This window comes from Prosopis cineraria, unplaced genomic scaffold, assembly GCF_029017545.1.
Source record: "Prosopis cineraria cultivar Desert tree isolate PC_DT_omini unplaced genomic scaffold, ASM2901754v1 PC14, whole genome shotgun sequence".
Classification (NCBI taxonomy): domain Eukaryota; kingdom Viridiplantae; phylum Streptophyta; class Magnoliopsida; order Fabales; family Fabaceae; genus Prosopis; species Prosopis cineraria.
Window position 1 is genome coordinate 3,695,293 of NW_026555345.1, and position 71,912 is coordinate 3,767,204.

At 33.6% G+C, this 71,912-nt stretch overlaps 7 protein-coding genes across 11 annotated transcripts in view; 5 read left to right on the top strand and 2 right to left on the bottom strand.

Moving 5' to 3' along the window:
* LOC129292858 (DNA repair protein REV1) overlaps window positions 1-1,285 on the bottom strand; it is a 13,774-nt gene extending 12,489 nt beyond the window's left edge. Inside the window, 2 exon segments of the mRNA XM_054930523.1 lie at window positions 311-455; window positions 829-1,285. Coding sequence (XP_054786498.1) covers window positions 311-455; window positions 829-1,025 — 342 coding nt within the window. The 5' untranslated portion in view covers window positions 1,026-1,285.
* A 16,024-nt stretch (window positions 1,286-17,309) lies between these two features.
* On the top strand, window positions 17,310-19,309 carry LOC129292646 (uncharacterized). Its single transcript, XM_054930237.1, has one exon. The coding sequence runs from the start codon at window positions 17,430-17,432 to the stop codon at window positions 19,023-19,025; it is 1,596 nt and encodes a 531-aa protein (XP_054786212.1). The 5' UTR covers window positions 17,310-17,429; the 3' UTR covers window positions 19,026-19,309.
* A 6,685-nt stretch (window positions 19,310-25,994) lies between these two features.
* LOC129293817 (alpha-L-fucosidase 2) lies at window positions 25,995-38,782 on the top strand. Its single transcript, XM_054931931.1, has 10 exons — window positions 25,995-26,366; window positions 27,536-27,683; window positions 28,511-29,386; window positions 29,955-30,087; window positions 30,376-30,534; window positions 36,375-36,599; window positions 36,694-36,795; window positions 36,922-37,057; window positions 37,404-37,599; window positions 38,198-38,782. The coding sequence occupies exons 1-10, from the start codon at window positions 26,150-26,152 to the stop codon at window positions 38,514-38,516; spliced, it is 2,511 nt and encodes an 836-aa protein (XP_054787906.1). The 5' UTR covers window positions 25,995-26,149; the 3' UTR covers window positions 38,517-38,782.
* Window positions 38,783-39,942: 1,160 nt separating this feature from the next.
* Window positions 39,943-42,416, top strand: LOC129293299 (uncharacterized). 4 transcript variants are annotated; one of them, XM_054931179.1, is made up of 4 exons: window positions 39,943-40,201; window positions 40,652-40,814; window positions 41,585-41,602; window positions 42,161-42,416. In XM_054931179.1, exons 1-2 carry the CDS (start codon window positions 40,050-40,052, stop codon window positions 40,800-40,802), a joined length of 303 nt encoding a protein of 100 aa, XP_054787154.1. In that variant the 5' UTR covers window positions 39,943-40,049; the 3' UTR covers window positions 40,803-40,814; window positions 41,585-41,602; window positions 42,161-42,416. The 4 variants fall into 4 exon arrangements, with proteins under 4 accessions (XP_054787154.1, XP_054787155.1, XP_054787156.1 ...); XM_054931181.1 differs by having other exon boundaries at window positions 39,947-40,201; window positions 40,652-40,770; XM_054931180.1 differs by lacking the exon at window positions 41,585-41,602.
* A 4,471-nt stretch (window positions 42,417-46,887) lies between these two features.
* On the top strand, window positions 46,888-48,255 carry LOC129293471 (zinc finger protein 7-like). Its single transcript, XM_054931465.1, has one exon. It carries the CDS (start codon window positions 47,276-47,278, stop codon window positions 47,909-47,911), a length of 636 nt encoding a protein of 211 aa, XP_054787440.1. The 5' UTR covers window positions 46,888-47,275; the 3' UTR covers window positions 47,912-48,255.
* A 274-nt stretch (window positions 48,256-48,529) lies between these two features.
* LOC129293218 (TIP41-like protein) lies at window positions 48,530-52,136 on the bottom strand. Of its 2 annotated transcripts, none has more exons than XM_054931048.1 (9): window positions 51,915-52,136; window positions 51,312-51,497; window positions 50,911-51,001; window positions 50,692-50,799; window positions 50,064-50,123; window positions 49,932-49,973; window positions 49,614-49,742; window positions 49,102-49,209; window positions 48,530-48,959 (listed from the first exon to the last, which is right to left on the bottom strand). In XM_054931048.1, the coding sequence occupies exons 1-8, from the start codon at window positions 52,058-52,060 to the stop codon at window positions 49,105-49,107; spliced, it is 867 nt and encodes a 288-aa protein (XP_054787023.1). In that variant the 5' UTR covers window positions 52,061-52,136; the 3' UTR covers window positions 48,530-48,959; window positions 49,102-49,104. The 2 variants fall into 2 exon arrangements, with proteins under 2 accessions (XP_054787023.1, XP_054787022.1); XM_054931047.1 differs by having other exon boundaries at window positions 48,530-49,029.
* Window positions 52,137-68,797: 16,661 nt separating this feature from the next.
* Window positions 68,798-71,221, top strand: LOC129293292 (probable indole-3-acetic acid-amido synthetase GH3.1). Its single transcript, XM_054931169.1, has 3 exons — window positions 68,798-69,205; window positions 69,302-69,403; window positions 69,557-71,221. Exons 1-3 carry the CDS (start codon window positions 68,886-68,888, stop codon window positions 70,926-70,928), a joined length of 1,794 nt encoding a protein of 597 aa, XP_054787144.1. The 5' UTR covers window positions 68,798-68,885; the 3' UTR covers window positions 70,929-71,221.
* Window positions 71,222-71,912: the final 691 nt, after the last annotated feature.

Below are 71,912 nucleotides of genomic sequence, written 5' to 3' on the forward strand. Positions count from 1 at the left end.
ATAAAAAGCTTAAGCTTCACACGCAGTCCCTTATTCATAGCTGCAAAATTTTAACTATACAGCGTACACTCTAGCCCAATAACCTTTTATTGGATTCACAAAGCTTTGACCGAAAAGGACAATTGATGATCACACTTGATACTTCAAGCCCAACCCCAGAAAAAATATTAACATAATTAATACTACACATTATGAAGCCAACAAGCTTCGGCCCCAGCAGCATTCTGGCTCCCCTTTTTTCGTTTAAATTCAAAATCATTTTCCCCTCCCTTCAAGTTTCAGCAGTCAAGGTGAGAGCAAGAAGATGAACCTGGCTTGAAGGAATCGTGAAACCATCCACAAAGATCGAAACTCCACTAAACATAGGCTTTGCAGAACTAGAGCCACCAAGAGAAGATGCCGAGGCGTCGTTGTCAAACTGGTGATGTAGTTTCCGATTCTTCTCTACCATATAACTGATTTCAAAAAGCAGTCGACAGGGGCATAATTAAACAATTTGAAGCATGATAATTCTAACTTACTAAAGAGGTATAACTTATATTCGCAGTACCTCTGGATCATAAATTAATTCTTTTTTGGCCAGGAATTAAATTATTTCAATTAAAGCATAAACGATAAACTCTTGCTGACAGAAAATCTCATCGAACTTCAATAAAAAATGCCAAAAGATAAAATTATCAAATAATTCAGCGAAATTGTACATGTTCCCAGACTTTGGGGTCCCTGTAGCTTCTTAAATTGAAATTAAGATGCAGTAATTTCCTGAGAACCTGTTTTATTAAATTTCATATTGACAGGAGACGGAAATCTAAAATCGAAGAGCACCACCTGCCGAAATCGGAGAAAGCCGATTTTCGAAAGGAAGAGCGAGAGGAAGAGAGAGAGTTTGAGCCCCAAGCTACGCCTAGGGTTTTCTGGTTAGCATTCTTCTTCTTCGTTTTGGTGCTATCATTAGAACGATTAGAAGACGCTGAATTACTGAAACTTCGCTTTGAATTTGCAGAGCGAGAGGCATCGAAACTCATTCTATTTTCAATTTCTCAGGGGAAGAGTACTCAGCAAGATTGTCACTTTGCGGGAAAAAACAGTGGCTGTCTATAATACAGACAAATGCATTCAAATAAGGCGGCAAACTCAGCTTCACTGCTTCACAAATAAATTGGGCGACGAGTCTCCGTTAGCTTGGCCATGAAAGGGAACTCACAGAAGTCTGGATTTAGGAAAGGGAAAATTATTTCACGGGCCCTTGTAATTTGCATCAATTAGGAATCAGGTCCCTATAATTGTATTTGTTGGGATTGAGCCCTTTTATTTTTAAGGATTAAGCCCGTTAATCCTCTGGCTTTAAATCTGTTTAAATCCACTAACACCATTTGTGAATGACTATGTCATTGCTAGTTACGTTTAATCATGACACGGTGGAGCTAGATCATATCTTAACGCATCTATGTGACAGAGCTATTCGACCTTAGTGCGATTAATTAGGGATTGCATTCACGAGGAAGAAGACGGCTTAATGCATTGGAGTGAAGAAGAGAAGACGGTTGCATGTCTATATCAAAGTGAATCGAAAGGGTGTGCGATGAACCCTCAGTTGCTTTTAGTTATCAAATTTAAAACTAAAATGTAAAAGTGAATATCTTAGATTATTTGTATAAAGAACAAAATATACAAATCATTATTTAAATGTTACAAATTAATCTGAATTTTTAAGTGACTAAACTAATTCTATAATGCAATAATAAATATTTATAAATTTATATTATAATTGGAATGAAATGAATGATGATTATAATAAGCTCAAGTCAGATTTTCTAACATTAATAATTGATTTTTAAAATTATAACATCATAAATCTTCTTGATTAACCTAAAATGAGACACTTAGAAGCCTCTAAGTGTGGTGCACCATTAGACTTAACGGATACTAATGGATTTAGGTTAAGTGAATTTAGAATTAATACCACATCCAGCCTTATTCTACACAAGTCTCAAATCAGAACTAGTGAAAGGAAAATATCTTAAGTTAAATTCATATAATCAATATAGATCTAACTCAAGTCTACACAAGAACTTAAACAAAAATCAGCAAGAACTTATGAAATAATTCTAAAACATCAAGCTAAATCGTAAATTCTAAATCTAGACATAGCATAAAAATCTAAATTCAACATTCATATTCTCTTCAAATCTAAATTAGAATTACAAATTCCTTAACTAAACATAGGATCAAAATCGAAATCCTTAAAGAATCAAAGTAAGAGCATGAAATCAAGAAAATGAATAACAATTATAAATCTGAAAATCTCATAATGTCAAGTCATCCTTTTTGAATCTCTAGGTGGTTAGTCTCTCATGTTCTTTTTCTTCAACTGAATCAAGTCTTGAACTTGAGAAACCATCTTGAATCTGGAAATATGTGGCTGAATATGAACAAAATTAATCCTGGAATTGTAGCTGAAAGGGAATGAAATTGGTGTTGGATCAAAGAGATTCAATGGACAAAAAGAAGAGATGAAGAAACCTGAATATGGAGAAGAGAAAAGAAGGAAACAAATTTGGACAAAGATGAATAATGATCTGGACGCTAGAATCAAGGTTGAAATGTTAAAGAACAGATCTGCACTTGATGGAGCAATGATGAACACGTGAAGCTTGATGAAGGAAATGAGGGAAATGGATATGGAAAAATGTAGGGAAAACATGGATGAAAATTAAGAGAAAATGAGAGAGAAATGTGGCTGAAGAGAGAGAGTGGAATGTACATAATGAGGCTTTAATCTAAAAATATGGTCGAAGTATGTGTGATCCATATGAGTCAAGGTGATAATTTCAAAGTTGAATGGTGATGAAACTAAAGCTCAAATCTGAAAGGCTAATTTTTAGTTGGAAAAATGAGGATTAAAATGGACAAATTAATTCTAGAAAATTGGAAAAATTTGGTGCCACATGTGTTGAGTAGTGAGCATAAGAAATGTGACTCAATGTATGGACAATGTGACTAATTTGAAGGCTTGATCAAGTGTCACATAGTCCTCTATTAGATTCAGATTGCATTCACGCACAACATGCTCTTGTTTTGGCTTATGATGATGTCATCTAATATTTCCCTTGGGTCAGCTCTCAACTCACACCATAAAACTGATTCTTCATTTGATGATATCATCTCATGAATTCTATGCACTTTGCTAATTAGTTATTTAATTTCATCAATTAATTTTTGGAATTAGGCTTGCCAGCTCAACAATGTGAATCTGAAATTGTAATGCCACCTAAGCTCCCTTCTTACTCTTGATTTCCCCAATAATATTGACTTTTGCTTCCTGATTCCAAATTTGTTTCCTCAAAATTTTAAAAATAAAAGATACAAAATTAAATAAATTCTAGAAAGACAATTAAAAAGGAAAAAAAAAAGAATTAAGGCCCAAGATTTCAATTATTAGGGTCTATAAAGTCAATATGTAAAAGACAACTAAAAACTAAAAAATAAACCCTAATAAGCATGATTTGATGTGAAAAACTAAGTGTATAATATATAAAATATGAGATAAATCAGTGTACTAAGAATCAAAAAAGTAAGTACCAAGAATCCTTCTTCAAAATCTTCATCATATGCAATTTGGGTCTCCGTATTAAAGATTGCAAATATTAGAGACATCTTCAAATCCTTTGTCAAGCTCTTCACCTGTCATCTTTTCAGTGAAGCTATTCCATGAAAGCATGCACTGTAACATCTTGAAAATTTATCCCTTAATTAGCTGGGTGAATTAGGTTAATTAAGTGAATTAATCTGGTGTGTAGTTGTAAAGAGCTAACAAATGCTTTAAGTTGTGATTTTGGTCCTAAGATTGAGCCCAAAGCGAATTTAAGCCACTCAGACCTTGAAATGGGAGAAAAATAAAGGGAAATAGCTCTATGCTACATGCCGTATTACACGAGCCACCATAATGCAAAAGTCCCCTTTCTGTACCACATGCCGTGGCACGGGGTGTAAGTGACGCGGTGCATAGTCATGTTTCTATAGAAATAAGAATACAAAACAAATAGAAAATAGAAGAGAAACAAAAGAGGAAATATGATAAGCTCTACCAAGGCTTAGGATTTGAAGCATTAAGAGTGTTTTGAAACTTATAAACACTAGAGGTAAGTTTCGTATGCTTAAATCTATCTTCTCTCTTCCATTTTCTTAAATATGGAAGCTAAGGTTTATTAGAAAAGATGATTTTTGATCTATAGAGGCTATGAGTCTGAACCCATTAACTTAAATAGAGTTAATAAGAGTTGTTTAAGCTATTTAAACCTAACATTTATGGCTCTGTATTTTTGTTAGTTAGGAGCCATAAATACACAAAAATCCATCATAAATGAGGTGGTTGAAGCAATGTAAAGCTATTAATGGCTAGTTAGGAGTTTAATGAAGTTAATATGAGTTAGAGAAAACTAATAAACCTCATAGGTATCTTTGTATATGAGAAGATTGAATTTTGCAAGTGTTGAAGTGTTGAACTAAATATTAAAAATTACCCTAAGGAGGTCATTAACAAATTGCTTATGTAAATCAATATAGAGTAATTACAACTTGGTGCCATTCAAGTTTGAATTAGTTTTAAAAGTATGTATTTGAGGGATAAATATTTGACCTCTTAAAAGTTTGAAATAACTGGAAAAAAATCTTTCTTGTACTTTTGTGTTTTTCATTAATTCATACATCATAAATGAAGTGTGTGAAGTCATTGAAATGCAAGTATGGCATAACCTATTTGAAAAATCAAATATTAGGAATTTATGGAGTTCAACGAGATGATTTGTGTAAATTTCAATGATATGGATTATGTGGAGTTTTATGAAACAATGTTTGTGGAGTTCAATGACATGATTTGTGTGGAGTTCGATGATGTGGTTGCTGTGAAGTCCTATGATGTGATTTAAGTGAAATCCAATGAGATGTTTTGTGAAGTTCAATAATTTGTAGTTATGTGTTTGGGTGATAATCATTTGTGATGTAAGTATAATGATAATATTGAGCATGTCTGTAAATTAAATATTTTGCATGCTAAGAAATATTTCATTTTATACATTGCATAATTATGAGAAGTGTGAGTTAGCCTAAGAGGAGGAATGAAAGTTAAAATCCACGTCATAAGGCTACCAGTGGAGCTCAATGGTTTGTCTGGATTCATTATTTTTATTGCCCCACTTGTTCAATAAGGCATTATCCCATTATGTAATAAAAAACTTGAACCTACTCTAGTTTCCACTTGCTTGATAAGGAAGCTAGTTTAGGAAAACAACACCCTATAATGTGAGATTTAGGAGAACTGTGACTCATAAGTAAGTTAAGCAACCTCAATCAAGTAGCTTCTCATGCGTGATGGGCTAGGATAGTCTTATCTTATAGACAATCCCAATGTGAAATAGCCCATAGTTTTGTACCGAAGACATAAGGAAGATATAAAATAGGTGTGATCATGTATATTATGATTAAGGGCACATAGTTGTTTGTTTCGTGGCCTTATGATAAATTATTGTGAAAATACTTGTTTAGTGTTATTTTAAATGTGAAACGTGCTAGCATGTTGTTATAACATGAAATTGTAAAAATAAAGAACGACTTATACTTGAGAAGTATTATAGTGATTAGTGTTTTCATACAAGTATGAAATTATACTGTCTCTTACATTTAAATTGATTGACATGCATTTGCATAAATTAGATAAACCTTTGTTATTGAGTGATTATACTCATCCATCTCTTTTCAATATTAAAGGAACTAACTCATTGGGACAAAACCAAGAAAAACATGTTGAGGCTTAGAATTCTATCCTAAAATAGTAGGCCTCATTTATTTTGATTATTATTATGCATATAATTCATATGATATTAACAACTAGGGAAATATGTGTTATAAGACTACATTCCATGCTTTTGTGAAATTATTTTACTTTGATTAGTGATATAAAAATATACATCAAAATGTTTTGAAAATTTGAAATCTCATTATGTAAAATTTACAAATTTGATAATCCTATTGAACTAATCCCTTAATTACCTTAGTTTTGGAGTTGAATGAAAATTAGTAAGAGGGACCTTACATGCACCTATTGTAGGAATTTGGTAAAAATTTGGCTTAGCTATAATAAGGAGCCTTAAGAACATAAACACATCAAGTAACGAAACGATCATAAGGCTTAATTCAAAAATAAAAGCACTGCAATAGCCAAGGACTAGAAGTAATGGAGAGACTCAAGGAGTTAGATGGAAACGTCAACATTAACTAAAGAAAGTTAAATCAGATCAAAAAGGCCTACTTCCTTCCAATGAGACTCATAAGTGGGCTAGAGACGTTTTACCCGTGTGGGCCAAGAAGGTGAAAAATAGGGCTAGTTGCTAATCTTTTTCAAGAAGTCTCTTTAAAAAAGATGAACTCCTAGCCAGCAATAAATGCTTAATTGAAGATAATGACCAAGGTTAGGGATTGTAGGGTTTAACGGTTCCACATCCTTTAGAGCAATAGATAAGTGGCTAGTATTAATCATGACACAATGATAAAACTATATAGAGGAGCGTTGAACCCAAAAAAATGTAGAAAATTTTAGAAATTTAAAGATAATGAGGAAAATAAAGAGATAATGGGAAGAAAATACTTACTAGAAATAGAGAGAAGCAGGAAGTTGAGGAGAGGTTGAAGGTTCCTGCTGGAGAAAAGAAACCCATTTCAAAAGAAAGAAACAATCTAAAAGCAAGAAAAGGAGAATAGAAAGGTTAATGCGTACCAAGTAGGCATCTCAAAGTGATTTGAGCGGGTTATGTGTAATGTCCGCCTCGACATTATCAAGACAATGCTTATACATACCATTGTGATAACTAGGATTAAATAAAATCTCATAAAGAAGTTATCACAACCTAAGAGTTTAAAGATAATTAGTTTAAGACATTGGAATCCTAAGAAAACCTTTTTTGAAATTTTGTTTGAGCTCAAATTATAGTTAAAAATTAATTTAGAATAAATACGAAAGTATGAAAATCAAACCATATCAAATTAGGCTAAAACAAGCCATTTTCCAACAATTCTTATAATGACCCTAAATTTTAAATTGAAAAAAAACCTAATAAATGTTTTATTTAAATAAGGTTTATAGTAATTAGAAAGGGGTAGTTTATAGAAAATTATGCTAGAATCTTTTACAAGGATCCAGAGTCTAAATTTTCTAAGTAGAAGTTTAGTTTTAAATTATAAAAAATTTTGTGTGCTTTCTTGTAATTTTCTTGTGCCTTTTATTGTAAATTTCTTGTGTATTTTTTTTGTAATTTTTTTCATTTCTTCTTTTTCTTTGAATCAGCCCATTTAGGCAATTATAAAATAAAGCATCGCATTTTTTTAATCCCTACCACCCTTATACACTTCTCTAGACTCTTATAGTTAGTTTATCTATCTGATTCTTCTCAACTTTCTTAGCTAGCTATAGGTAGGGTGTTTCTTCATTGCTGTGCTTCGTTTATTCCCATCCTTCCCATTCGTGCTTGCCAGCCACAGTAGAGTGAGCTGCTAATTCTCCTTACATGTTATCGTCTTATTTGTGTCAGTGAGAGGTGGGCAATACTCTCCTTCTTTCTCGGCCATCGAGTTGTTTTATTCCTCCTCTCCATTTTTGTTCGGCTATCACCTTCTTCCTCTTTTCTTTGTTCGGCTGTCACATGGGGGGGAGAAAGTTACAGCTTTTTGTCATTCTTTTCTAAAAAAGGGTCGTCGGTGTTGAGTAGGAAAATAGTTTTTGTTTCCTTCATCTTCACCGATTAAACATCCATGCACAAAGAAAGCTTAATATTTTGATGCTTCTCTTTTGGTCCATGAAGTTTGCTCTATCTCCTCCTCTTGAATCGTGGGATTGTAGCTCTTTTATTTTTTCATGCTATCTGTAGGTCAAGTGTGTAACAGCTACTACTACATATTAGTCAGGGTAAGATATTGATTCTCCTTTGTTTCGTGAGTATAGGTTTTAGTATACTATGCAATTTACTCTTCTTGTTTTGTTGGTTGAAAGCATACCCTCTTTCCTTATATTATTGTCTTTAGGTGATAGAAATAATTAGGTGTTTGGGTTAGATATTATTTTAGTATATGTTGAGCCAAAACTTTACAAAAGAAATTAGAAGATGAAAATTATTAGTTTTACTTGGATGCTTACTTCATGATTTAGTATAATGCATGTTCTCTTGATAATCGTAAGTATACTTGAAAGATTTATGGGTGGGAATAAGATTGTTAGAGTTTATAATGAAGTCTAGAGAAATTATAAATATTCATAATGACAGGAAGATTGTTGGGTTGTGTTAGATTAATTTTGGGATATCATTGGAATAAGCAAGGAGTTGTGAGAGTTGGATTGTAAAATTTTGAAAACTCAAGTGAGTGGTGGCGTTCCAAATATATTTTTAGTAAAGTATTTTAAAAAAAATTTACTTAAATATTATTGTTATTGCTTTATAAATTATTTACACGTTCTTATTAATCCTATTTCCATATTAATGGTATTACTTTTCGTAAGCAATTTAATTATTTAATTCTACATTGATATAAAATTTTTATTGCAATTATTTATGTATGGAAGAAATGATGATAATTTTGAGCAATGAAAAATGATAACTGAATAATATTTGAAAGTGAGAATTTTAAAACTATTTTTCTTTCTCCATACACACTTGATTTTAATGAGAGAGACTGAATTCAGAATACTGGATGTTAACGGCAATTTCATTAGCCCTTGGCACATCATGATACACATAGCTAGCAAGGTGCTTACAGGAGATGTTAGCCCCGTGCGACGGCCAATGCACGTGGAACGGAGGGATGATTATTTGTGAGTATTGTACTCACGCTTGTATTTGTAAGCTTTAAGCCTGCGCTTGGTTCTGACTTCTGCCGCGCTTGTTTCGTGACTTTTGGCCATGCTTGATTTGTTATTTACCCTCGTCGATTGTGTATCTATACTTGTTATTCATTTTGATAAAGCCCTCTTAAAATTTCAAATTTAAAATTTATCATTTTCTTAAAATTCTCTAAAAGTACCTTATCGAACTGTATTTATTGTAAGTCATTATATTTTATAAGCAGCAAAATTTTTAATACACATATGTGATTCTATCAACCTTGTCTAGATTCATAATCAGACTATTACAAAAAATCATTATTTATTGTCAATTTTTGGATAATTCATTATTTCATTAAGTTATTTGAAATTAAATTTTTTATTTATTATCTTTATACTTTGTTTACTTTAATCTTGATTGAAACGCTAATCACCGATAAATTTTTGATCTCAAATATCATTACTGACCCTGTGCCTCCAACTAACCATTGAAGGCACTTCTTGCTTTTTGGAAAAAGGAAACACATGGTGATTATTCTTTTTGCTGAAATCTTATATGGTATTTTGTAAATTATAAGTTAGTGCTCTACGTACACTATAATTAGATCCTAATTTTATTTTGTTACGTGAAAATTACTGGAATAGAGCTAGACTTCTTGTTGGTCTGGTTGGCAAGTTCTATTATTATTATGAAAATTTTAGGATGTCCAAATTATAAAGAAAACTCTGTCAAAATTTTTATAAAAAAACTTAAAACTTTATGAACTTTGCTATTTTATATATATATATATATATATATATAACGTGGATATATCTCTATTTTAGTTTAATTTTTAGTTAATCAAGGCTTATGAAATGTAAATTCACTTCATATTCTATACCGATAATACCCTTACTATCAAGGTGTGACAATTCTGATCCATCTGCCATGGCGGATGGCACAGAGGGACGAGTTCTCGAAGGCCCATTGTGCCATGGCACAACAACTATGCGCTACAGCACGCACCTACTGTCATGATAGCAGATTGTTGTCATGACAACCCTCCGAACTTTTAGAGCATGTCGTTTCGCCATTCGATGTCCAATTTGAGCGGTTCAAGTGTTCACACGAAGCTCTTTAAGCCCTCTAGCTAATGGCATCAGTCTCACATTCAAATAACCATCTATTTAAAATATGAACATCTAAACCCAAAATGGTTTGTTTTCACTTTAAAACACACCCAAAAGTGTCCAACTCACAATACCAAATGTCATTAGCCCCAGAGACACTTTGACCACCTCAAATAGACCACACATAACATGAAAATTCATTTCCATTATATAAACAAACAATTATAATCAAAATGACCACCAAACTCCTATTTGATAATAACACAAAGGAGAGGATTGTATATAGTACACACATCAACTTGGTCATTTTAGGCACATAATTCATTTCAAATTCATCACTTGTAATTGTAACTTGGCCCAACATATTCAAATGACCCACCATATTAACCTTGGATCAAGATACGCATACTTATAATAAATCCATACAAGTAATATCCAAAATAATGTCATGTTCCTAAGTTGGCATTATATATTGACAATATTTATTATAATACCTAAAAAGAAGAAAAGAGAAGAGCTATATAACTATGCTCTCACTCTTCAAACGCCCATTCCTTTCCCTTGCCCCTACCAGTGCCCTTACTTGTAAAATATAACCACGGGATGAGATAAATATCTCGGTAACCAATATAGTTCATCAAATGCTTATTACCATAAATAATTATGATAAAGTATCAAAATTAAGGTAGTCTTAAGTGTACTATATTTATAAGATAAATGCATCTTTTCACAATAATTTTACATAATTTCATACTAGCATGATCATCTAACCACCGAACCTCCAATGCTTCCTGACATAAAACTATAGACTCTCCTGGATCAACTACTTATTGACCCAAACACACTTTTAGTGGTTGAAACATCTGGTTAAAAGTAATCTAACCCACCTATGGACTATGGTTTTTCCCTCTTCACACACTTGTGACAAAGGCGTCGTTGACTTCTAACCGTATCTTAATGGGTACTAGGGAGTTGTCAGACTGTTCGGATGTCCCATGGTAATAATCTCGTATAATGCTGTACTAGATGTCCCATGGTGCCAGCTTGACCATATGGATTTTTCACTCACATATCTCCACACACACATATCCCCACATACCTCGGGTGAACTCTTACCCCCTATGATCATGCTTTTTCATACTTATCACTATTTATCCACATTTCTACTATATTTACTTTCATATCATATACATATATATGTGTATATATATATATATATGTATGTATGCATATATATGTATCCATTAGAATCAATGACTTTTTAAAAATCCATTTCACAAATTAATGTTCATGCTAAAAATTATTTTTTTCAATATCAAATCATGCACAAAATTCTTAAATCACAAGTTCATCAATCTGTAATTACTTCTACACAGTTATAATAGTTAATAAACACAATAAATTATATGGTTACCTCAACTCTTTGCCACATGAAAGGGTTACTGTGGCTCAACATTAGCTCCACATATTCTATAGGCATAATATAGCTTGAACAACACTCATTCTACACAATCAAATGACAATCATTAATTATCACTTTGGATAACTCCGAATTCACTAAGTTTTAAGCATCTAAAATACCCAAATTCCTTTTCTAATAACATCAACCATTTTCAAACACTCTAACCATCTTATTAAACATCCTTACACACCAAAATCACTAACCAATATCCCATATTATTTCAAAATCTTTAAATTATATCTAGGTTTCATCCAAACCCTTACCAAAAAATTTTTAATCACCATAAAACCCATAAACTGAGGGTTAGATGCTTGATTTAACTTTTCAAAACCTTAAATAAACTAATGGGTTTGGTCTAAACCCAAGGGAACCAAAATCAAAGCCCCCATTACCCCACAGGTCTAGATTTTCGCGTAAAAGAAGGAGAAGAAGAAATGTGCAACTTACTTAATGGTGATTCAAGTTTCAAATACTTTCAAAATAGCTTAGGAATCGTGCCCTAGCAGACCAAGAGCTTCTCTCTGTCACTATCTCATTTTTCCTTCTTTCTCTCTTTTATTTTCGGTCTCTTTTTATGAATTGATAAGTGCTAATTTTGCATGTGCACCATAGGTCATTGACACACCCACCGAGGTGCATAGCACGGAAAGTCCTACAAAATTTTAAACTCTCTTCTGTGCCATGGCCCGCTTAAACATTGATCTAGCCCTCTTTTAAGGCTGTCTAAGGATCCAAAAAAACTATATTAGTCTCCCACAAACCTCACTAAATTAATAATTTATCTAAATTGACCAAATTACCCTTAAAAACACTGAATTTTACAAATTAAGAAACTTAGAATGTTACATTATGAATAATAACCAAGTCCTTAGATAAATTGGCAGGGATGATAGCTTGAGTAGTCTAGGTAGCATCAACTGAAAAGGCCATTATTGAAAGGATAAATAGAGGAGAATAGGGGAAGACAAGGCAAAGACGCTTAAAAGGCAAGGAAAACTAGGAGCACGAGAGAGCAAAGGGAATGATTGATGTAGACATAAAGGTTTGTAATCTTGAGAGGCTCAAGGGAATGAAACAAAGCATCAGTTCTCATTTAAATATGCCACATGGCTTATTACATTGATCACTCGCACGTGAAGGGCATTGTTTGGGCCTAAAATTGAAACAACAACCCAATAAGAAGAATTGAGGTTAAAGACATGACTAGCCCAAGAAACATAGCTTGATCCATTGCCATACATGAGCTTAACATAGCCCTTAAGACTTAAAATGACTAGACATGCGAGACCGTTGAGAGAATATGGTGTAATGTGCCATGAATCTCGCAGGCCGTACTAAGGGATCCTTGATATTTCATAAATGAGCTCCAGATTCCATGGGGGTGATGATCTTAACTGAATAATTATAAGAGGAGAAGAAGGTCACAGAGAAGAGGATGAAAAATCAATCAACAACATCTATTAACACTTTTAGTATTTGAATCTCCATTGTAGTCTCATATAGCTTTTCATTTTCAATTTTTGTAATCTTTACAATTATGTACTTTGCATAATTACTTTCAATCTCTTTGTATCTTCACATCGGAGTAAATTATGATAAGGGACTTCAAAAACCTATTGTTATCTTTTAAAACTCAACATTTTTAACATACCTAATACTTGTTGTTTGCAAAGAACAAAAATAATGACTAAAATTAATTGTGAATGTGATTATTTTTCTTTTTGCACGTAGTAATGATGGATAGTCTACTGAAACCAAGCAAATTAAAGACATTAAAGCGAAACATTTTGTAGCCAATGAAGTGCCATAACATTGCCAATCTGAACCGCACTTATGGCCAACACTTGGTCATAGTTGAATTGAATGTAATCCAATATCTCTCTTCTCCCTCCAGTCATAAATTCACTGAAAAATAATAATAAAATATCTCTAAATTAGATAAATAACAATACAATCTCTCCAAATGTCATAACTCTTTTGAAGTTTACAGAAACTTTTTTGTCAATAAATTTTAGATTAAAAAGATCATTTTACCCTTATTAACAAGTTATAATTTCTTGTTTAATTTTTGTAATTCTTTTAATAAAAATTGTAATTCTTTAAACAAAAGTTATGAATGAGGATTGTCATTTTGAGAACTTGTATTTCAATAATAAAAATTACACTTGATGAATTATGATTTTTTGTTCAACTTTTGCAATTCACAAAATAAAAATTATTATTCTTAAAGCAAAAGTTATTATTGAGACTTGTTTTTCAATAACAAAAATTACTTGATAAGTTGTAATTTTTTATTCAACTTTTACAATTTATAGAATAAAAGTTGTAATTTTTTAAGTAAAAGTTGTGATTAGAGCTTGCTATTTTTAGTAAGAATAAAATAGTCTTTTCACTTTAAAATTGATTGACTGGGGATTTCATTAAAATTATAGTATTTTGAGAAACTAGATTGTTATTTATATAATTTGAAGGGATTTTATTATATTTTTCCTAAATTCAAAGTGTTCCCAGTTACCTAATGCACCTTAAAAGAACTATTATTTTTTATTCTTATATTAAATTAAAAAAATATATAAACATTGAAGTATGACTAGATTCACGTCATTTTTCCATGTATAAAAGTATAGAAAGAGCAAGAGATTTTTTAAATCCACAATGATACTTCCTTCGATTAAAAAATAAGAATAACGTCAATGGCTTTTTAGTCTAATAAGATGAAAAAAAATTATGAATGAAAAATTACTGGTTCAATTTCGCTGGTAGCCTCGAGTTATTACGGTGCTAAAAAAATAAAAAATCAAGCTGTTAGTACGGGGTCTGTGAATAAAAAATAAAATCAAACGTAATTAATAGCAGCATAGCGCAAAAATCGATGTGATTTGCTCTCTAAATCTCCTGCTTGCCTGAAAGACAAACCCATACTATACATATTAGTGCAATTTGCCCCATGGCCTCTTACATCCATGACCTGAGATATCAAGCTATGAAAGACAATCTCGAGTTGTCTCACTATACATTTTTTTTTTTTGTAAACACAAATAATGGAATTAGGTACTACATTGCCAAATAAATAAACGGTGTGAGAAATTAGATTTCTATTACACGTGGAAGTCTCCAGGCCCCATGAACAATCGGAGACAAAAACAAAAAAAAAAACTGGGACTACGCATGCAGTGCCAAACAACAGCAACCCTATCAATTCTTCGAAGATCAGGGAAGAAGAATCTGCGTTTGAAAGCGAAACAGAGCTATAGCCTCATTAATGATTCCAACCGAAATCTCAAACAAGACACAATTAACCTATTAACACCACCAGTTCCTCATCCATCTCCGGGCTCCTCTGCTTCCAAGTTGTCCCTTCCTTCATCATTCGTTCCTTCCATAAGTAATCTCTCATTCATGGGTCATTCCTAAACACACACACAAGAGAGAAACCAAACCTTTCCCTCAATGATGGACATTTGGTCATGGATATGCGAGCTTCCCAGCAACTCGGAGGAGTGGTCTGATTCACCTACATTCGAACTCGCCAGTTCAGGCCAAGCTGATCAGGACGATTCGACTCGGTCCATTTATCTCAGAGCAGACCGGACTTCGGGGTCGGAAGCCGAAGCTGCGTTGATTTTCACAGTTTGCTTGCAGGGTTTTCACCCATTCAACGCCGAAAAGCCTCTCTGGGTCTCTGAGAAATGTCATCTTGATTTTCCCATGCACGAGCGTGACATAGCCTTTAAGACCCGGAGTGACTAGACATGCGAGACCGTTGAGAGAATATGGTGCAATGTGCCACAAATCTCGCAGGCCGTGCTAAGGGATCCCTGATATTTTGTAAACAAGCTCCTGATTCTGTGGGGGTAATGATCTTAACTGAATAATTATAAGAGGAGGAGAAGGTCACAGAGAAGAAGACGAAAAATCAATCAACAACATATATTGACATTTTTAGTATTTGAATCTCCATTGTATTCTCATATAGCTTTTCATTTCCAGCTTTTGTAATCTTTATAATTATGTACTTTACATAGTTATTAATTAAACACTTGCTCATTGCAATTTCTTTACGTCTTTACATTCGATTAAATTATGATAAAAGAGTCCAAAAATTTATTGTTAATTTTTAAGATTCAGTATTTTTAACACACCCGATACTTCTTGTTGTTTACAAAGAACAAAAATAATGACTAAAATTAATCGTGAATGTGATTTTTTTTTCTTTTTCCACGTAGTAATGACAAGTAGTCTACTGAAACCAAGCAAATTAAAGACATTAAAGCGAAACATTTTGCAGCCAATGAAGTGCCACAACAGTGCCAATCTGAACGACACTTATGGCCAACCACTTGGTCATAGTTGAATTGAATGTAGTCCTATATCTCTCAACTCCCTCCAATCGTAAATTCACAGAAAAATAATAATAAAATTTTTTTAAATTACATAAATAATAATATAATCTCTCAAAATATCATAATTCTTCTAAAGTTTATAGGGACTTTTTTATTAATAAATTTTAAATTAAAAAGATCATTTTACTCTTATTAACAAGTTATAATTTCTGTTTAATTCTTGCGATAGTGATTCTTTTAATAAAAGTTATAATTTTTTAAATAAAAGTTGTGAATGATGTTTGTTATTTTGAGAACTTGTCTCTCAATAATAAAAAAATTATACTTAATAAATTATAATTTTTTATTTAACTCTTACAATTTACAAGACAAAAATTGTTATTCTTAAAGTAAAAGTTATTCTTGAGGCTGTTTTTCAATAACAAAAATTACACATGATAAATTGTAATTTCTTATTTAACTTTTACGATTTATAGAATAAAAATTGTGATTCCTTAAACAAAAATTATAATTTGAGCTTGTTATTTTTAGTAAGGATAAAATAATCTTTTTACTTCAAAATTAATTAACTAGAAATTTCATTGAAATTATAGTATTTTGAGAGACTATATTTTTATTTATATAATTTGAAGGAATTTTATTATTATTTTTCCTAAATTCAAGTGTTCGCAATTACCTAATGCACCTTAAAATATTAAAATTGTACATTAGTAAAAAAATTATTATTTTTTATTCTTATATTAAATTAAGAAATAATATAAACATTGAAGTATAACTAGATTCACGTCATTTGTCCATGTATAAATTGTACATTAGTAAAAAAAATTATTATTTTTTATTCTTATATTAAATTAAAAAATATATAAACATTGAAGTATGACTAGATTCACGTCATTTTTCCATGTATAAAAGTATAGAAAGAGCAAGAGATTTTTTAAATCCACAACAATACTTCCTTCGATTAAAAAATAAGAGTAACGTCAATGACTTTTTAGTCTAATAACATGAAAAAAAAATTTATCAATGAAAAATCAGAGGTTCAATTTCGCTGGTAGCCTCGAGTCATTGAGGTGCTAAAAAAATAAAACTCAAGCCATTAGTACGGGCTCCTCTGAATAAAAAAGAAAATCAAACGTAATTAATAGTAGCATAGTGCAAAAATCTCCATATATCCATGACGTGAAATAACAAGCTATGTAAGACAATCTCGAGTTGTCTTACTACGCGTTGTTTTTGTAAACACAAATAATCGAATTCAGGCACTGCATTGCCAAATAAATAAACGGTGCGAGAAATTAGATTTCTATTACACGTGGAAGTCTCCAGGCCCCATGAACAATCGGAGACAAAAAAACTGGGACTACCTCTGCAGTTCCAAACAACAGCAACCCTGTCAATTCTTCGAACATCAGGAAGAAGAATCTGCCTTTGAAAGCGAAACAGAGCTATCGCCTCATTAATGATTCCAACCGAAAATCTCAAATAAGACACAATTAACCTCTTACTACCACCAGTTCCTCATCCATCTCTGGGCTGTTCTGCTTCCAAGTTGTCCCTTCCTTCATCATTCGTTCCTTCCATAAGTAATCTCTCATTCATGGGTCATTCCTAAACACACACACAAGAGAGAAACCAAACCTTTCCCTCAATGATGGACATTTGGTCATGGATATGCGAGCTTCCCAGCAACTCGGAGGAGTGGTCTGATTCACCTACATTCGAACTCGCCAGTTCAGGCCAAGCTGATCAGGACGATTCGACTCGGTCCATTTATCTCAGAGCAGACCGGACTTCGGGGTCGGAAGCCGAAGCTGCGGTGATTTTCACAGTTTGCTTGCAGGGTTTTCACCCATTCAACGCCGAAAAGCCTCTCTGGGTCTCTGAGAAATGTCATCTTTCTAGAGAAAACCCTTTCCTTCCTCTATTTCTTCAGCTTCTTCAGGAGATCATAGCTCTCTCCCCCAACGCGCCAAACAGTACGTGCCCGAGGTCACAGCTCCAGAAGCTCAAGCCCGACCCTATCGCATGGGTCATGAACTCTCACTCACCCGAATCCTTCTCCACCTTCTTCAACCTCGTCTTCATCTTACGCCTCTTCTGGCTCTGCGCCTGCGACGGCCCCAACGAAGCTGGCTGGCTCTATTTTCAATCATTACTAGCTTCCGCGCTTGAAACCGTCTCGTCTAACCCCTCGCCAGTTCTGCGAACTTTCTTAATCACGGTCGGCGTAGACATGGAGCTATGCTTCATGCGCACCCTTGGATACATCATAGCAAAATGGTGCATTTTCAGAGAGCTAGGCGTGGGATTACAGGCGTTAGTTCCGCCGCCGTGTCGAGGCCCGGGATTTTCATACGCAACGGAGGCTCACGGTTTTTGGGTTCTGAAAGGCTATGCACCGATGATGACCATGATGAAACCAGCGAGCTCGAATGGTCTGAAAACTCAAATTCCTCGTCTCGATGCTAAGGAGGCAGTACTAAAGTACACTCTCGCCCACCAGCAACTCGAAGCCCTGGTCCAGTTAGAATACTCCGTCACATACCACGACGGGTTCATTCAAGTTCGCGCACGCGTCGACAACATACGTCTTAACGTGGCGAAACTCGGTTTCAAGAACCAAAACGACGAGGCGGAGTACGGCGAGGAGAAGCACTTCCCGTCTCGAGTTCGAATCTGGGTCGGCCCGGAAGTTGGAGCGACGTACGTGGGCGGGTTGAGTTTGAGCCGATCAACTGAGAACACAGATAGGGAAGTGGAAATACAGAAAATCGTGAAGGGAAATTTCCAGAAACTGAAGCTTTCGAAGGGGAAAGCGGTGGCGAGGACATCTACGAAGACGAAGACAAAGAACTGGAGAATGGACCAAGAAGCGGAGGGGAATGCGGCAATATTCGACGCCGTCTTGTACGATAACGCGACGGGTCAGGAGGTGGCAACGGGGAAGCCTTATGGAGAAACCGGTGGCGACCCAGTCCACGGGTTGAGAAGGAGGTACATGGGAGCGAACAGACCGTTTACGAAAACGGGGTCGGTGGTGCTTGCCGGGGACGAGTATGGAGAAGAAGTAGGGTGGAAGCTAGGCAAAGAGATGGAAGGGAGCGTGTTGAAGTGGAGGATAGGAGGGGAATTTTGGGTAAGTTACTGGCCAAATGAGGCAAAGACTTCATTTTTTGAGACAAGGTATGTGGAATGGTGTGACGAGGTCGATTTGCCTCTTATTCCTGCCAAAATGATGGTGTGAATGTTCACAACTCAGTGGCATGCAAGTTACCTTGTTGATAAGAAATATTTTCAGTTCGATTTCACTTGCAATCTCTGGTGGAAGCTTGACCGCAAAAGTGGAGAATTTGTATGTAAATATTTGATGAGGATTAGCCTCTGCCGTTGTATGTGAATGAGACTGAATCTCAAGCATAAAATATGTTGTAATAATTTACGCACTCACATGCTTCATAATCTCTGGGTTATATATAGGAGAGATATATGCGAAAAAAATAATCTAAGCTTAGTCACTTTATTAGTTCACTCTCTCTTAGTCTTTTAACTTTAAATTCTGTAGTTTAATTTTGTATTGAAGGTGTCTCTTTAGACACCTTTTAATTTGCTGCATGATAGTGAACAACTCCTAATTAATTATATATTAGTATATTCCCTTCTTCTTAAGGCTGCTCAAATATGTGTAGAATTATATGTGCTATGCAGTCTCCTTAATTAATTAATATGATGGTCATTAATCAAATCAATGAAAAAAAATCATATTTCATCTTATTATGAAGCCTACAACTTAATAATTTTGATGCTGAATTTGAAGTAGTAGTTAACATAGTTACTATATGTTTTTTAAAGAAGTTGGTGGGCACCCCGTGTGATGCGCACCATGGTGCCCATCACATGATAAGGAATCTAGACCATTTTAAATTTTTATATTTTATTTTATATTCAATAAAATAAAAATTATAAATTTTAATAAATTTATTCTATCATTAATTTGGATAATATAAATTTAATCTGAATAATAAAGTTAATATTAAATATTTTTATAAATTAATTTTTCAGATATACTTTAGATAATTTAAATTTAAAATTTTTAAATTGTAATTTTTTTAATTTTTTAAAAATCCAGTTTGTAGATTATCTTTTTTTATTTTTAAATATTATATTTACTAAAATAAAAAAATTTAAAAATAATTTAATTTTAAATTCAAACATTTCAAAATATATTTGGATAGTTAATTTATAAAAAATATAAAAATATTTAATATTAAATTTATCATCTATATTGAATTTGTATTGTGATAATAAAATATATTTATTAAAATTTAAAATTTTTATTTTATTAAATATAAAATAAAATATAAAAATCTGCACCGTCCAAATTAAAACTCTGAACGGTCTAGATTGCTCATCATGTGATAAGTACATGGTGCTCACTGAAACTAGTCTCATTTTTTAAACTACAAGTCGCAAGTGAATATTACCAAAAATGCCCCTCATCATATAATGATTAAAATGCTACCATTAATTTAATGACTCTTGATTAAGCAGGTTAGGTATGAACGGGTGTGTTAACAAACGATCTAATACTCTTGACGCTAGGACATTGTAATATAATAATGTATCTTGGATTGTGTAAATATTCTCTCAGTATCTCATACGTTTTATACATGGGATGAGACGGAGTTCCTTATGATTAGAATTAAAAATGTCTTATGATAATTAAAAAAATTGCAGCAAATGAAAAATAAAATTACCAAAGACTGAACTCAATTCATCATCGTCAATTCATGAATTATCGTTTCATTGACAGGAGCTAGGACGGAATGCTAAAGAAACTCCAGGTAAGCTGCCAGAACGAATGGAAGTTAAATTATTATAACATTGAGAGTTTCATCGCTGCCAGACACAGAATCCAAATAGAGACAATAAGTCACTTTTTATTGCAGGGGTGTAGATCACTAGATCGTCCCTCGATCGAGCTCACATCATCGTGACGTTTGTTTGATAAAATCGAAATTAAATTAAAATAATCTTCTCCCTGCTCCTTCAGATAACTCTCAGATTTTTTATTTATGCCTTTAATAATTTTTAACGCAAGGTCACAGCATAAGCTAGCTTTGCAAAAGCAATAAATTAAATTAGATCAGGGCTCACAAAGTTGTTGCATCCCAATTGGATCGTGTAAAATCATTGAGTAGAATGTCACATGTATAATTAAGAGCATGTTTGGATTGCATTATAACCTTAATTAGAATGAGAAAAACTGAGGTTAAGAGATAAAATGATAAAATTATCTTGTTTGGATTAACAAAATCTTTGAATCTCAGTTGGCATGAAAACGTGCATTGAGTTAGTTCACTGGCTTCTTCTTCTCAGCGTTCATGTTAGTACCCGTTAAAAGCAATAAAATGCATTTTAAATTTTGATGCGTTTTCTCTCTTGTGTCCTATCTACTGAGCTGTGCTTAGCTTCCTGTGCATGTTACTTTTATTCTCGTGACCTCCCCATTTGCTTCAAAACACAAACCTCACATCTCATGCAAAGCTTTGCACACATCAGATTTGACTCCTTTCATTAATCATTTGCTCCCTCCAGCCGATCTCCAGCTCTAGTCATCTGCATCCGACCGATCTCTAGTTCACTACCGTCCTTTCTAGCATCCACCGTGTCCTTGCTTCGGAGTGCTTCTTCTTCCCATCACCTATTAATCTCCACTAGCGTCCACCGTCCTTTCTAACATGACAAGCAAACCTCTCAGTGTTGTGTAACCAAGAGCGACCATCTAGCAGTAATAAATCTTTGATTTTTTTTTTAATGGAGCTACATATAAAGAAGGTGATTCGAGAGTACTCCTTCCATTTTTATATATAAAAGAAAAAAATTATATCACACAGTTTAAAAAAATTAATTAATTATAATAATTATATCTAAAAATAAAAAAATTAAACTAAAATATTTCATGTTAATCAACATAAGTATATATTGATTATTTTTTATTAAGATAAATTATGAGGAGTGATTTAAAAAATGTATAATAAATATTTATTAAAATATATAATTTTATTTATATAAAAAATAAATAAAAATGATAGTTATTTTTATAAATAGAAACGAAATAGTACGGACGAGCATTAAGGTCTCCATCAAAGCAGTACACTAATTTTGAGATAAAAAGTTAGTCCTCTCGAGATTAAGTACCTGTATATCTATTTTCGGGTATTTTCACTATTTTGAATATATCATTGCGTGGATTAACCTTTACAAGTCATAACAAAATCATAACACGTAAGAGTACAATTACAACAATTAGTTTAATTAAATTTTTTATTTTAATTAATGAATATTTTTTACAGGGAAGTGTGTAAGAGAATCGTTCTTGAAAAATACAGTTTGAACATCGACTTGATAGTTCCATTTTTTTTTTTAACTCACCGCCATTTGGCGAAGTCAATAATAGAAAGGGGGTGGCGTTTTTATTTCCGAAGAATGAGAGTCAGTCGGGGGTCTCTCATGATCATGAATGCGTAATCATTTTTGCTCAAAAAAAAAAAAAAGAATGCGTAATCGTTTTACCTTTGTATGTGCGTCTTTATATATATATATATATATATTGATCATGAATACGCTGCCGCCGCAAGTCATGTAAATTATGCTCCTCCAGTCCTCTTTTATTATTATTTTTCTCAACAAGAGAAATTAGGTAAAAATTAATTAAAAATATTAAAAATATAATTTTTTTCATGATTTATAAAAAATTTCTTGCTTTATTTTACAAATTCATATGCCATTTTTTTAAAAAAAGTCAGTTTTATTCATCATAAAAAACTTAACCCATTTTTGTAAAACGAGTAATTTTTTTAAAAAAGTAAATATTAATGTGTAAGAAAAATTATATTTTTAGATCATATTCATCTATAAAATAAGTATTTTTAAGTTTTTGCTTTAAAACATTTCCTTTTTTTCCCATAGATGTTTTTTCAGGGAAGGCAACTATGTTCAAAGTATAATTGAGTACTAAGTGAGAACACCTATTGTAACATTTCAATTTAATTTTTAATAGTTAATTTAGATTAATAGAAATTTTAAAAAATATTTAGAGGTAAGAAATTAGTAGAAAATAATTATTAAATCTAACTTAGGATATAATTCTAAATTAATTTTTTTAAAAAAATTAAAATTATTAATTAATTAATTAAAAAATATTATTAAATTATTATTATTATTATTAAAAAAATTTTCTTAATCATCCTTCTTCTTTGGTTTCTGAGTTTGTAGTGGTAGAAAATTTAAAATCTAGAAGATGGATGAATTTATGTTGAATAAATATGTTTTTTTAGGTTGTCAGTAGTATAATAAATGTTCTAGAGTATAAATTTGTTGATGATCTTTGAATTTGTGGCTTATGGATCAAATTCTAAACTAGATCTGAAAATATATGTTGATTTATTGAGATTTAGATGATTATTTGGGATGAGAAATGAATTATTATGGCTATAGGATTATGATTCTAAGCCAGAGACTCAATTTTTAATTTTTGGGTATTTTAGGTACGAATTTATGAAATAAAAAGAAAATTTTGATAATAGAAATTAGTATAAAATTTGATTTTTAGATTATTAATATTTATTGATGAGTAAAAGAGGAGTTAAAAATTTTACTTAATAGTATTAACTCTAGATTTGCATTAAGATTGAGATTAGGAATTATGTTATATTTTTAATTCTATTATTAGAATTATTTTATTAGTTTCAAAAATTGAAACTAATATTTATAAATAATATGTTATTTGTAGATTGTATTATTGGTGAAGATTGTGGTGAGAGAGAAATTGTAAGGAATAATTTATTAAAAAAGCCACAAGGTAACCATGCTTTTAATTTGTGATTAGTGTTACTTCATGTTACTTGGGTGATTATTGAGAAAATTATAAATTTTGTAATATTATATAATGTGCAATATTATTATGAATTTGTTTAATTATTGTAGGAGGTGTTGGGAGACTTACTATTATTGTTGTATTTATGTGCCACGTGGTACGCCCCTATTGGAGCTCAATAGGTGGCTTGTAAGGGCTCGGGCTAATCTACCTTTGGCCGAGTAATTTAGCACCGAGCGAGGGCTACGACTTGAGGTTAATGGAGGGATATAAGGATATTTATTTGTGTGTATTGTAATAGTTTTTATATTTTGTTAGAATTATATTATTTTTGGTTCCACTTAGTAAGCACACAATTAACTGTTTGTACACACTATCATAAATTGGCTTTGGTTACTGGGACTTTTGAGTCTTATTATGTGATTAACAATTTTCAAGAGAAGAGCCACAAGTGACACGTGGAGGAGTCCCAGAGGCTTAGTGGCATAGATCTATTGTCTCTTTTGAGTATTTGATTTATGATTTATAATATGTTATATTGTCAATATTAGGGCTTTTTATTTATTGTCAATTATATGAATATATAAATATAATCATGCCTTTCAAACTATTTCTATTTTTGGTACAATTTGGATGACTGTAATTTTAATATTTGATTTATTTTAGATTGGTTAAAATGGCATGATTATAAGGCCAAATAACTGGCTTGTGTTGAAAATTGACTAAATTGCTTATTTTACTTGTTGGGAGTATAAGGATGGATAAATGTAATTTAGCCTAATGGCATGTGGGAGGTAAAAATTTATCTGAAATGTTATATTGTGTGAGTTGAAGCCAATTATAAAATATTTTATATTGAAATTATTGATATAAAAATGTGTTGGGTGGCTATAACCCAACTACGGTTAAGTTAAATTATTTTAAAAAAAAATTGGTTTGTTACACCTATTCAAATAAAAAATAAATATTAATAAAAGATCATATCAACTTATTCACTATAATTTTTTAAAGTAGAAAATGATGATCAATTTATTTATATTATTACAATTTTAGTTCTAGCAAAATTAATTTTTAATAATTGAATTATTATTTCTTTAAAAATTTTATTTTTTTATTAAATTATCTTATACTCATGGCTTCACCACTGATTTTTGATATTATATAACTGTGATTGATATTTTTCTCTTTTTATGTGTATACATATGAATTTGGATTTAGTGAGTAGTTTAAGTACACTCACTTAATAAGTGTTTGATTTAATCAAGCTGTCAAAGATTTTACTCAATCCTTTAAAAAATGTAAGACATTTTTAATTGAATCTCACTTTCAAAATAGCAGTTATTTGTTTTTAAACTAATCATATTTTTTCATATTTACTCATATTTAATAGGATATTTCATAATAAAATAAATATAAAGTAATATATTTAATAAGGTAAAGACGTAATGATTACATTTTGAAAGATTAAAAATATTTTATAACTTTAAATATCCAACCCCTTAAAAAATATCTTATAGAAGAAGTATCACATAACATTCAAAATGTATCAAATCTCAAATTTCTAGAGGACACAGCATGAGTAAATAACATTCTAATTGTGTTGATTATTTTAAGTTTTGAAGAGAAATGTATCTTAATAATTTTTAAGTATTAATAAAATTCAACTATTATAATTAAGACACTCATTAAATGAGTTTACTCAAGACACTCACTAAATGCAAATCCATTTGTGTGTATATAAATTGTAAACATGGATTCAATACAAACATCATATAAATAATAATTAATAATTTGGATCGGCCAAGAATTAATGGGTTTATATATGCCTTTTCAATATTTTCAATGAGCTGATTGATTTCATCAAAATTGACCATTATATTTTACTAAAAATCGATAACAAATATTCGTTGAGCTTATTATATTGTCACATTTTTTTGGAGCAAATATATTATCACATTTAAAATATCTATTTTTTAATAATAAAATATTTATTCTAAACTTAATGTTCCTGTCAGCCTCATTTATAAGATATATTTTAAAAAATTTATTTAATTTTATTTATAAATCATGGTGTAATTTTTATATAATATTTAAAAAATATTTTTAAAATTATTAATCATGATGTTAAAAATTTTATATTATTTTATTTTATATTTTTTTTATTGATGAGGATGAGATTTGGTAAAATTAAAAAAGTATACTTTTACTGTTGGTTAAAAAAAAAAAAAGTACATTCCTACTTATTTTATTACTCAATCTATTACAGCAGAGCACAAGCCCTTCGTCTTTGGCAGCGACATTAAGACACCAGCTCAAGTGGGTCCGCTCGTTTCTCCCTTTCAGTGCAAACACAGTGTATTTCTAAGCTAAGCTAACCCATCTGCTTCTCTCTCTCTCTCTAACCACCACCGCCTTAACTCAACATCATTCTCGTGAATTCCGTTCCTTTCTCAATCTCAGTTACACTCACTGCTACCATTTTTTTTCTGTTCATGGAAGATGCGGAGTGGGTTCTGGTGCAAAGGCCCCCACAGAAAGACTGGTGGAACCCAACTTCGTTGAGTAATGCACAGGATGATCCTTCTAGGCCATTGAAGCTTACTTTTTCCGGTCCCGCGACGCATTGGACTGATGCTATTCCTATCGGCAATGGCCGGCTTGGTGCTATGGTTTGGGGTGGCGTAGCTTCAGATATTCTGCAGCTCAATGGTAATTACACATCGTAATCTTGTTGCTTTGAACCCCACCGAAATGGCTTTTAATTTGGAGTTCTTAGGTTGAATGACAATGAGAATGAGGCTTTTTGAACATCTGGGTCTTTACTATAGCTGCTAATAGGAATTACTCTTGAAAAGCTAATACAGAGATTCTTGCTTTTCTTTCTTCCTTTCTATGCTGAGTTAGGCAACTTTTTTTCATGCCTCTTCACCACAACGAATTCTTTAATTACAAATTTTCATGGACCTATGAAACTTAGTCAGTCTCACGAACAATTAATTGATACAATGCAGTCGATGGTCATTGTAATTTGTTGCCCCGTAGGTTGGTTAACGCGGGAAAAAAAAGACATAGTGGATTCTATGTTTTGGTTTTTCTTGACCTTTATCATGAGTCCCACATTGGGAGGTTATATTGGTGGAGTGTGATTCATAAGTTAGCTGGCACCCTCCCCATATGAGGTTCCTTTTGGGGTGAGTTTTACCCAGAGGGCTTGTGATTGTGACGTTAGTGCTCTTATTGAAGGTTGCCGTTTGCGGAAAGGGCCTCCCACGGAGAGGCTGACTTACAGAAGGCTAAGTGAAGCACTGTGGAGTGTGAGCCATCACAACGCTGGCTCTTGAGGGGTGGGCTATGTTATGAGTCCCACATTGAGTGTGAGCCATCACAACGCTGGCTCTTGAGGGGTGGGCTATGTTATGAGTCCCACATTGAGAGGCTACATTGGTAGAGTGTGGTTTACAAGTTACCTGGGCACCCTCTCCCTATTAGGCGCTTTTTGGGGGGTAAGTTTTACCTGGAGGACTTGTGGTCGTGGCAACCTTGTTCTGATTATTCAATTTTTTTGGAACAGTAACTTTAAAGGGCACAGAAGATTTGGTCGACTGCATTATGTCTTTGCTCCTAGATTCCATAATCTTTTTGCATATCCTTTAAGATGATAATCCGGAGTTTTTGTTGGATTCCGCAAGAATTGATTAGAACTCTGCAATTTCGGTGCTTTAACATAAATGGCAAGTACTATAGGCATTATGATTTGTAAATTCATTATATTAAGATTTTAAAGATATTGGGATCATGTGTTCTGCATAATAAATTGTTTAGCTCTCTTTCCTCGAGTATTTAGCATAAAGACTTCAAGATGTGTCATTCTTTTATAGAGGACACACTTTGGACGGGAAACCCTGGTGACTACACCAATAAGAAGGCTCCACCAGCACTTGCTGAAGTCAGAAAACTTGTTGATGATGGAAAATACTCTGCAGCAACAACAGCAGCTGTCAAGTTGTCAGGAGATCCTTCTGAAGTATGCAAAATTTTATTCTATTCTTATCTGCCCCTAATCAAATTTTAGGATTGTATGAATTGGACTAGTTTTATATTGTTGTGGGTTGACTCCCACTTCATGGGAAATATATTATATATGGAGAGGGAAAGGAAAAACTGGATGGTTATATAGAAACTGTAGATAGACATGAATATGTTTCTGAAACCTTTTCTCTTTGTCCAGACTTGAAGTAATACAAATTCATTTTAAAACCTATTGTATCTGCTTTATATTTATTCTGTCAACTTGAAGTAGTTAAAATAAACAAATAGTGGGGACTCATATACTTTCTTGATGCTCTTAGATTTTAAACACTTGAAAGGGGAAAAAGGGAAAAAGAAATTAAAATAAGAGATGGCTGCTGCCTGTAAAGTTAGATATGTAACAGATTTGATAATAATCCCTAACACTAGCTTTTGTTTAATCTTCATTGTCCTTTAAGTCTTTATTTGTGCATGTAACAGTGGGGATCATTGAGAGACAGAGAGCTTAGAAAGACCTCTTTATCTATTACACATAGTAACAGCATGCAACTTTCAGGGTGACTGTTCTACTTAAATTTGCCTCAGTCGTTACCCAAGAACCCCTGAAAAAGTATTAACCACTTTGTGCTAGTAGCATAACCTTAAAATAAGAAGACTAGTAACACAAATCTTCTCAACTATTGTTTTCATTCTTGGTCTACCTATGTTTTTGCTTAAATGCTTGTTTAGTTAGTAATCAGTTGATTTTTACAGTAGAAGTTTGAATTAAGAAAGCTTTATAGGGCATTAACGTTATTCCTGACCATAATTTCTTGGTATGAAGGTTATCAACTTCTTGGAGATATCAAGTTGGAATTTGATAATTCTCATCTTGCATATTCAAAAGAGACTTATTATAGGGAGTTGGATTTGGATAATGCAACAGCAACAATAAAATACTCTGTTGGTGATGTAGAGTTTACCAGAGAACATTTTGCTTCTAATCCAGATCAAGTGATAGTGACAAAGATTTCCGCAAGCAAATCAGAGTCATTATCATTTACAGTGTCTCTGGATTGCAAATTACCTCACAAGTTGCAGGCTAGAGGCCAAAATCAGATAATTATGGAAGGAAGTTGTCCTGGCAAGAGGAAAGCACCAAAAGTGAATACTGATGACAATCCAAAGGGAATTCAATTCTGTGCAGTTCTTAATTTACAGATTAGTGATGACAGAGGAACTATACATGTTTTAGATGATATGAAGCTAAGAGTTGAAGGTTCAGATTGGGCTGTTCTGCTTTTGACAGCTTCCTCTTCTTTTGATGGGCCCTTTAAAATGCCTAAAGACTCTAAGAAGGATCCTACTTCTGAGTCCCTAAGCAAAATGAAGTCAATTCAAAATTTGTCGTATGCTGATCTTTATGCACATCACATGGATGACTATCAACATCTATTTCATCGTGTCTCATTGCAGCTTTCCAAGAGCTCCAAGAATGTTTTGGACAAGAGGAATTCAGATTCCTCTATTGGTAAAATGGTGCCCAGCAATACTGTTCCAACTGCAGCAAGGGTCAAATCTTTCAAAACTGATGAAGACCCTTCTTTTGTGGAGCTCTTGTTTCAATATGGCAGATATCTGCTAATTTCTTGTTCACGTCCTGGAACTCAGGTGGCAAATCTACAGGGTATATGGAACAAAGACATTGAGCCTGCATGGGAGTATGTTTTTCCCTTTTGCCTGACTCCTTTACTGAAGAAAAACTAATACTAGGCTTATGCTACAGTTTAATGATAAGATGGCTTAAGGTTTTGATGGGAAACTCACTTTTAATTGTAGGAAATTCTTGACTATTTAGTGCATCTAAGAACTTTTGGAATCATTGGAAGCTTTTTTCTGTTTTATTTTTTTTTTTATAATTATGCATTCTGGTTTTTTTTTGGATTTTTATCTATTTTATTTTATTTTATAATTATTGACTATTTTATTTTTCTGTTTTATCTATTATGCATTCTGAAGAAAAATTAGCCCTGTCGCTAGTTGTGTGATAGTTTTTTTGAAACGTTTTGAACATGTTTGTTGGTTTATTCCCTGGATTTCCACCCTTCCTTCTTTATCCCCTTTCTTATTCCTTCCTCTCCCCATTTCCCCCTTACTGATTCTACATCAGGTTGCTTTTTTTAAAGGAATTTGGAATATGAATTTTATATCTAGAAAATATTTGCATCAAGAACTCATGAAAATTGAAGCGTAATTTGAGTTCTCTCTCTCTTTTGGTATGTGCTTCAGTGGTGCACCTCACTTGAACATCAATCTTCAAATGAATTATTGGCCGGCCCTTCCTTGCAACCTACACGAGTGCCAAGAGCCATTAGTTGACTACATATCCTCTTTGGCAGTCAATGGAAGTAAAACTGCCAAGGTAATTCCTTCTTTTCGCTGTCTACTTCATATTTTGCTTCACTTGTACAAGGAAAAGATCCTTTATTGCCTGTCAGTGAATTTGCATTATACTATGAAACCTAACATTAGATTAGAACAATTTACCATCATTGTGGAACAATGCCTTCAGAATACCTACCAGGAGAACAATTTTATAGTAAAGGGGCTGAAACTAAGCAAATTACATTTCGTTTAGCAGCTGGCTTCCATGTTGGAAATTTTATATATTCTATCCCAAAAATATTTAATCCTCTGATCCCAAATACAGGTGAACTATGAAGCGAATGGTTGGGTTGCACATCAAGTGTCTGACATATGGGCTAAGACATCTCCAGATCGTGGTGAAGCTGTCTGGGCGTTATGGCCAATGGGTGGAGCTTGGCTCTGTACCCATCTGTGGGAACATTATACCTATACAATGGATAAAGTAAGTTCTGATTTTTCAATAAATTATCCAGACATTTATGACTTAAAATCCTTCCCACAAGATTCATGTCGCATGAAGAGACTAGTATAGGGTGAATTTGCCATTTTAATTCTCTGACTCCTCAAATTTGCTAAGATCAGGAACTATGAAAGTTGTTACAGATGAGGGTTCTTTGCAGGCCAAACTACTTTACTAAGTTCATGGCACAACAATAGTAAAGTAGAAGTATTTACATGCTTGGTTTATTTGATACTGTGATTAGTGTTCTACGAATGCGAGGGCAAAAAGATAAAGCCGCAAAACCTTTTCTTTTTTTGCTTCACTGTGACGGTAAATTTTACTACTTTAAATAACGTCTTTGTTTAGCCATGCCTATTAATAGTTTTAGGTAGAAATTGTTGCCCATTGGAAAAAATATTTGAAAGTAGAAGTTATGCATGGACATAGCTGGAATCTGTTTTTATTGTAACATGACGATAAAGATGCTACTTGTTAGAGGGAAGAAGAAGATAGAGGAGAAAAAGACTAATTCATTTCATATTCAGCTAGAGGGACAAGATACGATATATATATTCTACCCTAGACACGTGCCATAAGAAATGAGGGTCCTAGACTGTCAATACTATCCTATGGTTCAGCAATAATAAGAAAACACAGTAACAGAATGCATAAAGATGATAAAGCCCTCTATAAAAGCAGTAACATATAACAATACTCCCCCCTTAAAAAAACATCCTTGTCCACAAGGATAGTGGTAGAAGTTGGAGCATCAAGTGTTTGATAGCTGGAAGGTGTTCCCAAGTGGCATCTTCTGGTTGAGAAAATTTCCAGCGAACTAAAACTTGTGTCACTAGTAGGTTATGGTGCTTAATGAGTTTGCGGCCCAATATTTCCTCTGGTTCCAGCATAAACTGACCCTGCTCATCCACTGGAGGCAAGGTAGGACTGGCAGGTACAGCAGGGTTAACATATATTTTTTTAGCAAAGAAACATAAAAACCCGGATGCACCCTAGTGGTAGGAGGAAGATCCAGCTCATATGCAACCAAACCTATTCGTTTTACTACCTTGAAGGGTCCAAAGTAGCATGCAGCCAACTTATGCAAGGAAGAATTGTTCAAAAGGTTCTTCCTAAAGGGGTGCAACTTAAGAAAGACCATGTCTCCCTCAGAAAATTTGCATTCAGATCTGTGTTTGTTGGCTTGCTGGACCATTCAGTGTTGAGCCTTCCATAAGTGCTGTTTCAAGAGGTGGATGGTAAGCTCCCTAGAAATACAAGTTCTGTCAACTACCTCATTTGGAGAATCTCTAGTAATGTAGGGCAGATGAGTTAGCGGTGGAACCCCATATACGGCTTCAAAGGGAGACATCCCAATTGAAGAATGGAAAGTGGTATTGTACCATAACTCAGCTAGGGGCAGCCATTTGACCCATTGTTTTGGAAAATCACCTGTCATACAATGAAGGTAACACTCCAAGGAATGATTAAGCACTTCGGTTTGACTATCGGTTTGGGCATGGTAAGCCGAGGAAAACTGTAGTTGAACCCCATATAGATGAAAGAGCTCTTTCCAAAACTTGCCACAGAAAATGGGATCCCTATCGGACACAATTGACTTGGGAAAGCCATGTAACTTAACAACATTATCCATGAAGAGATTGCCACATCCACTGCAGCAAATGGGTGCTTAAGAGCCATAAAGTGAGCTGCTTTAAATAACTTGTCAACCACTACTAAAATAGTAGTTTTAGAGTAAGACTTGGGGAGGCCACTAATAAAATCCATGGAAAGCTCGGACCAAACATGATTAGGTATGGGCAAGGGTTGGAGAAGCCGTCGTGAAGCTATTAGTTTAGGCTTAAAGCATTGACACGTTGTGCCTTGATGCACATAATTGCGGACATCCTTCTCCATGCCCTTCCAATAGAAGAAGGAAGCAAGCCTTTTGTAAGTAGGATTCATGCCTGAATGGCCCCCATGCCATCAGCATGAAAAAATTTGAGCAAATCGTTCCAAAGGCCATGGTCAGCCCCCACAAACAGCTTACCTTGCCTTTTTAGTAAATGGTGCTTCCAAGTGTACTTAGGTTTAGATAGAGGATCAGCCTCTAAAGACTTTATTAGATGTTGTAAATTGTCGTCTAGAAGCCAAGAGTCACGCACTCTGATACAATGGAGAGATAGGCATAGAAATAGCCGAACAAAACCCATCAGAATGTCTAGATAAGGCATCAGCTGCTGTATTGTTGCTGCCTTTACGGTAAACGATCTCATAGTCCAATCCCCAAAGCTTATGGAGCCACTTATACTATTCTTGGCTCAAATCACGTTGCTCTAGAAGGTGTTTCAATGGTAAATGATTGATTTTAATAATGAATTTACAGCCCTAGAGATAAGAATGCCTTTGTTTAACAGCAAACACAATGGCTAGCAACTCACATTCGTAAGCCGATAATTGCCTCTTAAAGGTAGACTGTGCCTTACTAGCAAAGGCAATAGGGTGGCCATTTTGAGACAAGATAGCCCCCGTTCCATGTCTCGAAGCATCAGTTTCGATAACAAAAGTCTTACTAAAGTTGGGAAGAGCAAGCATTGAAGGGGAAATCATAGCGCTTTTGAGAGACTTAAAAGCAGATTGAGCTCAAGAAGTCCATACAAAGCGTTCATTCTTCTTCAATAACTTGGTCAAGGGACCACTAATAGAACTATAGTTTTTGACAAATCGTCTATAATAACCCGTAAGTCCAAGAAACCCCCGCAACTCTTTAACAGAAGATGGAACTGGCCAAGAAGCAATAGCGTCCAACTTCCTCGGATCAGCTTGTACGCCATCAACAGTGATAACATGGCCCAAATAATCAATCGGTCTAGCAGCAAAAGTACACTTAGAGGCCTTAGCAAAAAGGTGATGCTGCCATAAGATGGTCAAAGCCTCTTTCAAATGCTCTAAATGCAGTGTCCAGTGCTTACTATAAACCAAAATGTCATCAAAGAAGATTAGAATAAATCGATGCAAAAATGGCTTGAAAACTGAATTCATTAAACCCTGGAAGGTTGCAGGGGCATTAGTAAGACCAAATGGCATTACCATAAATTCATACAACCCTTCATGAGTGTGGAAAGCAGTTTTAGAAATGTCAGCTTCATGCATCCGAATTTGGCGATACCTTGCTCGTAGATCCAGCTTGGAGAAAAATTGTGGCCTGGTCAATTCATCCAGAAGTTCCTCAATGATTAGAATTGGAAATCTATTTTTAACCATGGCTTTATTCAATCGTCTATAGTCAACATAGAAACACCATGCACCGTCTTTCTTTCGGACTAAAACAATAGGAGCTGCAAAAGAACTATTGCTGGCTCGGATAATCCCATTGTTGAGCATCTGCTGGACGTGCTTCTTGATCTTATTTTTTTGTACAAGGCCATATCGATAAGGTTTGCAAGTGATGGGTTGATTTATTTTGAGAGGGATGGCATGATCAAATGAACGAGATGGGGGCAGTGTAGAGGGTTCAACAAACACATCTTGGAAAGAATCTAAAAGATCTTTCAATTGTTAGTGTTGACTACTCGAGAAAGATGAGTTCAATGGAAGTTAAACCTGTAGGTGATGAGGGGCATGAATCAAGTAGAGATGATCAATAGTAAGCATTGTACCCGATGAGATGGTGACTGGAGAATTGGAGTCCTGTGGGTTGTATCCCAAACCCTTCAATTCGATCAACTCGCCATCTTTATGAAATTCAAATAATTTCGCAGCCATGTCCATAGTGAATCTGCCCAAGGCTTTAAGCCACTAGGCTCCTAAAATTAAATCATAGCCTTCGATTTTCATAACCAAAAAATCAGAAGAGAAAAGAGAATCACCCATTTCCCATTCTAAATCTGAGCAATGTTTTGTAATGAGGAGTTGTTGAGTGTCAGCCACAGTAATTCGAACACCTTGCTTCTCTTGAGCACGCAACTTGAGGCATTTGGCTAGACCAAGATCAATTACATTATGCATGCTGCTTGTATCGATTAGAATAATAATCCTCTGATGTTTAACTCGGCTGATGAGTCGCAAAGTGGAAGTTCTAGCTTTACCTTCAGCAGCATTAATAGTACCCAGAGGCTCGTCAAACTCAACAAATTCTTGGGCATCTTCGAAAGCATCTGAATTATCCTCCACAAGTAAGGCAAAGACTTGAGAATCCTTAACTTATGCAAACTGCTGTACTTATCATCACACCAATAGTAGAGGCCTTTGCGTCTGCAATCATCCATTTCCCGTTTGGATAAAGCCCTTGAGGGCTTTGAGGAGGCCGACTGCCCAAGACTGGAAGAAGGTTGTGTTCTAGGCTTGTCTACAGTTGGGCTCATAGAAGAAGCAGTCTTAGGAGTTAGGTCTGATTTGAAACCCAAAGAAAAAGAGGAAACCCAAAGTCCTGTAGCTGATTGAGATGGTGAAGACTAAGAAGACAAAAAACCTTCAAGAAACCTAAGGAGCATTTTCGTGAATCGCTCGAATTGTGGCAAGCTGGCGTCTAGCTAACTTTATTGCAGAGGCCAGGGATTTTGGTTGAAGGTTAAGGACTCCTTGCTATACGTCGTCCCGAAGACCCCCAATAAAGCAATTCATCACTGCCTCTTCAGATAAATCCACTTCTGTCGGTAATTCGTCAAATTTTTCTTCATATTCTTTTATAGAATCCTTCATTTGAAGCTTTTTAAGAGCTATCATGGGAATGTCATTGTTCACATCACTAAATTTAGCCTCCATTTCTTTAAAATAGCCATCCCAAGAGGGTTCAGAAAGTTGGCATTGTTTCACAAAAGCTAAATGCCATCTTAATGCTCGTTTTTCTAGATGAATGCTCAAAAGCTGGATTCGGTGTTCAATAGGTGTTTCATCCATAGCAAAGAATTGTCGACAACGGTAAGACCATCCTCGAAGGTCTGTACTGTCAAACTTAGGAAACTCTACTATGCTATGCTTAGTTGGAACCGAACAAGGTTGGGTGGGTGTCGGAAGAATGCCCTAAAAAAAGCCAAACAAAGTTAGTGGTGTGGAAATACAAGGAGGGGAAACAGCGGCAGAAGGAGTGGCCAGCTAAGAGAATAATGGGGGTGGAGGAATAGCAAGAGTTGGTGGAGGTGTTGGTGTGTTCACAGAAGGAGTATGGGATGGTTCGCTGGTTTCGAGTGTAATAGGACGAGGTGGTGGAGTAGTAATCATGGAAAGCGTAGCTGATATATCAATCATTTGGTTCGATAACTGATTATTGGTTCGCTTCATCTCAGAAATCTCCTGGGAATGCTTGTCCAAAGTTTGTTGAGTGCTTTGAACCAATGTTGATTGCATTTCCAGGCAATGTTTAAGATCACCCACGCACTTAGTAGAGGACCGCATCTCTGGCGGACCCATGGCCAGAGAAACGGCTTTGATTCCTAAATGTTAGGGAAGAAAAAGATAGAGGAGAAAAAGACTAATTCATTTCATATTCGGCTGGGGGACAAGATACGATATATATATTCTACCCTAGACACGTGCCATAAGAAATGAGGGTCCTAGACTGTCAATACTATCCTATGGTTCAGCAATAATAAGAAACACAGTAACAGAATGCATACAGACGATAAAGCCCTCTATAAAAGCAGTAACATATAACACTACTTATCTGCTGCTGTTTTAATTAAGGATCCTGTAGACTTCTGAGATGGTGAGGGATGTGATTTCTTTATTTATTTAGTTAATACTGCTATATTGTAAATCAGATTTGCTCTGTGTTGCACTGTTGCTATTGCATACATAAAGCTAAGATTATACACAACTGATGGCTGATGTTTCTTTTACGTTAGGATTTCCTTAAAAATAAAGCATACCCTTTGATGGAAGGATGTACATTATTTCTGTTGGATTGGTTAATTGACGGCCGTGGTGGATTCTTGGAAACCAACCCATCAACTTCCCCTGAGCACATGTTCATTGCCCCAGATGGAAAGCAGGCTAGTGTTAGCTACTCATCTACCATGGACATGTCAATCATAAGAGAAGTTTTCTCTGAAGTTGTTTCTGCTGCTGAGGTGAAACTGATCTCAATGATCTTAGTACTCAGACCAATTATTGTTAATGATTATCCTAATTTTATTGTGGATGCTAAATAATTCTTGTGAACAGGTTTTGGGAAGACATGATGATGATTTCATCAAAAGAGCGAAGGAGGCTCAGTCTAAGATTTTACCAACCAAGATTGCTAGGGATGGTTCCATTATGGAGTGGGTGAGAAATTATATTTGGTTTTGTCCAGTTGGCCAATTTTGGCATTTTTTTTATTTGTCGTATCTAGTTCTAATGTATAGGCTAGTAATTGCATTTAAGTTATACACTGTTTTGTGTATATGGCAGGCAGAAGATTTTCAAGACCCAGATGTACATCATCGACATGTTTCACACCTCTTTGGCCTGTTTCCAGGGCACACAATAACTCTTGAGAAAAATCCAGACCTCTGTAAAGCTGTGGATTATAGTCTGTATAAACGAGGTTTGCTATGAGAACTTTAGAAGCTAATTTATTTCGTGCAATGAGTTATTTTAATATTTTAACTATTAGGTTGATAAAATGTACTTTGAGAGAGTTGGAACATGTGAATTCAAAGTCATGTTAGACAGGGTATTCAATGCAATGGGTTTGAGATCATCTGCCACTAAGGTCTCTATTTTGTTCATCTATAAGACTATTTGAATGGTTCACCAGTCAAAATATGCGTAGTCTAATTAAAAACCACTATATATATGCTCAACTGTGTATACATGTGAAGTTGTATATTTGTTTTCTCTACTATCTAGAGAAACGCTGCAGTGGTTGATGTTCTTGCATAACGCTACAGGAGAAGAAGGTCCAGGGTGGTCCACTACTTGGAAAGCTGCACTGTGGGCACGTCTACATAACAGTGAGCATGCGTATCGCATGGTAAAACATTTGATTGACTTAGTGGACCCTGATCATGAAGCTAATTATGAAGGAGGACTTTACAGCAATCTGTTTACTGCACATCCTCCTTTTCAGATTGATGCCAACTTTGGGTAAGCTTTTAAAAGTGAACCACTCTAACCTTTTTTTTTATTGGTTCAATTTTCAGTTCTTCCATATTAAAGGTTATGATTGTTTAATTATTTACAGCAAGTTGTTGCAAATTGTTCTGGGCAATAGGGACCCTACACCATAAATTTATGCCTGGTCACCCTGAAGGGTTAACTCAGTTAATAGGGAATACATTCTTTACTTATCAAACTGGATTAGAACTTCAGAAGCGTAATTCTGAATTTACTAGGGCAATATGAAAGTGTCAGAGAGCGCATTCTTAAAAGATTGCTCAAGGAGGTTTTCGTGCAAAGCTTGAGAACACTTCTATATGTGAATTTATGTAGCACTTGTAGACTGCAGTCATGCTAGAACATGTTATTGATATGAACATTTCGGTGATTACCATGTCCACGTACATTAATTGCACTCTACTCTGGTTCTTGTGCTCCAAAACGTGGTTCAGTTCGTTGGTTCATATTGCCTCTCTCCTCATTTCAGCTGGAGTGCTATTTCAGGGTATCTGTAATCTGCAGCAGCAAACTCATAAATTCTGCATAATTTTATTTTTTTTTTGGCTGGATTTTTTTTGGGGGACAGGTTTTCAGCAGCAATTGCGGAAATGCTTGTACAGAGCACAGTGAAGGACCTGTACTTGCTTCCTGCTTTGCCCAGGGATAAATGGGCGACTGGTTGTGTAAAAGGATTGAAAGCACGAGGTGGAGTGACGGTCAACATCTGCTGGGAAGAAGGAAATTTGCATGAAGTTGGCCTTTGGTCAGAAAACCATAATTCCCAAGTGAGGCTACATTATAGAGGAACAAGAGTCTTGGCAAGTTTATTAGCAGGCAGGGTTTACTCTTTCAATAACAAGCTCAAGTGTGTGAGGACATATTCAATAGCTGAAGTGAATCCTTGATTCTTGTGCTCATAATCTCATAGATATGGATATGATTCTTGGAAGTGCAATTTTTTTCCCTCGGCCCTCGTAATAAATCTACGAAGGAGGATTGTTTTCATTTACATACCTTATCATGGGATTTGATGTTGATGGTCATCTAAAACTTACCATCTTTTTGCTGCCTTCCCATTATTCACCATCAGTCATTTAGGTAAGGAATGATGGAAGATCAATTAAATTGCTTCCTTCGTACTATTATTACTCTGGTATCATTGCATTATGAATGTTCTGTTGACTTGGGAGCTTCAAGGGGTGATAGTCTATGTTTGAGAGATTATTCTAGGAGATTAGGACGGGAAAAATTTATTATACTTCATTTTACTAGTATCATTCTTTGTGGATTTCTTTGTTGATCCTCATAATTTTGAAAGGTTAGACTATTACTCCTTACGCTGTCCATGTAGCATCACTATCACACTGTTAATTTTTGCCTCATATTCTAACTGTGTATGAGGATCTTCACTCTTACAACTATCGTGGCTACGTGAGCCAGTTTTTTCTGTTGTTTGTATGTTTAGTATACGAAAAATTGTTCTATAAAATGGAAATGAGAAATAAGTGCATTTTTTTATTTTTTTTCTAGAAATACGTTTTAACTTGCTAAACATTGTACAGAGAAGCAACCAGCTGAATCAGAGACGAACTTCAAGCTTGATGAACTACTAGCCAAGTAATACTTGAGCCTATTACGTAATGCCTAGCAAATGAACTCTCCTCCAACTTAAAGTCTAAAGAAGTATCTATTGATGGATGCATCCTCAAATTCTCTTTAGATGATTAGTTTAGTCAATCAATTTAATATTAATCAAGAATTTTTAAAATTTAATTGCTACCAATTTATTATATAATCAATATTCAATCTGACTTAAATTCTAATATTTCAATTAATTATGTAAATTTTGAATTTGAAAAAGTTAATCATTTGGCAATTATAATTTTGATTCAAGTAAAAATTAATTTATTGAATTTTAACTTGGTGCAATTTAGCTTCAAATTCTCTATGATTTTTATTTAATTATAACTTAGTTCTTAAATTTTGATTTCACTTAATTCTTATATGTTTAACAAATGTAAGATGTTGGTTCTTATATTTTAAAAAATAAAATTAGAAGAATTAAATTTATTCTGGTAGCTTACAGATTAATGTTTTAATTAGTTAAAATTACATGAATGAGTGCACTGAGGTTAAGAATTGAGTTTCCGTTAAGGTGAGTTGCATTGAGCAAAATATTTGAAATTTAAGGAAAGATTACTAAGTAGGAAATGATTAATTTTCTCATTGTCTTAATTTCATTATGTATTCAAATTTTGATTTAAAATTATGTACTTAAATCAGTTAGTCTCCTTGGCCCAAAAATAATAATAATAATATCACCAGTCAGTTAGGCCCCCGCCAACGCCAGTCTAAACCCTAGCAAAGCCCTTATTGGCTTCCTGCCACTGTGGTTTTCACTTGTTTCTGCGTAGCTCAGACGATCACCTCAGGCACAAATGGCGTGGCGTTCTGGATCTCTTTCTCGCTCATTGATGTCTACAGCTAGAGCTTCGCTTCGCCCCGCTCCATCGCCTCTTCCCCGCCTTCGTCCGCCGACCCTCACCGCCCCTCGCCTTCAAGCCCGCCGGTTTTCCTTATCCGCTTCCAGGTGCCATCTTTTTGCTCATTCTGAAGTTTCGATTCCATGGCCTCCCACTAATCGTATAGTTTCGAAATGCTTCAAGCGTAGACGTAATTAGGCATAATTATGGTCGATTTTAGATTGGTAGGCCGGGACTTTGCTCTGATCCACTATTTTGAGATTTGAAGCCTTGGATGTTTCTACATCCAATAAACATTTTTTAAGGACACCATTTCTAAACCTGAAAGTAAAGGATTGAATTGCTTTACGAGTAAACTGGAGGGACTATAAGTAACAATTAGGCCAACTACAAAATGCTCTACTCAATTTTTCTCCTGTATTCTCTTTTTGGCCAATAAAAATTCTTCTCTTATATTTTTATATCATCTGGAATTGATTAGTGTTTCTTCCTAGCTTTTCTATTTTTTGACTTCAGGTTTTGTACTTGTGTGCTAATATGCGTTGTTTTCTGCGTAGGAACTTGGGGGAATTAGGATGCACACAATCTCTTTTCCTGCTACATGGTTCGATGGCTACAACATGTCTCTCATCACACTTTACTGTCAGTGCTCGTGCTTGTTGCGAGTTGTCCAATGGTACCTTCCGTCGTTCTTGTCAAGATCGCTAGTAGTCTCTCTTTGTGAGTCTTGCTGTTTTAACTAAGGACACAAGAAATGAAAACGCATTGTGGCTCGTTGTCAGTTTTTTTTTGCCCCCCCAAAAACTCTCTTGGAATATAATTATCGTTGTCTCACAAGTCATGACCCATAAGGCACCAGAGCCTTAATTTGTAAACCTAAAATATTGTTCAGGATTAATAAGTGCTGTATTGCTCACGGTGACCAGTAAGTTGGACCGAAGTTTCCAAGTTTTTGGATCTGCTGGCATCTATGAAAATTATGGGTGATGCGCTAGGACATGGCTATAAAATCTATAGGAGGACATTATTTACAAGCTATGTGCAGTGCAGCTCATCTTAGACTCCATGCAAAACATGAGAAAAAACTTTCAAACACTTATTATAGGAACAACTAATTTGATTAGTCTCCAAACTGAATGGTGTCTAGCCAGGCTTAAACATTTGCTTTTCCTTTTTTTGGTCATTCATCTGTATATCGCTCATAATTTTGTATATTCCTTAACAATTTTGGATTATTAGAATCGGAAAATTAGTTTGCTTCTCAATATAAAATCTGGAGGCTCCTTGCCATGAATAAAAAGGTCTAGAGGTTCTTGTTTTCTCGACGGGGTTTTACTTTAGATGAGGAATTTATTGCCAATTTATTTCATGAATAAATTTGCTACTTTGACAAAAATGAAATGCTTGCAAGAGTCGTCCTTGAAATTGGCTGTGTGAATCCCTTCAATTCTACTTATACTAATAATGGGTTAACTCAATTCCTTTCACAGGTGATCCTGATTCCTGAGGTGAAGTTCTAAATCCCCTCAGATTCTTATGGTTAAACTCTTTTAAATGGCCCCCTTGATCCAGCTTCAAACAGAAGCTCTGAAACACGTGAACCTTTTTGCCACCTGTATGCATGAAATTCTTACTAAGAAGTAGAATTTGAAAGCTTCATGCAGCTAGGGAACGGTTGTCAAAAACTTCTGTCCTTAAAAAAAAAAAAAGTAATAAATATTCTCGCTCAATTAATCTAGATGCCAACTCTTATATCAAAGAAAAGAAGCTTTCTTCCTTGTTGAATCAATGCGTTCCTTCCCAGTTAAAGTGCTTGTGGGATGTGATTGTTTTGTTCTTGACAATGTTATTCAAAAAATTCCTGATCACAGTGGTTTCAGTGTTTCCCTGTGAGAAATGCCGTGCGTGAGCAAAAAGTATCATCATTTGTGAAAATTTTCGTTTATGATGCGTAAGACAGATGATCTGAATCTGATGCTTGCTGTAACGGCTTTCCTAACATTCTGATGCCTCTTAATTGACCCGTCTTGTTCACTTCATCCACAATTTTTGCTTTGTTTCTGCAGTTACCTGAAAGAGCTGTTAGATCGACATAGCTGCATTCAAGCAGATCAAGGGTCGTTAAAGAGGGTGGTATCAAAGAAATCTGTGTCAAAGCACTCATCTGTTACGCCATTACTGGCTTGGGGGAGGCTGATTTCCCTCCAAATTTCGATAGTTTTCAAGCATATTAATTTGTGCATTATATTTTTATCTGATTTTGGACTGCCTTTTTTTTTTTTGGCTTCATTTTACTGTTTGAAAATAAATTCATTTCCTTTTCGCTCGCTCTCTGGGGACTTGGATGGGCAAGAAACGTCACAAGCATGAAATGACAATCGAAAGAATTTAGAGACTGGTGTTAGCTCCATTTTTTTTTTTTTTGGAATTAAAGTGGCAGGCAGTAGCATGAAAGAAAATTACAACAAAAAGACCATAACGCGTGATATTTTTTTTTTTAATTTGGTGAAACCTATTTAACATAAATTAGACTGCATTGTGTGGGTTGAATGCGTTGTCGTAGAAGATCAAACACTGCAAATTGCGTTGTTTATTGCATTATAAATAAACTAGATTTTAGGTTTAAGTACATCAAGGATACAAGTTTAAGCATTTTATTTTTTAAGTCTCCGTGAATGAGCATATTTTGCTGACCACGAAGAAAATATAACCTAATTCAGTGGTTTGAGTTCTGAGACGTGCCACTCAAAGTTAGGCGTAACGGAACAAACTTTAGATGTGGCAGGCCTCAGCGGTCCTTCAAAATGCGAAATGTTCTTTTATTATTTTTAAATTCTAGAAAGCACGAACTTATTTTTAAAAAAAAATAATAAAATTCTTCTTAAACATATAAATGATAATTTAATCTTTTAAAATATTATAATTTTTTTAAAATTTTTAAAGATTTTTCTATATTTACTGAATTTATATAAATTATTAAATTGTTTTTATTAAAAATAAATGATTCGCAATTTTTTTTATATTGGTATATTAAATTTTTTATTTATTATTATATTGTTATGAATATAAAAAGAAAGGTTGTGAATATAAGAAAAAAATTGTGAATTATTTATTTTTTATAAAGACAATTTAATAATTTATATAAATTCATTAATGATAAAAAAGTCTCTAAAAATTTTAAAGGATTTATGGCATTTTGAGAAGTTAAATTATTATTTATATATTTTAAAAAAAAATTATTGTCATTTTTTTTATTTTCTTTATAATAATTATTCCATTGGAATGAGGGTCCTTCCTAAATTAATAAAAGAAAATCGAAGGCCACTTAAACCTCAGTTATGCATCACATGTTATTGGCCTAACTTGCGTGATTAGATTGCAACTAATGCAATCGAAATCGACACGGTACAATAACATGCCATTGTCCTACTGTCTTTCACTTTTCCGTTTGCATTTGGAGTTCGCTTTTGTATTTTAATTCAAAATAGTTAACAATTAAAATAATTAATTTTATATTTATACAAATAATCAAATGAAGGAGAAAAGCGATAAATCACAAAATTATTCAAATTTGAATCACTTCTCATGCCGAGGAAATATAGTGGACTTTATAACTGTTAAAATTATATTAAATACACACAAGAGTTTCATTCCACATGTAATTTTAGAGAATTTAATTATTCAAAATATCTATAATCATAAATTGAATGTATGTAATGCGAGAGATATAAAAGAATAAAATGAATATAAAGAATAATTTTATTTGTTTAAATTTAATTTTTTTTTTGTAATTATTGTTCAAGAGAATGAGAGATAATAAAATGAGCCTTACAAGTTTGAATAGAAGTTCAAGAAGCCCCAGGAAGACGACAACGACGTGGATACTTACTGTCTGGACAGAAAACCCTCATTTAAAAAAAAAATGGCAACAAAAACAAAACGCTCTCCATCATTTACTACTTTGCATCACCATTATTGGCAAAAATCTAATCAGGGTCCCATTCACAAAGGCAATGAAAAGCCAAAGCAATGAGTCACACCACAACTCACAACTCAATTGTGTTCACATCTTAGAAGCCTATGAGGCACTTCACCACACAAATTTTGCAGAGGCAGATCATGCAACTTACTGTGTGAATGAATGGTTTCAGAGCGACTCATGACTCCACTCAAGCTTGAGCAAAGCACTGTGTGATTTTGCAGACATGTGCAACTGCAGGTGCCTAACTTTACAAGAGCACCTTTTATTGGAAGGAAAGGAAAGGCCCAGAAGCCAGACGATGCAACTTTCACAAACAGTTTTCGAATCAAAAAGTTGACAAATAATTACCCAAATCATTCACTCAACCTACCAATCCCCAAGATGGAGCCTCACTCATGAATTCTCCATCTTTAGGCCTATCGTATCCACTCAGAAAGGAAAGTAGATCTCATAGATTCGTACGCGTTTATTTCACAGTATGCAAACAATCATCTGCCATAGTAAAAGTGATGATCCAAGACATGAACTTGAATTTGGCAAACGGGCATGGATATAAGGAAATAGGAATGGTAATTAAAAAAGTCACGTTTGGTATGTATGAAAAAGAGAAAAAATATATATTTTTTCAACGTGATGTTTGGTATGATGGAAATAAGAAAGGAATGGGAATAGAAATAATTAAAATAACCAAAATATCCTCCACTTTAGAATATGGGAATATCAATAGTTGCAACTGTAAGGGCATATCAAATTTTTTAGCCTTTATTCCTTTATGTACGGTGGTACTTAGCTGAGAGTTCTTGAATGAAGTAAGTCTTTCTTGTGGCTTTCTTATCATAACAAACTTCTAACTAATGCTAGTCGCAAGAGGCGAGGAATGCATGATGATGATTGGTGTGGGATTTGCAAGGACACTGTTGGGGACACTATCCACATGCTTCATGACTTCCCTAAAACAAAAAGCTTGTGGATGGATCACCTTCACATGAACATAGAAGATCTTTCTGAGGTGAACATTCAAGAGTGGAGCAAATAGAATGTGCAGTCCTCAAGGAAGAAAGATGATGTCCCTTGGTGTTCTTCTCAATTGCTTGTTGGCTCATTTGAAAAAGGCGGAATGAGAAGTTATTTGAAGACAAAAATACCTCTACCATAACCATTGATGCTCAAACCTTGCTATTATTAATATTTTCAATGATTGTTATAGCAAACTGAAAGGTACTATGTGGAGGCAAAAGGAGGCTCCTATATATAGTGGCACTTGGATACCACCAACCGATGACTGGTTAAAGCTTAGTGTGGACAGTGCCGACCTTAAGTTCCTGAATATTATCAACTGTGGGGGTCTATGTCAAAACTTGAGTGGTGAGTTCAAAGCTGGCTTCATATTTAACATGAATGGTAGTGACTTGTTGATTGCTAAACTTTGGGCTTGCTTATAGTGTTTAAAACTGGCCTAGAAATTTAGATACCATCAGCTAATTCTTAAATTTGATAGCTTAGAAACTATGGACTTACATAATGATAGAGGGCCCCCTCATCATCCAAATATAGATGTTATATGAAGTTCAAGCTTTATTGGCTTGTGATTGGAGTGTAGTGGTTCAGAATATCTTGCATTATGCAAATGAAGCTGCTAACATGCTTGCCAAATAGACTTTATCTTGTGTCATTGGTTTTCATCCTTTTTTTTTTCCCACCCTCTTGATTTAGTTAGTTTGTTTCAACAAGATGCTTCTACTGCTTAGAATTTTTTTTTTCATAGTTATAAAAAAAAGAATAAAAGAATAAAATTCATTCACACCAGATGTAGCATTTGTAGTGCCGTACGCTATCTCCTTTTCTCCTTTTTTTTTTTTACCTCACATTTATGCTAACCCAACATAACGTCACAGTAATTTTATTCTCTTTGAAACTTATGATTTCTTATTAAAAAAAATTTACTCTTTCAGAGAGTATTTTAAGTAATAAAATTTTAAAAAGCGTGAATAAAAGAGGGGGAAACATGTAATTGATTTGGCCCGTGCTTGTCTTTAGGTCCTAAGAGCTTATTTAGCCAATTCAACAGAATGTGGAGTTGGCTTACTTTGTATTTTAAAAAAAAAAAATCAAATACAAATACTCACACGACACATCTATATATCTACACATTTTCTCGTATATAGAAGTGATCCTTCCTCTTCACCAAAAAGAAAAAAGAAAAGAAAAGCGATCCTTCCTCCATATGATGATAGGAAATGGTGACACATAATCACCACACTCGCACATTCATTATTCACCATATGAGATATAGAACTCCTAACCTTCCCTTTTTAATCAAAGGAATGTAGCGTATCATTGAATTAAGAGGCTCTTGGCAAAAATTTATATTGTATTCATTGTCTATAGAAATCGTAACAATAATCTTTGAAAACAACTTGTGTCCAATTAAATCAATCTACTTTGGACAAAGTTGTCCAATATGTGATCTCCAAACACAAACTAAGGAAATTAGGGTACAAGAAAATTCTTTAGATAATTTCTTGCCAGTTCCATATGATTGAGGAGAACTCCATCACATGTAGATGCTGCATATATATATTTTTAATTCTTTTGAGCTAAAAAAAGAAGATTAAAATCAAAATCACAGGTAACGTAATATGCTTAACTTAGCAAAGGAATAAATCTTCATTACACTTGATATATTGTCCTAATGGCAAAGTAATCCTCTTTCACAAGAGAGGTGATGGGTTCAATCCCCCACAGGAGGGGTTCATTCTCCCTCTAACTCAAAAAAAAAAAAAAAAAAAAAAAAACTTCCTTGCATAATAGCTATGCAAGACGTACCACACAGGAGTGAAACCTTGCAATATTCCTATAGTCACTCCTAAAGTAGTTAAACAAAGGTTGGAGCTTTGCAAGGAGAGAAGAGGAAAGAGAGCAGAAATATGAAAGTGGGGAATCCTAAGTTTGATGAGAGCAACTGTGAAGATGACATAAGCATTGTTCTCTCAAGCACCAAGCAACTGCAGGTGGGGTCTCTCTCACTGATTTAGATAGACATCAAATATAAACAATCCACGCATACAAGGAAATAAAATCTACTCCGACCATCACACCACTCCTCCACTATGCTTTCTATGCATCCAATCTGATGAGCTAGATTCCTACAGGCCATTCAATCTCTCTATTCAATCCAACCTCACTCCCATCTCAAGTAATGATCATCCTGGAAGAGCATGATGATGGTGATGTAACAGGCAACAAGGAACTAGAACTAGAAATTGAAGTAATGAACAGAGAAGAGAACTATATTGAAGCAAGTGAAGGTGAGAATCCAGAACCAGAAGAGTGGTTGAACCTGAGTTTAGGAGGAACTCAACTCTCAGCAGCACCAGAATACTCAGAACCACGATCAAGATCACCATCAAATGCCAAAATCTTCTCGTGCAATTTCTGCATGAGGAAGTTCTACAGCTCACAAGCCTTGGGGGGGCACCAGAACGCACACAAAAGGGAAAGAGGAGCTGCCAGAAGATATAATCAGACTCACAAGATGACGACGACGATGGGTTTGTCCATGAACAGTCCCATGATTCGATCACTTGGAGTTCAGCCTCATTCACTGGTACACAAGCCTTACAGAGGAGGAGGAACGAGAATAGCAACACCAAGCTTTCATGAGGCTTGTTATTATGGAGGGGTTGGAATGGGACTGGAGAATTATTTCATGACTGATGAGAATCAAGTGGATTTGGTTTGGCCTGGAAGCTTTCGATTGGATCCACAACAAGAAGCCGACCCACCTAAAGAGAAAGAGTCATCAATCAAGCTGGATCTAGACCTCCGACTCTGAGAGACTCAAGAGTTTGCTCATTGGTTTTAAGAATGCACGACCCAGAGGTAGGAGATCCATGAACTTGAAGAGCAAACGTCTTGGATGATGCTTCTGCTGCATATTCATGCTACAAGAATTAGGGTTTCAGACGTTTACTTCGGGCCTTTTTTATTCCAAGGTATTTATCTTGGTCATAGCACCAGCAAAACCTAAACTAGGCGTTTTTAGTTCTTTGATGCTACAAATAATTATTGCTGTTCTGCACACATAGGAAGTCTGGTTTGCTTTCAAGCCATGCTATCTCGATTTTCTTGATTCTATTCTATGCTTCAATAAAAATATCAGTGTCGTTGATAAAATAATTATTTAGCCAAATTAAAAAAAAAAATTACCCACCAGAAAATTCCTAGGCGTGAAGCGTGATCTTGAAAGTCACTTCACCTGAGCTATAAACCAGGAAAGAATACTAAACTCCGTACGATGAGTTTCCCAAAGATAGATTTTTTTTTGGGGGGGGGGGGGATCACTCGACACTATTCTATACCCAATTTGATACATTTACGTGATCTCCAATATCCATTGGTCAAGCTTCTCAAGGAAATAACGAAATAATTGGGCTATTTACTGTCTATAGACTATAGATAATGATACATTTTATAAGATGACGTAAATTTACAAACAATTACACATGAAGCTTTTCAGTTTCAAACAAAATGGGCTCTTGAAAAATCATGCTGAACAGATAACAAGGAGTTTAGACCCGCTCGCTCCAACCTGTACTCTCTATAATTTTCCGCTTTGAACGGTACAAAACAATTAATGTTTACTTATTGCCATCATTTTCAGTTCCAGTACCTTGCTCCAAATAAAAACACTTGTAAACATGAAGACCTCACAGTAACTTTAAAATTACAAGTATCGGAAAAGCTTCAAAGATTAGCAGGCTATCTACTATTTCCTTAGACGTGCCTGCTGGTATGCCCATGGCCAAGAGTCCACGCCATATCATCACCCGCATCTGGCACTCACATCTTGATGGATTCAAGAGACTTTGTAAAACAGAAACCTGTTCCTCACAAAAATTTAGAGCCGGAAATGATCCCCCCCTCCCTGTCATTTTTCTCCTGGGAGGTAAACTGTAATACGAACAAGACAGGAATAAAAATAATACTCAATCCTTTTTACATAATGCGAATTTACAGACTTACAGGTTAAGCGGAAACAGTTAGCTTTTGGGTCTTATGCATGATGACGGGGAGCTTTAGGCAGATTATGCTAGGATCACTGTAGGCAGCAGAATCAATAGTTTGTCCTTTCTGTACCAATTAATCATAGATAAGTGCACTTAGACAGAAATTCAACATTGAATTACGTATACATGCACCTTATTCAATCACAATTTGAAAAAACAATTTTCGTTCTTCATTTTCCAAAACAGGAAACAAGCAAACTTCAATATTAGCCGCTTAATGAAGAATCTTAACCATTCCAATTAATTAAAATTGAAAAGTGTTATTCAAAACATTGATATAAAATTGAATGTAGATTCAACCAGAAATTGCGATAGCACTGCACCTGCAATCTTATACACCTAAAGAATAATAATATTTAATGCCAGCAGCTTTGACTTTCAAAACGATCTTTAAACATAGGCATTACGGTTGAACCCTTGCTGTGAATTGACTCAGTAAATAAATGTAAATGCGTGGCAGAAACTTACCACAGACAATGCTTCAAACGTAGACTCTCTCCAGCAAGTTTCTCGAAGAATAACAGGATTTTCAGCGCCACCAAAAATACAATGCATACGAGTGTCTCTCAGTCTAATCAACACTCCATCAACTCTAAGCTGTTAAGATTAACAAATCAACAACAGAATCACAATTTTCAAAAAACTAGAATAAGAAGTAAATCACTAATTAATTCACCAAGTGCCTTGTGAATAGTGGATCAATTTCAGCTAATCGCTTCTTTGAGAAAAAAAGCAGCTAAGCATGTGGTCAACAATATCATGTTGTATGAAGAGGGAGTAGCTCACCCAGAATCGCAAGAGAAGAAACCAAGAACTAGGCATGACTCTCTATACAAACCAACAGGTCACACCATCAGTCATTGCCAATGTTATGAAAGAGCCATGTATCCAAACAGAAGAAAATAGATGAATAATTACCACTTTTACAGTAAGAAGAGATGCTCCGTTATCAGCTAGCTCATCCTCATATAAGATCACCTGTTCATAAAGAGGATCAATTTGTGACAGGAAGCAAATGCCATCAGAGAAGATGAGAAATGTAAGAATGAATTCGTTTACATAGATTCTAGAATGGCATTAACATGTCAGACTTCGTAACCAAATGCATTCTTCCTTTAAAGTTACAATACTTTCTACTTAAATCCCCAAGTGCCTTCATTCAATAGGTGAGGGCTTTGTATAGAGCCTTAATAACTTTAAAATGAAAGCATAGATTATATGAAATGTAAGTAAATTAAACTATTAATTTATAATCATAGTTAAAAATACCATTTCCAATATTTATTTTAAATTCCTAATTTAAAAATAATTAATAATAATATTTTTCCTAATCTCTTCCTGCTCCCTTAATCAATCTTCTTAGAAATGGATCATAACAGAACGAGGGTAATGGAGATTTTCCTAAATTAAGTGCTTTTCATTCTACCAGTGAAGCATAATTTCCTAAATACTTTAAAGAAGAAATCACTTTGTCCACAAAATAATTTGTGTATAGAACAGATTTGTGAACACTGCACAGCTGTCATTTAAATTAACAAGTACCCACCTCATCATAAAATAGTATAGGTTCTTTGGATGCCAATGCAACAATATCAATTTTCTCCTCGCAGTCTTCCCATTTGAGATTGCATTGTTCCTCAGTAGCACTTGCATCCTACCATTATGACTCAAAAGGTTTACAATCATTAACACAAATGTCAACTATTTTTGGTACTTCTTCTAACAGCAGCGTCAGGTCCCTGGAGACAAAGGAGGGAGCACGTACCTTATCTTTATCGATCTCAATAGTTCCACTTCCAAAATAAGGCGTTGTAAACGTATAGTCATAATCTAGTATTACTTGCTGAGAAGGTTTGCTGCAATTTTTCCCTAAAGTACGTGAGAAAAACAGCAAGAACTCTTTGCTGGCAAACAAAGACAAATTGATACCTTCTTAATGGAAACGAACTTTTCATTCATATTATATTCCTCACGCAGTGAAAATGCATCAACCGATTAATAGGCATTTTCATACAAAATAATGTATTCTCTCAAAGAAAGAGAGAAACCAAAGTAAACAAGATCATAGAATTCAACAATACAAGGACATAGCAGCGGACATATTTGAAAATTCGAGAAAAATTAAAAAACAAAAGTTCATAATTTTGTCAAAATAACCCATCTTACCTTCTAAACTTCCACTTTGCGGCTGCTGGCACTTCCACTGGGGGCAAAGCTTCCTGTTTCCAACCATACAGAGCATCGAATGCATTAAAATAAAGTTTAGTGCCACTCTTCATGTGTTTTAGAATCAAAGAATTTTCCCCAAAAACCATTTCTGGTAAGTGAGATGTCTGAAGTTTCTGTTCCCATCTGCACAATGAATCAAATCAATGCATTAAAAACTATAGGAACAAAGATCAAGATAATGAGGGGCTTTGACAGATGGGAATATTGAAACTTGAAGTTAGCGGGAAAGTTATAGCAAGTTCAAGATAAGAACATGATTGGTTCTATGCTAATAGTGCAAAACATCATTGTACATAGTAAAAAATCTTTACCCTTGAACTCCCACTCCCCGGGTCTCTCTCCCTCTCTCAGAGAAACCAGCAATTTCTAGTTAAACTAAAATATTATATTGAAAAGCAAATAAGCCTCCAGAAACAACAAAAGCAATTCCGACAAAGCAAACAGAAAACAGAATGCAACGATTTAGTCACAAGTGCAACAGGAATAGCGCCTGAAATTGGGAATCACATGAACTAGGGTTAAAGTTAAGAAAGCGCGTACTCTTGAGCAGTGGAGGACTTGAGTATAGAGCGTTTACAAGTCTCAATCTCCCAACCGTGGATGCGAATACCACGTCGACCGTCCCCGGCTAGGAGCTCGGCGCCAGCAGCTTTCAGGTCATTCTCGTCGACCTTCACTTCCATCATAGACTCGTTTTACCTCGGAATTTCTCGGCGTCACTCGGGGTGATTCTGTGATTAACTGATTCGTGAATTGGATCCGGAATGGGACACCGTGTAAGCGGGCTCAGATGGCTTCTCTTGGGCCCTTTGTGAGAAGTATAATTTTTATTTATTTTTTAAGATTTTAGTAAAAGATTAATCTAACTAAATAATTTAATGTTGGCAAAAACATTGACAATTTAGATCAGGATCAATGAATTCTGAAACTACAATGCATTGTCATGGCATGACAGGCCTGTGCCGATCTTAATAGAAAAGGCGAGGCTATAATTGCATGAATACGAGATCTTGAATTTAACTCAATGCAAATGTAAAAAATGCTTCTAGAAAAGCCTCTCTCAGTCGATTTGATAATAGTAAAATCTCATTCAAATAGTCACATTAAACAAATTTTTTATTAAGAAATGACTAAAACACTCTCTATTCATATTTTTATATATAGAGAGAGACAATCTTGATCATTTTTCACTAAAAAATATTTTAAATTTACTCTCTTGATTCTGAGGTGGTCTATGCGAAATTTAAGCTGGGAAGTGCACGTGTAGTTTTCTCCAGGACCCAATGAGTGAAAGAAGGAAGAGAGAATAGATTGGGCCTGAAGCGTCCTTCCGTCTGGTGATGATATGATACACAGAACTGAACGGACCTCAAGGCCCTCAACATTTGGGCTTTACGTTTCTCACCTGTGCGGCCCATGTTCCCTTTATTTATTTATTTGTTTATTTATTTTTGAATCTCTTCCAAGATGTCATTCCATTATTGCAGTATGACCTTCTTAGCTAAGAGAGGCTATGCATGAGACATCAATATCAATCTTATAGAAATCAATACTATAATAACGTTACACAGGATTTTATCAAAATAATATCAGCGTTACACAAGAAGGGACAAGTGACCTCTTAAGGGCCCCTGGTAATCTGATAAATATCACGTACCATGAGGTTAATTAGATTTTTTTTTTTTTTACCAAAAGGCTAATTAGATTACACACATATTTTATATTAATAACATTTGTTTAACAATTTACACGTTGTTTTGTTTTTTTATTATAAGCAAGAATTTTTCAACTGTTACTTGAATTTAGTTTGCTTGAGCTATTGGTGCAAATGAAGAATTAATTTGTAAATGGTCGGAGACATATCTGGACTTCATGCTATGATTATAAGAATATTTTTATAAATCCCAGCCTCGAAACTACTGGCGTAAACAATGGTTTAACATATATATTTTGATTAAATTGTTCAATGATTTGTTGTCAATATTCCATTGCTTAGACTCCTACAACAAGCAACCAACCCTCATGCAAAAAGATTTACTCCCTTCATTTAAAAATATAAAATATTTTTTAAAAAATTAAATATTTAAAAATATAAAAAAATTAATCTTTTGATGTGTAATTATTATTATTTTTTAAAATGTATCTATTAATAAATAATTTTATATTTATTATAAAGTATTTAATAAGAGTAAATATAAAAAGATAGAGTTAGTTTGAAAATAGGTAACTACTTTATCAGGGAGTGAAATTCAATTAAAAACGTTTTATATTTTTTAACAGAGAAAAATACATGATATTATTTAAATTTAAAAATGTATATGAATAAAAAAAGAATTGTAAATTCAATATTTTAAAATTTTGGATTAAGATGCTACGTCATATTTACTCTTTTATGTTTAGAATAGAGAAAAAAATTAATTTTAATCTTATTTATAAAGCATTTTATTATTTTCTAGGTTTATTTTTTATCGCTGTTCTTGTTAAATATTGTCAAGATAAATTTTTAAAAATAAATTTTCATTCTTAATGGAGAGTAAAGGTAAAAATTTATTAAATTTTAAAATAAAATTAATAAAGTTTAAGATTTTCTTTAATTATAGTAAAATATGTCAGAAGTGATTTATAAATATAATTAGAAGGAGTACTTGCTAAACCAATAAATAATACTTCCTCCATCTCAAATCATAAAATAATTTGAGACAAGATTACATTCTAACAAAGCTCAATAATGGCACTTTACAAATTTATTATTTTTAAAATAAAGCTATAAATTTTTAAAAATATCCCTATATATTAAATCATTACATTACAATATTATTTCAATTCCCTCTTCACTAAAAGGATAATATTAAAAAAATATCATTAATAAAATATTAATTTTTTTAAAATTGCTTTATACACTGGGGACAACAAAATATCTCAAAAGTTATATTGTAATTTGGGAAGGGAGTATCATACTTAACTAAATCGTAATATTATATTCCCTCTATTTTTATTTATAAGAGAAATTATTATTTTTAACTTATTTTTTATATAAGTAAAATTATATTTTTCAATAAATATTTATTACAAACTTCCTAAATTATCTCTTATAATTTTATCATTTATAGTCCTAAGAAAAAATTAATGAAAAATTGATTTACACAATTAATAAAGAATGTTATAGTTCAATTCTTTTATTTTCAAACACAATTAATACAGTTAATCAATTTTATTAAATTTTGTGATATAATTTTTTTTTTATAAATAAAAATGGAGGGAGTACATGTTAAGATCCTTGGGTCAAGATGCATATATATGTAATACTCCTTCTGTTTTAAATTATAAGACAATCTTAGATAAGATTTGATATTTTAAAATATAAAATACTTTGATAAAAATAAAATTTTATTAATAATACTTTTTTAATATTACCCTTCATATATATTCTCTCTTTTTAATATTCTTTCATCAATCGAGTATTAAATAAAAAATATTTTTAAAAATTTATATTTTTAAAATAAAATTATAAAATTTATTTAATAAATTTTATTGATATATAAAATTTTATATAAAAGTATTTTATAATTTAAAATAAAAAAAATATCTTTTTTAAAAACCACAGGGCGGCTCGCTTTTGCCATCTCCCTTGCTTTCCCTCCCCTTCCCCAACCCAATAAATATTATCAGAATATGGTCGCGAGAAGGACTTTTAAGCCACCGTTATAATGAGACATTGACCACAGCAGTTACTTACTACGAGTCACGAGCAAATGGTTTGCAAATTGTTTTTTGCCCCCCAAATTGAAAACATATTTTTTTAAAAAAAAAAAACATATAGGTTTCGACCAACCTATTTTAGATTAATAAAATAATCATTAATGTCTTATATTATACTCCCCCATCATAATGTATTAGATATTTGTAAATAAAATTATACATAATAATAAAGCTCAATATTTATAACTTTATATTTTTAAAGTAAAAATATAAATTTTAAAAAGTATCATTTATTTAATATTTTATTCATAAAAATATTAAAAAGAGAATATATGTAAATGGTAATATTTTAAAAAAGTATTAATAAAATATTGTTTTTAACAATTAATTTTTTTAAAAGTATCTTATAAATTAAGATAAAAATAATAAAAAAGAGGGAATAGATGGTAATAAAATCCTACTTCAATTGACAAAGTTGTTAAAAATCATAGTTTGCACATCGAGTAAATAATAGTTAAAACAAAAAATAAAAAGAAATGAAATGTGGGGTGAGAAAGGGGTATAAAAGGGAAGCGGTCAAAATAAGGAGAGACAGTGGGGGAAGCTTCAGGTGGGTTGCCCAAAGGCAGCTTTGGAACAACGACAAGGGTGTGTGAGTGATACGACAATTAATGGAGTTGGGTGTTGTGGCGTATACGTCAAACGTGGCAGATTGACCAGCCGTCCCGCCCACTTTGGTTGCCACGCGCTAACAGCCAAACAAAACAAAACGACCTCCCTCTCTGCCGCTGTCGTTTGACCCTACTCCAAACTATCTGACCAGATCTCCCACATTTCTACTATCTCTTACCTTTTTCTTTTTCTTTATCTTTTCCAACTCATCCCCTTGCTTTAATGTTACTCATTAACTACGAAATAACCATGAAGCCACCATGGAGATGTATGCCCAGATGTTACTTTTTTAATTGGTATTTAAAAAAAAAAAAGCCCAAGCAAGTTGAATCTCAAAAGTTCATTAGATATAGAATAAAAACATGTCTTCAAATTCATAAAACCATTTTAAGAAGTATATACTCCCACCAAATTTAATCACAAGATAAAATTTTAAAGTTTTTTTGATCATAAATATAGGATAATTAAAGAGATGATACTCCATTTTTAAATATAAAAGAAACTATCAATTTTTTATTTATAAGTAAAATTACATGTTTCAATGAGCATTCCTATATTATAGTTTAAAGAGAGTAGTAATTAATTTTTTTCAATATTACTTGTCCTTAATTGCATCAAGTTATAATTCACAAAACACATTGTGTGCGCGCACGCGATCATCAAATTTGGAAAATGGTAAAATTAGAAAGTCCAATATTACACACACACACAAACAAATTCAATAATATTAATTGACTAGTATTCTTTAAAAATCTTGAAATTGATTAGCTTTGAGTGTAATTAACAAAAAAGAGGTTCTCATAAGCTATATGCCAAAATATCATTATACATGATCATGCTTCTTTTTTTCTTCTTCTATTGTGATTATATATATAGGTATTCTCGGATTGATAAGTAGTGTATATATGTGAACGGATCTGAAACTATTGAAACGTTGATGAGATTAAAAGTCCATGCATATGTGCGTGTTTGGCGAAGCGTATAATGAGCACAGTACAGATGGAAGAGAAGGGGTGAGAGAGTTCATTGGGGTTGCTAATTTGGTGCTTGATTAAAGAAAGACAATATTATTAGGTTGTCCAAAGTAGGAGAGAGTGTTGTTCACGTGCCCATGATTCAGAGAGTTGACCATTGACTGAGTGACTTAACTAAGCACCACGTGAGGAAACATAATTCCAGGATTTTCCACTTTCCTTCCCCTTTCACTCCCCCCAACCGCTCCATGTTTCCTCCACCTTTTCTGTTCCTTCTTCTCACTTCTCCCCTCTTTCTTTTACGCATAATTCTCTCATTTTTAATACATTTATCTTTCATTTTTTTATACGCCTATATACATTTTTTTGTTGTTCAGAATGTGAAGCGATCATCCAAAAACATGAGAAAATTAAAAACAAATAATTGGCAAGAGTTGCAAAATGCATGACATATCACATCTTAATTTAAAACATCAAAATTTATATATAGGCTATTCTAACTTTATTGTATATTAATTGTTAAATTTAATTTTATTCAATACGAAATCTCTCACATTTGGACAATATTACACTCTTAGATATCTCATTGGATTAATACATCTAGATAAATAACCAGAATATAATAAATGACAAGGGATCTCTATGTTAATTAATTAGCATTACAATACAAGGGGCTGTGACAATGTTATGTATGTGTGTGTTCTTAGTATTGTTTGTGGTGAACAAACATGTGGTGAACAAACATATTTAAGTGAGGTTTCATATTTAGTTCAAACAAGTATTATACATGGGATTTTTTTTTTCATGCAGTGGGATCAAACAGAATTAATCCGTGAAATTTAGGGATGGAGGGAAATGGCAACTCTTTGAATGAACAATCTTGGAAGCAGAAGGCTCAAAGATGCCTATATCCAAGTAGACAGCATTACCTGAATAAGGCAGCTAGCTAGCTTGCTAGGCCAATTTAACGTTTCTTGTGTGCCCTAAAATTGTTTATCACATAAAGTAGTATATTGCAACTGTTTCATCCTATTTTTCTTGATCCGTGTATGTGTAACTATAAACCCCACGTAATTACTTCCATTCGCACGTTGAATGGGGGGTGAGAGAGAGAGATGTAAAATCTCATTGCATGTAGCATTTGCCATGAGGAGTGAGGGCACAATTTTTTCCCTTTAATTGATGCAGTTTTGTATTAGCACTCTTTAAAATTTAGAAAATGAGACCATGTCATTATTCATGAATTAATAACATGATTTAATTAAAAATTAAAAAATCACGTTGAAATCCTACACAAAAAAATTAATTATTATAAAATTTATTAACAACTGAACTAAAAAAATAACAACACGTTAGGTTATCAATGACTTTAGTTTAATTATTAAAAAATTTTATAATAATTAATTTTTTTATATAAAATCTATTTATAATTCTTTTAATAAAATTCAACATAAAAACACGATGAAGAGATGGAGGTAAAGTGAGATGAAGGAAGGGAAGATGGAGAGGAGTACGTACCACGAACACATACGGCCAGCTATGAGATTCTGATCGCTCCACATAATAACATCTTGCATGATTTTGTTGCTTCCACGAGAAGACACAGACTTTGCAGTGTACAACAGATTAGTACGGTATTAATTATACTATATTGTACTACAAAAGTCGCATATATTTATGTCTTTTCCTCCTTTTTTTAAACATTAGAATTAAAATGTCCCGTTAATCGTTATGCGGCTATTCAAGATTCAGATCTCCTAAAGTTTTGGCCATCAAAAGTTTCTTCCAATCAAATACTTCACCCATAACAAATTTAGAGGTTTTTCTCCTGCCTGAAGCCACAAATGTGTGCGTGAGTGAGAGAGAGAGAGAGAGATTTTATGAAAGATATATAGTTCAATATATATTTTCAACATTTTCCTCGCACATATTTTAAGGTGAATTTGTACACACATATACAATTAATGACCTAATTTTTCCGACAATAAGAAAACACGGAAGAATGAAAATAACATCAGTCAAGTCGTACTAGAAGATTACAAATTAAAACACAATATAAGTTTCATATGGCAATTGGCATGGTTATATAATTAGGTATTACTACACACACTCATGGTTAAGTTAATATAAAATTTAATGAGGGATTAAGTTCCTGTCTAATTAGCGATCCCTTTTTGAGTAATGAAATTCGCTAGGGAATTTAGTTCTTATTAATTTCAATGAATCGCTGTTTTCTAATAGTGATATAAAAAAGCACATGTACACAGTACACGCATGAATCTCAAAAAAAAAAAAAAATTCCACCCAGAGGTCTAATCATACCCGTTTGTGTTTCTTTCACTATCAAATACATTACAATTATAAAAGATTTGATCATGAATAAAAACATGTTACATCCACAGGCTTTATGTTTAAAAAAATTCTTATGGAAAAATTTTATGGTGAACATAATGGTTTTATTATCAAGAGATGTTTGATTCAAATAATAGAAAGAGTTGAATCAATTTATTTTGAGATTTCAAATTCAAACCCTAAAATATATAATTGCATTAAATAATTATGTCAAAGACATCCTTATAGTACTCTTAAGGCCATCATGGGTAATAACTATCCCACACAACAAGGATTTGAATATTAGTTTGAGCAAAAAGTGGTAATACTCACAAATTAAAGTTTTCAAAATACTCAACGATGCAATAAAAAAAATCTAGTTTTATTACCAATAAAATTTATTTAGCTTCCAACTTACCCGTATTAAATCTAATAATATTGCTAATATTGATGCTGAGAGAATACAGGATGTTTTAATTACCAATAAAATTGTTGCTAATCTTGGAATTGTTGCTTTGCTTGGAAGACATTTAGGCGGGCTAAGCACAAGGTTATCAGGCTTCAAGAAGACTGTTCCCAAGTTAACAAAACTAGCCCACAGCTTAATTAACTTAATTAATTAACATTAACACTGACAATATAATTAAACCCTAGCTAGAGACTCGTTACATGTTTAACGCTGCAGTTTGGCAGTTTGTCGTCCAAATTGTATTAGAAAAATTAACTGTACTTTAAGAACATGCTTCCACATTTTCCTTCTATTTAGCATATACAATTATCTGTTATCGAAGTTCAATATTAATATGGGCGAACGACAACTTATTTATTCAAACAAACTAATTAAGTACTCATCATTAATGACATGTTTAAAATTTTTTTCCTCATTTTTTCTATTAGTTGAAGAACCCAAGATGATAATTAAACAAAACGTACAAAATATATTGTCCTCGATCATATTCCATCTTTGCACTTATCCTTTAAAAAACTTAAGTCGACAGCTCAATATCGACATTTCCAAAAGTAAGAATGTCCCTAATAAAACCAAAACCCTAAATGAAGCGAAGAGTATATATTTTTTGTCTTCTCTTTTTGACCAAATTAAGATTAGAGTACACATTTGCTATATTCAAATCTCAAGACTCATGAGTCTTGATCATCTTCATTATTAATGGAAACACTTAAGAAAAAGCAAATGGAGGCTAGAAAATTTTGGATTAAGTTGACGAGAAAACCAAGATGGGACAAACACACCGCAGCCTCGGCGTTGAGAAGAATATATAAAAGATTAATATGAGGCTGCACCGCCCTTTAATTTTCATTACTCGAGTTTAAGGTTTAAATATTCACTAGTTAGTTGGATTGGATGTTTTCTTTAATTGTTCGTCAACTTATGTTCTGTATTTTAAGTAATCTGAAAGTAATTTAATTTGCCTCTTGCAAAACAATAAAAAGTAAAGAAAAACAATTTGTAATCTAAATCTAATTACTATCCGGTTATGTTCAACCAGTAATTAATGTCATAATGTCATTGGTTTTACGTTAGGCCAGGGAAAGTCTGAAGTGTTTTATATTTAAATTAATAAGTATGAAATAATATGTACATTTAAGTTACTTGGACAGTATATTTATGATATATATTGCATATCATATATATATATATATATATATATTAATTTTGAACAAAATTACTCCTTCTGTCTCAAATTATAAAACACATTTAGATAAAATTTCACATATCAATAAATTTTATTAAATACAATTAACAAACTTATCTTCTCAAAATAAAAATATAAACTTTCAAAAGTACCCATCATTTGATATATTAAAAAGAGAAGGGACATAAATTAATTATAGAGAAAAAAAGGGTAATATTGAAATTGATACATTGAATAAAACTTTAATCTACCCAAAGTATCTTATATTTTAAAATGAAAGAACTTCTTCAAAAGTTCTATATAATTTGAGACAGAAAGAGTATTATTTAAATTAGTAATTATAAAGACGAGTTTGAAATAATTAAAAAAAACAAAAATGTACATTTCTTCCCTTCCTCTTTTTATTTAAAAAAAATCTAGAGATTGAAAATCTAAACAATTTTGAGGGTATTTTAGATACCTCAAATGAGGATTAGTTTACTCCGATTGATTTTAATTTGTGCACGATTATTTAAAATGAGGTGTTTCATGATGAATTAGTCATACCTTGACTGAACCAAAATTTGGAAATTGAACAATATACAAAACATGAGAACAATAAGCAAGGGAGGACCATACTTATTGTTTATTTATTTTTTTGGCTGATTAAAATAACTTAATTAGTTTGAATGTTTAAATAGGAAAATATGTACAACAAACTAAGGGACTTTGAATAGAAGCAGGAGGAATAAGAAAGGAGGAGGATAACGAAATGTCGGTTGAGGCATGTTATTATATGTAACTTAGATTCCAAAACTTAATTAATTATATATATTAGACCTTACCTTCCATGATTGTGATGCTTAATATTACTAGCCGTCTCTCTTCCTAATTACTTAATTAATCAGAGTTTATTCAATAATGTCTCTGCTCATCAATTAATTATGTCAGTGCCCCATATTGAATAATCTTCCCTTTAAACCATTAAACAAATTCACCGGCCTTGCTATATGAGTTTGACACTTAATTTGTATTCATTTTTTTTTAAATAACTGACATCACTGTTCTTGTCAGTTGTTATATTTTATAGAAGGATCAGATAAACCATGTTTTAATTGTAATATGTTGCCGCTGAATTAATTGTTCCAATTTTGTCGCGCATCTAGTTTAAAACATTTTTAATTATATATGGAGTATTTATAAATATTTTGACCATTATTTTCATAAAAAAATTTCTATAATGAACTTCTAAATATTGACAAAATATTTTTAAATGTTGATGTATTAAGTATTTTTTTAAAAAATAATAATAATTGGTATAAAAAATAATTATTTAAAAGTAATGGTGTTAAAATTAAATGACTACAAAGATATTTTATAAAATTAGAGGATCAAAATAAAATCTTGTATAAAGTTAAATAACTAAAAATACACTTTAACCTAAATATTTTTGTGGCATAACTTTAATGTAGTAAAATATTGATAAAAACATTTAAATACTTTTTTTTTGATAATAAAGTATATGGACCTCTTCTACTTTTCAATACACAATCATATTTTCTATTTTCAAAATAAAAAATTTCCAAAAATTAGAAAAAAATCACAGAATTTTTCCATAGTATTGTTGAAATTTAATATTTTTAATGTCAAAATGTATGTAAAACATAATAGAATTAAAAATTAATAACGAAAAGTTCCCAAAAATTATTACAAATGAATAAAAATTACATATTTTTTCAAAATATTTTTTATTATTTCAAAATAAAAATAGCCCGTACAACTTTAATAAATTTCATGTAAATTTTAAAAATAAAAGAAACACGTTACTGCTTTTAACAAAGTAAAAAACAAATTGCTGGCAAAAGATAATGGTTAGCAAATGGTGACATCTTGGGGCAAAAATTATATATTTTCAATAAATTTAAAAACGGAAACCTGAACAAGTAATGCGGCATAAAGCTTGATGCCTTTTAATTAGTTTCCGTTCCTACTGTTTTCAAACCCATGAAAAATATTATCTTTACGACCTTATTTTTTTAAACAAAAATATAAATTTTTAAAAATATTTTTTATTTAATACTCCATTGATGAAAACATATTAAAGATAGAAAATCTATGAAAAGTATAATATTAAAAAAATATTATTAATAAAATTTTATTTTTATTAAAGTGTTTTATATTTTAAAATACTAAATTTTTTTAAAAAATATTTTATAATTTAGGACGGAGGAGTACAAAATTATGTAACACTTGCAAAATATAAAAAAATAGCATCGATCAACTGAAGTATTGTTTTCAATGTATGATAAAAATATATATAATAAGTTGTATTATTTATAAATAATTAATTAATAACAAAACTAATTTTTCAAACCCCTCATAGCGTATGTGAAAACGTTTCGATCGGATTATTCTAAGACCCAACAGACCAAGACATATATATCGGCCTTTTATGGGATCATGGCAGATAAAAAAATACTATACTTAACGCATCATCAATCATAGCTTAAGATTTTTTTGCTAAAAAAAAATCATAGCTTAAGATTTCTTGTTTCCTTTTTTTTTTTTACGAGGAAATACAAAAACACTAGCACACGCACATAAAAAATTTAAAATATTTTTTTTCTTTGTTGCCAACAATTGAAGGTGGATGTGTGGGTGTGTGAAGTTTCGGAGAAAATGAGGCACACGTGATTGGGGCAACGTATTTTATGGTGTTCAAATCTCTGTGAATCTTATGGCGGTTGTTCTTCACCTCCCCATGATGTGTCCCACGCCCAATTGTTCTCTTCTCACGAGACCCTTCTGACCACTCTCTATTGTCCGAACTTATTCACTAATTAATCACTTTGTTAATTATTATATTATATTCATTAATATACCTTGCCGATTAACTATATTTATTGATTCCACTGTCATTTAATTTCTATCGAATTTGTTCCTTTAGCAGAGTAGCCATGTACCCGGATGCAACTCTTCCTCACCTGTCTATAATTGGATTAGATTCAAGTGTTATTAGGTCCAATTAAAATAAATATTTTAAAATTTTTTTTGCATTCATACATATTCAAACTTAAGATCATCTAGTGAGAAGAGAACAATTGGCCATACGTATCTCATTCATTATGGTCAATGTCTATTAACTAAGTTAGATTTGAGCATTGTTAAGACTAATTGAAAAAGCTCTCTTACTGGCATTGCCTACATTTACACAGATTCAAACTCAAGATTTCTCATTTAAGCAGTTATAACCCCTTTTTTTTATTATTTTATTATTTTTACACTTGAATCTTCAACAGTTGGGTTTTGAAATTTTATTGAGATTAATTACCTCGTTGGATCTTCACTGGTTGATTGTTTTAAGCTTAAATACTAGTTAATGGTTAGTTAGAATAACATGCGTGGATCACGTTAAATTCGATTCCCACTTTTAACGGTCCACTTTGAACGGAAAAATGTTTTATATTACCTTGTCAGAGTTCCTGTTTTCTTTTTTTTACCAGACTTTAAAAAAAAAAAAAAAAACCAGCGAGTTCCTATTTGTTGTTACCTCTGCTAATTTCTGAAAAAATTATCTCTTCTAATTTCCTCTCATGAACGTAGTGTTTCACGAATCGCCATCAATTTCTTTAGATGAGTTAGTGACAAGGAATACACGCGCGCGCTCACACACATATAATTATTTCTTGTAATTTGCAAACGAATTATATAATTCAGTCATTTACAAAAATATCATAATAAAATCAAATCATAAATACACAAATGATTTCCTCCCTCCTGTTTAAATTGTGAAACACTTTCTAATCTTTTTTTTAATCAAACCATATACACACTAATGCAAGTAACTATTGTCTTACTTTCATAAACAATGACATCTTTTTTTGTCATTAACCGAAAGAAAAATTACATCTAAGGATCACTCAAAAAGGAACAAAACTATATTTTTATTTTAATAATAATTCATTCTGTATTGGTCATTACATGCAAATAAATTTTTAGAATGGTCTTTGAATGTGACTTGGTGAAATCAAGTAATTAGCCAGATTAATTATTAATTATAATTTCTTATGACCAAATTAATTAATAAAATGATAAATTTAGAAAAATAATTTTTTGATAAAGTTAAAAAATAATTTTAAGATGTACTAAGTGTCTTATATTTTGAACTACATTTGATTGAAAAACTGTTTTACTCTCTCTGTTCAATATTATAAGGTATCCTTTCAAAATATTACCTCAAAAAATATAAAATATTTTGAGTATTTCAAGACACAATTAATAAGATTTTTTTAAAAAAAATACCTTTAATTAAATAGTATTTGTACGTTTAAAAATAAATATGAGTAAATTATCTCTTAAATTTTAAGTATAGTACGTAGCACCGCACTTCAAACTTATTTATTATGTAAATCATTTCTTTAACTTTTGATAACAGCTACAGTTAACAGAAGTTTGAATCCTTGCTTGTAATTTTCCCCCCTTATTTGTAATTTTTTTGTCATTTTTTATAATTTTTAAAATCTTTTTCTGTCATTTTCTGGTTAATTAATAATTTAAATTAACTTTTATTAATGATAGAAATTAGATTACACCATTTTTAAAATTTGAAAGAATAGTTTACATAATAAAAAATTCAGAATTTATAGTACTATTAAATTTAAAATTTTATAAATAATTTGCTCGTTTATTGAATAAATATTATGAAACATTTTTTTCCAAACTAATATTTTGAAACAATTGGTAAGCAAACTGACCGTTAAATCTCTTCCAGCAATAACCGAATTCTCTCTTGAAGGTTTTAGGTGCAACTGCAGGCTGCATTTGTGAGGCGCATCTTACAAATTAGTTAATTGATTATTAATTTATTTAATACTCCTATGTAATTAACATTAAAAACATGAATATTTATTGGAATACAAACAAATTCTACTTTTATCGTAATCCATACTTTGGGCAGAAAGCCAAAAAGAATATACCTTGGGTCGAGAATAACAACCAAAATCAAAATTGGCGTGTGCCACCTACATATGTGAAGATAAGAAGAGGATATGAGAACGTAACTAAAGAAAATGGTTGGAGTTTTGGCAATGGCTGCTATATAAAACTAATATAATATTAAAATTATATCTAATATTTTTTATAAAATTAAATTAGACATCCATTTTTTTTATTAGATTAGACATCCATGTCATGTCAACTGCTTCTTACGTTCACTGAACACACACACACAAGCATTTGCTCAAAAATTTAAAACTTGAATGGCTTATGTAAGAAGCATGAGATCATAAGGTGCCACGAAACCCCCCCCCCCCAAAAAAAAAAAACAAAAAAACAAAGGTAGGCTTGCGTGCACAATAAGCATAGGGTAAGTCTAATCACAGTTCAAATTTTACCAAACACTATTATTTATAATATACAATTTTTTTTTTTGCCATCAAACTATTTGCGTGAGGTAAGTTTGTAAAGCTGGCCTTAATACAGAAAATTTTACGTATCAAATTGTAATATTTATAAAATAATTGTAAATTACTCCATCCAGTCTACAGGACAATGTATTTATAACTAATTCACTGCTCTGAAATAAAATTAAAAATTTTATTTTTTTAAAAAATATATTTAAATTATATCCTTGTTAGATGCTTTATATAATTGTCTTAACAATCACAATTAAAATTTTAATTAATTTTTTAGAAAAAGAATAACAAATTGAAGTAATGAGAGTACAGGTAAAAAAAATTATAAGAACTAACCCAATCTCTTATATTTTAGGGTTAAGGAGGAAAATTATTTTAAAAATTTTTTAAAAGGAGTTATAAATACTGTTATATTTAAAAAGGAACAATGTCATTTTAAAAGTGTTAAAAATAGAGCCATGTTCTCTTTTCCTAACTTTTAACTAACGTTCGACTACCGAAATTCTTTTAACCAATGAAAATATTACACCTGTCACCCATTTTCTTTATATTTGGCTATCCGCACTCATCGCATCCCTCTCTTTCTCTCTCGCTCTGAACATGAGAGAATCTACTAAGTCTGCATGTCATGTGCTTCCCTTTTTGGATGGTTCGGGCTCACCATTTTTTTCCCCCTTTCAAGCTGGAGAAGTTAAAAAATGCAGACAAAAAGGGAAATCAAGGAAGGAAAAGAGAAAACACTCCCTACGTTTCTTTTTATTATTCACAAAATTGAGCATCTCGCTAGGAAAGGGAACCAAGTTCATGTCTGGAGAAGAATTTTTGTACTACAACACAAGCTTATTACAAGGCACTAATAATAATAATGTCTATGAAATGCAAGGGGAAGAAAAAAAAGGAACAGAAGCGACTTACAGAGTAATGTGGAATATATACAAACTAACTCGAGGATCGAACGAATGCAACAGGGTCCAAAGGCCTCACAGTATCTAGAAAATTGGATCCTTGTCCAGCGAGAGTAATAGGCAAGAAGATGGGTAGGATGCTCTATGAATACAAGCTTTGCCAGCATGATTATGAACATCAAGTCATCTAGAAGGAATCAACTCAATGTTCCAAAAGGGGCGATCCATGGCTAAAAGATCTCGGTCTGATGTGGATACTCAGTAGCCCTGCACCCATAGATACCTGAGGGAGGCGAGTCATGTGGCAGCGGCGGCAAGTGTGTGCTCGCTGAAGAAGGCACAACCCCTCATTTCCTAGTTCTGGTGGAGTGTCTGGCAGTGACTAATGTTGTTGGCGTGGTGGTTGCGGAAGTGATGGTGAAGAGGGGATGGTTCAAGGTTCAGAAAGAGGGTGAGAGGGGGGGAGAGGAAGAAGAAGATCAACTCAGGGGACACACGGAAATTTTTTGATTAACACAACGTTTAATGGTCAACATGATGTGGATTCACGGCTGAGCAACATTGCTCTCTTTTTAAAAATTTCGAAGTGACATTGTTTCAATTAAAATATAAGAATATAGCTATAATTCTTTTCAAAAAAATTTTAAGACATTTTTATCCCTTAACCTTGTATTTTTAAACAAAAAGAGCATATATTAACGAGATAATAACTTTTGAACCCACATTCTCATCGTTATGTATGTATATACGTGCGTATGTATCACCACAAAATGGAAAAGCCCCTAAAGTATGTGATATTTAAGTGGTGGCTGTTAGGATATATGACTTGTTCAAGTTGGCTTGAGTGGCATGAGTTATTGGTATTTATGCAAGTGATTAGTTGGAAAGGATCAGCGAATACTTATGTGTAGAGCAGATTTAGTTTGGAAGAATTTACTTTGTACTTTCTAAACCTTGGAAATTGGTTTCTTAAATCAGTCGGGACATAACTCAACAAAAAAAGAATATATGAAATAACTTATACCGTAATGTAGTAAAACTTTTTTTTACAAGCTCCTCTATCTTAAGTATTTGATTTAAACTAATTCGATCGATAGCATGTAAGCATTTCTTTGAGATACATGATTCCTACTCCTACTAAGAACTTAATTATTACTGTATATCTAAAGTTTAAATTTGATATTTTTAATTAAAATATATCAAACTCTTGTCGGTTGATTCAAGCACCCACTGGTGACTAGGACAGAATGTTTCTTTTGCTCTCATTTTGGTATCCTAGATCTTTATTTAAACTAATTCAGTTAGTAACCTGTTGACATATTTTTGAGAGGCACATTTTACATCGAGAGTTTAATCACTATTGTATATTAAAAGCTCAAACTCATAATTTCTGATTGAAAGTGGGTTTAACCTCTAGCGCAGAGTTAAGCTCACGTGAAAGGAGTTAGGAGAGGAGGAAGGCGGGGCGGGACACATCACTATGGGAAAGTCCAACATTTTTACCCGAAACGGGTCGTGTGGTTGGGCGACGCGTATTACTATTACCTTCCAATTAAACGTGCTCTTGCTGACATGGCTTTCCAACCCCACATGCCTCCCTCTTTTCTGCTTCCCTCTTCGTGCTGTGGCCCCAATCCTGTTCCCTTCTCTCCCCACTGGGCCTTTTCTCCTTTCCTTCTTTCGTTTTCATTTCCCCCAAACTGGGTCCCACCTCCTCTGACGTGGCACTCCCCCTCCCCCTCCCTATAAAAATTACATCCTCTATTCGTCCCTCCTCACTCCTCCTCTGTCTTAAATTTCCTCCACGCTTTCTCTCTCTATCCCTTTCCTTCTCCGAATCTTCACTTTCATCCGTTTCTTATAACACTTTCTTGTAAAAAACATGGCTGTGGATTCTGCGCTCTCTTCTCCACTTGGTCCACCTGCTTGCGAGAAGGATGCTAAGGCGCTTCAATTCATTGAGGAAACCACACGAAACGCCGATGCTGTTCAGGAGAAGGTGTTGGCCGAGGTACTCACTCGCAACGCCGACACTGAGTACCTGAAACGCTTCCGACTAGGCGGTGCCACCGACCGCACCACCTTCAAGTCCAAGCTCCCCGTCATCACCTACGAGGACGTCCAGCCTGAAATTCAGCGAATTGCTAATGGCGATCGCTCTGCTATTCTATCTGCTCACCCTGTCTCTGAATTCTTAACAAGGTCAGTCTCATTCACGCCCTGTAACACAGCTGGAACTAATTTCACAATTCCTTTAAAAAAATCGTGATTCTCAATTTTTTAATCCGGAAATTTCAGTTCGGGAACTTCCGCTGGTGAAAGAAAACTCATGCCTACAATTAAGGAAGAGCTGGATCGTCGCCAGCTTCTTTACAGCCTTCTCATGCCAGTTATGAACCTGTGAGTTGCTTCTCGAAGAACTCAAAATTGAATATCGCTATAAGAAAATATATATATATATATATATATGCATCAACAGCACATGTGCTTCCATCTTTTCAAACTCGATTGGCATTTACTAACCCAAACGCGTTTTTTATTTCAATGGAACAGTTATGTGCCTGGTTTGGACAAAGGCAAGGGACTGTACTTTTTGTTCGTCAAATCCGAAACAAGGACTCCGGGTGGGCTCGTGGCCCGACCCGTTCTCACCAGCTACTACAAGAGTGACCACTTCAAGACCCGACCCTTCGACCCCTACAATGTCTACACCAGCCCCAACGAAGCCATCCTGTGCCCCGATTCCTTCCAGAGCATGTACTCCCAGATGCTCTGCGGCCTCATTGAACGCAAGCAAGTCCTCCGTCTCGGAGCAGTCTTCGCCTCCGGTCTCCTCCGTGCAATTCGGTTCCTCCAGCTTCATTGGTCTCCACTCTGCTACGACATCCGATCCGGAACTTTGAACCCCAAAATCACCGATCCGGCAATAAGAGAGTACATGGCCAGGGTGCTCAAACCCGACCGGGAATTGGCCTCGTTCGTTTCCCATGAATGTTGCAAGGAAAATTGGGAGGGTATCATCACAAGGATTTGGCCCAACACAAAATATCTGGACGTTATCGTGACAGGCGCGATGGCTCAGTATATCCCCACGCTCAATTACTACAGCGGCGGGTTGCCACTTGCCTGCACCATGTACGCTTCGTCGGAATGTTATTTCGGACTCAATCTCAACCCGATGTGCAAGCCTTCCGAGGTCTCTTACACTATAATGCCAAACATGGCCTACTTCGAATTCCTGGAGCACGAAAACGGATCCGGGTTCGCCCGAGACTCTCCTCCGAAACTCGTTGAACTTGTTGACGTCGAAGTTGGCAAAGAATACGAACTCGTAATCACAACCTATGCCGGGTTATACCGGTACCGGGTAGGGGACATTCTCCGGGTCACCGGGTTCCACAACTCGGCCCCGCAATTCCATTTCGTGAGGAGGAAAAACGTGCTGCTCAGCATTGACTCCGACAAGACCGACGAGGCGGAGTTACAGAACGCCGTCGAGAACGCATCCAAGTTCCTCGCGGAGTTCAACACCAGCGTGGTTGAGTATACAAGCTACGCCGACACGAAGACGATCCCAGGTCACTACGTGATATACTGGGAGCTCCTGATGAAGGACCCGTCGAACCCGCCGAGCGAGGAGGTTCTAAACCGGTGCTGTTTGGAAATGGAGGAATCGCTGAACTCGGTTTACAGACAGGGTCGGGTTGCGGATAATTCAATCGGACCCCTGGAAATTCGGGTGGTGAGAAATGGCACGTTTGAGGAACTCATGGATTACGCGATCTCAAGAGGAGCGTCGATCAATCAGTATAAGGTACCACGTTGTGTGAATTTCACTCCCATCATGGAGCTCTTAGATTCGAGGGTGGTGTCGGCGCATTTTAGCCCAGCCCTGCCGCGTTGGACTCCAGAAAGGAGAAGGTGATTCTGGGAGGTGGAGGAGAACACTGACCTTTATATTGTTTTATTTTAATTTTTCCCCCCAAAGTCGTGTGTAGATTTTTTCCAACTTTTTTGAAGTAGGGCCTGTGGAAAGGTGAGAGAGGTAAGACCATGATCAGGTTATGTAAGTTGGTTCGATTGACTTGTGACTTTTCTAGTTATGTGTAGTAGAGAGTGGAATCGTTCAGTGCATGAATGTAATGATGATGAAGGAATTAATGTAATGGAACACCATGGTAGTTTCTTGTGGTAAACTAGTTCACTCGATTCAATGCACTTACTCATCTATTGCTTTAGCTCTTACATGAGACCACATAAATAACCACGATTAATTGCCAATCTTTACTCGATCGAGGTTGCTATTTAATTGACAGTTTTCTTCCTTATATATAACCTGTTTTTATTAAACAATAAAAAATCCAATTCAATCACAGAATCGCCAAAGTCCATATTAATACAGCTAATATACTCCACTAATTGCTTATATTCAATAAATTGAAGTAACTCAAAAGTCGTGGCTCATTCGAGAAAGTTGCTTCTTATGTTCAATAAATTGTTATCCAACTTCAATTCCTCGAAAGCTTTACCTTTATATATATATATATATATATATATATATTGATTACTATGACTACAAAACAAACATCATTCCTAGTTTGTTCTTTGAAATGACCGTGATCTTTTTTTGACCGGCAATTTATACATTGAAATGGCTATGACCGATTCATGAAAAATATATACATTGAGATAGCCTTGTAAAATTTTTTCTTCCCTACTTTTGATCCTGTCGTAGCAATTTATGTTATGTGAATTAAGAAAATTAGTTAAAATCAACTAATGCTTTTAAAATCTTAAAATTTTTAATAAAATTTATCAATTAGAGGATGTTGTGTTTAGCTAGTTATTAGGTTGTTCAATTAGTCAAGGGATATCAAAGTAAATCACACTTAGGGATAGAAATTAAAAT

Excerpts from the sequence above, each read along its gene's own strand:
- LOC129293817 (XM_054931931.1), top strand. The coding sequence starts at position 26,150 with ATGGAAGATGCGGAGTGGGTTCTGGTGCAAAGGCCCCCACAGAAAGAC. Across the intron at positions 27,684-28,510 it reads TCAGGAGATCCTTCTGAAGT|TTATCAACTTCTTGGAGATA; the intron begins ATGCAAAATTTT and ends TTGGTATGAAGG. Across the intron at positions 36,796-36,921 it reads ATGGTTCCATTATGGAGTGG|GCAGAAGATTTTCAAGACCC; the intron begins GTGAGAAATTAT and ends TGTATATGGCAG.
- LOC129293471 (XM_054931465.1), top strand. The coding sequence starts at position 47,276 with ATGATCATCCTGGAAGAGCATGATGATGGTGATGTAACAGGCAACAAG.
- LOC129292646 (XM_054930237.1), top strand. The coding sequence starts at position 17,430 with ATGATGGACATTTGGTCATGGATATGCGAGCTTCCCAGCAACTCGGAG.
- LOC129293292 (XM_054931169.1), top strand. The coding sequence starts at position 68,886 with ATGGCTGTGGATTCTGCGCTCTCTTCTCCACTTGGTCCACCTGCTTGC. Across the intron at positions 69,206-69,301 it reads GTCTCTGAATTCTTAACAAG|TTCGGGAACTTCCGCTGGTG; the intron begins GTCAGTCTCATT and ends CGGAAATTTCAG. Across the intron at positions 69,404-69,556 it reads CTCATGCCAGTTATGAACCT|TTATGTGCCTGGTTTGGACA; the intron begins GTGAGTTGCTTC and ends TCAATGGAACAG.
- LOC129293218 (XM_054931048.1), bottom strand. The coding sequence starts at position 52,060 with ATGATGGAAGTGAAGGTCGACGAGAATGACCTGAAAGCTGCTGGCGCC. Across the intron at positions 51,498-51,914 it reads AAGTCCTCCACTGCTCAAGA|ATGGGAACAGAAACTTCAGA; the intron begins GTACGCGCTTTC and ends TTCATTGTGCAG. Across the intron at positions 49,210-49,613 it reads CGTTTGAAGCATTGTCTGTG|AAAGGACAAACTATTGATTC; the intron begins GTAAGTTTCTGC and ends TAATTGGTACAG.
- LOC129293299 (XM_054931179.1), top strand. The coding sequence starts at position 40,050 with ATGGCGTGGCGTTCTGGATCTCTTTCTCGCTCATTGATGTCTACAGCT. Across the intron at positions 40,202-40,651 it reads TTTTCCTTATCCGCTTCCAG|GAACTTGGGGGAATTAGGAT; the intron begins GTGCCATCTTTT and ends TTTTCTGCGTAG.